General features: G+C 41.7%; 1 long non-coding RNA gene and 1 other non-coding gene across 2 annotated transcripts; both read right to left on the minus strand.

The window, feature by feature from the left end:
• Nucleotides 1–14451: 14451 nt before the first annotated feature.
• Nucleotides 14452–39512, minus strand: LOC137654349 (uncharacterized). The gene is made up of 2 exons (XR_011046601.1): nt 39432–39512; nt 14452–15466 (listed from the first exon to the last, which is right to left on the minus strand). It is a non-coding gene; the product is annotated as an uncharacterized lncRNA (long non-coding RNA).
• LOC137654845 (U6 spliceosomal RNA) lies at nt 18122–18228 on the minus strand. The gene has a single exon (XR_011046724.1). It is a non-coding gene; the product is annotated as a U6 spliceosomal RNA (small nuclear RNA).
• Nucleotides 39513–55000: the final 15488 nt, after the last annotated feature.

Genomic DNA, 55000 nt, shown 5'->3' on the forward strand with positions numbered 1-55000 from the left:
AGCAACTGTCTTTGTGGGGGTAAAACCAACTTTATTTACTTTTAGCAGCTTGCAATTCTCTTTCTTTACTGTAGGTAACATTGTTTTAATAAAAGGTTGTAGAGCCGTAGTCTGTAGCTAAATTATATGCTATGAAACTCAGGAAACACTTTCCGTTTCGATTTTTTTTTTCCAATGGAAAATTAATATAAGAAAAAAGGGTAATCTGCGGTAATTTCCTTACATAGGGAAAACGGTCAGTTCATAAAATTTTTGCCCTATCTAAACTAGATTGTATGATGTGCTTTAGGAAGAAAATTAACGCTTAAAACAGTCCTGCAAGGGAGCTTAGGTAGCTATACTACTTGTTGAGAAGCCATCACAAGACCTAAAATAAACTTATCTAGAATCCTGTGGGTTGAAAGAGGTGGAGGTGGGTTTGCTTTTCCGCACTCTTAATTGGAGCACCTGCACATCAGAGATATTTCTTTTCAACACAAGTGACGAACCTATGTCCCTGACTTCTGCCCTTCTTGGCAGGAGGAGGATTGAGTGCATGATCGATGACCTGCCTAATCCAAGAAGAGACGGCATTTTTCATAACTCTCCAAACCCTGTCTGTATGGATAAGTAGATGCTTAATGTGAGGGGAAGTTCCTCTCGTGCACTTGAGATATTGCCTCAAAGCTATCACAGGACTAGTAACAACTGATCAGGGTCACCAGTTACTTCCCAAAGACTCAAATCTGGAAGGGCCTGAACCTAAGGTCTTCTACAGCTGGATTCTGAGTCTTAGTAATAAAATTCAGGGATGAAGCTGAGTGTAACCAGTCCCCATTCCCTTGAATGGGCAATGTCATAAAGGCCATAAAACTCACTGACCATCTTTGCAGAAGCCAGGGTGAGATGGAAAACTATTTTAGGAGTTAAGTCCTTAATGGCTTGTAGGGGGTGGTCTCACTTCTGACTGAGGGAAAGTTAGCTCAAATCTCCTTATGAGCATGGACAAATCCATTGATGAGGAAATATATACCCCTTTCAGTCTAAAGATTTGGCTTAAAGCTGAGAAATAGCCTTTCACTGCCGACAGAGCAGAGTTCTTCCTCCCTAAAGGTATAACAAAAGATCGGCAATCAGGAGTACAGTAGCTCTGAATGGAGAGAGACCCGTTCTACAAAACCAACCACAAAGGATTTCCCACTTAATCTGATAGATGGAGATGGAAGACTACCTGAAGTATATGTTTCGCCACTGGATGTGTAAATCCTCTCAGAGAGGAGATGCTGGATAACCTCCAGGAGTAAAGTCATAGGGTTGCAACTATCTTGTGGAATATCTTTGCATGTGGTCGACGAAGAAAGTCATATAACGGAGGAAGCACCATCAGAACCTCTGTTAGCAGAAGTATTAGATCTGGGTACCATTTTGCTTGAGCCACAGTGGAGCTACAGTCATAGAAACAATCTAACTTTGTTGAGGAGTATCCTCAGCAGGCGGAACTGGGGAACGCATACAAACCTAGACTGTTACTTGGCTGTTGAAAGGCATCTTAGATAGCTGTCTGTGTCTTCTACTTGATAGTAGTACCCTGGAAGCTTCTGGTTGCGAGACATCGTTAACAGGTCTATTAGCGCGAACACCACAAAGTCAGGATTTTATTGGCTATCCGGGAATGTTAAGACCATCTGGAATCAACTTTCCGAGTCTTCCTGCTCAGATTGTCTGCCAGAATATTCTTCTTGTCTGGAATGAATCAAGCTGACGGGGAAACCGCATTGTCTTCTTTCCATCGCAGAATCTAGACTGCTAGATGGCATAACTGCAATGAAAATGTACCTCCTATTTTTAAATATGTAACCACTGTCGTGTAATTGCTCATCAACACTACAGAGTGGCCTGTTGGAAGTGATAAAGAACTAGGAAGGCTGTCCTCAATTCCCATAGGTTTATGTGACATTGCCAATCACAATCGGACCATAGCCCCGTGGCCATTCTTTTGATGTATTTGTGAAGAGCAGAAGATTCATAGCTGCCGTGAAAAAGTACCTCCTTGTTTGCTTAGATATGCCACCACTGTTGGGTTGTCACTCACCAACACTACAGAGTGGCCTGAAACCCATTTAAGGGGCTAGGAATTGTGGTATTGCAGACTAGAATCAGATTACAGCCCGGAAGCCTTTCTTTTGATGCATCCATGAATAACATCAAGTCTGGGGAGGAACCGATTGGACTTAGGACTGAGGAATCAACTTTCGACAAAAAGGAAGGATCCTCTTAGTTCCCGTCAATGCATGCGACATTCTTTTAAAAATTAAGGTACTTTTTATGATCAGTATGCTTGACAGGTGCAAGTCAACCCATCCCTTGGAGATTGATTGATTGAAAGTTTTCTGGCATCCTGACACCTAAAGGTCATTGACGTCGATAGCATTTCGTATGAAAAATAAAAGAATTCAATTAAAACCATAAAAGTTAAGAAGTCATTATAATAGTTAAATACTTTTCAGAAGACCTGCTTCTGAAATAAATCTAATAATGCCGCTCGCATAGTAAGACACATCATGTCTAAGAATCTTGGCAAGGATGAACCTGCCATCCTCACCTCGAGCCTCAAACGGATATCTATTTCTTAAGTTATTATAATTAGGGCATTCGGTCAACAAATGCCTTACTGTTAAAGATACTAAACAGTCCTCGCATTACGGTTGGTGTTGGCCCTTCAGCAAAAACTCGTGTGTCAACCGTGTGTGACCAATACAGAGACGACAAAGAGACATCTCCCATTTTCGGGGTATGATGTTATACCTACAAGGTGATATGATATTTGTTACTTCCCTCATTTTATTGCCATCTAGAGACCATCCCAGTGCTGTTGTCATTTACTGTATTACAAACCAATTTCTTGATGTAAGGTAGGAAATCATTACAGGGAATGGGATACCTCCTTGGTAGCAACTCGGATGCCGTATTCTTGGCTAGTAATTCTGCCTTCTCATTCCCACACACACCTACATGTGCTGGAACCCAACAAAATCGAACTGTTATACCTCTCCGTCCAATAATAATAAGCCATTCTAAAATCTTTAAAACTAGAGGGTTACTAGAATTAAAAACTTCTAAAGCTTGAAGAACACTCATTGCATAACTAAAAATTGTAAAATTACCCTCCTTTTATAAAGCTATTTCCTCAATCGTGGTTATTATGCCATACAGTTCGGCTGTAAATATGGAAGCTGTTAGAGGAAGTGCACCTCTACAATTAAAATCATTACTATGTACTCCAAATCTAACACCAGCATCAGATTTGGAGCCATCAGTATATATAAAAGTCGATCCCCTATGTTCTGCAACATGTTCCATAAAAAGAGACCTGGATTCTAAGTCAGACATATTCTTCTTAACTCCAATAAAGTATTCACAAAAAGATACGTCAGGTAATTTCCATGGAGGCGTTGATGATACCTTGAATGGAAGCACCTTAATTCTAATTATATCCAGATTGTTTAATAATTGTTTCACCCGAAACCCAAAAGATTGAGGAGATTTTGGGTGCAACTCAAAGTATGTTGAGTGCCTTACAAGGCTTGCAGTCTGAAAGGCTGAAGAATTGTTGAGTCTTTGCAATCTAAACCAATACCGAATAATAGAGGACATTCGGTAAAGGTCTAGAGGCAACTCCCCAGCATCAACAAGGAGACTTGTGATAGGTGATGTTCTAAACACTCCTGTGGACAATCTAATACCAGCATGATGTATAGAATCTAATATTTTTAACCGGCTTGTGGTGGCTGAGGAGTAAATTTTGCATCCATAACTAATTTTGGAAAAAAATCAAGGCCTTGTATAATTTTAAAATAGTATTGCAGTCTGCCCCCATGATGTATGGGACAATACTTTTAAAAGATTCAGAGCCTCAAGACATTTAGCTTTTTATGCTTTCAAGTGAGAAACCCATGTAAGCCTACAATCAAATATCAACCCTAAAAATTTAGCTTCACTTGCACAAGGGATCCGTTGACCTTTGATGTATATATCCGGGTTTGGATGTACTCCCTGGATATGACAGAAATGGACAAATGTAGTTTTACTTGTCAAGAACTTAAATCCATTCATATTGGCCCACTGGATAATTTTATCAATAGAGTTGTAATTTTCTCTCAACCATTACCATTCTAGCTCCAGCAAATGATATGGCGAGATCATCCACAAATAATGTTGCGAGAACATCCCGGGAATGACTGAGGATACCCCATTAATTACTAGTGCAAAAAGGGTTACACTCAGCACACTCCCCAGAGGAACTCCTCCTTCCTGGCATTTACTCTCTGATAAAGCTTCCCCACCTCTCACTGGGAAAACTCAATGTGAAAGAAATGACTGAATAAATAGTGGTAGCTTTCCTCTTAATCCAAACTCATGGATTCTTTTAAGTATACCGTATCTCCATGTGGTATCATATGCCTTTTCAAGATAAAAAAAAAAAAAAAAAAAAAAAAAAAAAAAAAAGACTGTCACATGGTGCATTTTGGAAGCAAAGTCTTCACAAATGGAGGACTCAAGTCGTATCTGCACATCAGTCGTTGAGTGCATTTTTCTGAATCCACCTTGAATGGGTGATAAAATACCCTTCTTTTCAAGGTACCACATCAATCTTACATTGACCATCTTCTCCATGATTTTGCACAAACAAGATGTCAATGCAATTGGCCTATAATTTGCTGCTAAAAATGATATTTTCATAATAAAATAAATTTTTGAATATACTTACCCGCTGGTTATATAAAGAGCTGAAGTCTCCTGACGCCTTGGCAGAAATTCAAAAGCTTGCGCTATCGAAGATACGGCAGGTGTATACCCGCACCCTAGCGGTAGTTCAGGTGGAATAACAACACACCTTCAGTTCTTCCATGCCTCATAGCAATACCACAGGTAGTCTCTAGAGGGGAGGAGGGTGGGTGTTAAATTTATATAACCAGCGGGTAAGTATATTCAAAAATTTATTTTATTATGAAAATATCATTTTTAAATATAAAACTTACCCGCTGGTTATATAAAGAGCTGATTGACACCCATTGGTGGCGGGTCAGAGACAGCAACATATTGAAAAATTCACTTAAGGGTTACATACAACAAACTTAAGCGGTTCTCACCTGATAAGGAAGCTGACAGCAATGATACTCTGCCTCATTTCGTCCGCTATCCTTAAGAGATCCAGTGACCCACTCGGGCTGAAAATCTCTAGGAGATGTCAAACGGTACAATCACCTATAACATGACAGGACCTCAACTAATACCCTTGTTCCGGGTGCACTGTAGGAACAAATAGACCACCTAACCAAATCAAAGATTGCGGAAGACTGACGACCAATCTCCACAAACAAACATAACAAACGAGTTCCAAGAGATAGAAAAGGGGTATTAGGAAAAAGGGAATGTAGTGGTAGATCATTCACCTACTATCGCATTCGCCGCTACAAAAGGACCCAACGTAAAACAGTCCTCATAGCGAGTCTGAACATCTCTCAAATAATGGGATGCAAAAACAGACTTACTTCTCCAAAAGGTCGTATCCATCAGACTTTGCAGAGAACGGTTCTGTTTAAAGGCCACTGAAGTCGCTACCGCTCTGATTTCATGTGTCTTTACTTTGAGAAGCCTGTGATCCGTCTCATCACATTGAGCATGAGCTTCTCGAATTAACAATCTAACGAAAAAAGACAAGGCATTCTTTGACATGGACATCAAGGGTTTCCGAACTGCACACCACAGAGCGTCTGAGTTACCCCTCAGATTCTTAGTCCTGTCCACATAAAGTCGTAACGCTCTAACTGGACAGAGTACCCTTTCTAATTCATCTCCCGCCAAATCAGAAAGGTTAGAAATCTCGAAGGATTTGGGCCATGGCCAAGAAGGTTTTTCATTCTTGGCCAGAAACCCCAGTTGCAAAGAACAAATGGCTTTTCCATTCCGAAAACCAATGTTCCTGCTTAAAGCATGTACAGTACCTCACTAACTCTTTTAGCAGTGGCAAGGCTAACCAGAAAGAGTTTTCAAGGTTAAATCCTTAAATGAAGCAGAGTGTAAAGGCTCAAATCTGTCACTCATGAGAAATTTAAGGACAACATCCAAATTCCAGGCAAGGGGAGCTGTTTGAATCTTCTTGGTTGTATCAAAAGACCTAAGCAAATCTTGTAGATCCTTATTATTAGAAAGGTCTAAGTTCCTGTGTCTAAAAACCGTTGCCAACATACTCCTGTAACCTTTAATAGTAGATGACGAGAAGTTATGTTTAAATTTAAGGTCTATGAAAAAATCCGCTATCTGGGATAGAGAGGTACTGGAAGAGGAAATCGCGTTAGTCCTACACCACTCTCTGAATAACTCCCACTTGGACTGATACACCTTGATGGTTGAAGATCTCCTTGCCCTCGCAATTGCCTTGGCAGCCTTCTTCGAAAATCCTCTAGCTCTAGCGAGTTTTTCGATAGTCTAAGGGCAGTCAGACGTAGAGCTCGGAGGTTTTGATGATTTTGGGCCAAGTGAGGTTGTCTGAGAAGATCAGGTCTTATGGGAAGGCTTCTCGGGAAATCTACCATCCATTCCAGTACCTCTGGAAACCAGCTCCTTGACGGCCAGAACGGAGCTATCAGTGTCATTCTGGTCTCTTCGTGGGATATGAACTTCTGAATCACTTTGTATAGAATCTTGAATGGAGGGAAATTATAAACCTCCATATGTGACCAGCTCATTAGAAAGGCGTCTATATGCAAGGCTTCGGGATCCGGAACCGGAGAGCAGTAACACTCCAGCCTTTTCGTCTTTGCGGTGGCAAAGAGATCCACGAGAGGACGACCCCATAACCGCCACAGACTCTTGCAGACGTCCTGGTGTAAAATCCATTCTGTGGAGAGAACCTGACCTTCCCTGCTGAGTCTGTCTGCGCTCACATTGTTGACCCCCTGGATGAATCGAGTCAAAAGAGTCACCTCTGCTCATATGAGAAGAAGTCTTGCAATCTCGTACAGAGACCAAGAGTGGGTCCCGCCTTGTTTCACAATATAGGCCAGAGCTGTCGTGCTGTCTGCATTGATTTGGACTACTTTGCCCCTGATCTGCTTCTCGAAGCCTATGAGAGCCAGATGAATAGCCAAAAGCTCCTTTTGGTTGATGTGGAGAGATGTTTGCTCCACAGTCCAAGTCCCCGAAAGCTCCTTCTTCTCTAGAGTGGCTCCCCACCCCGAGTTTGAGGCGTCGGAACACAACACGAGGTCTGGGCTCTTTTGAGGTAAAGATAAGCCTTCTTTCAGTCTGGGTTCGATGTACCACCATTGAAGATGAGACTTGATGGAAATCGAGATGGGAACGCAATCCCTGTCGAGGTTGTCCCCTTTCTTCCAATGGCGATTGAGATGAAACTGAAGAGGACGCAAGTGCAACCTCCCCAGGGTTACGAACTTCTCTAATGATGAGAGTGTCCCCAGAAGGCTCATCCAATCTCTTAAGGAGTAAAGTTCCCTCTTCAGGAAAGTTTGGACTTTTAGGAGGGCTGCCTGAATTCTCACCGACGACGGAAAAGCCCGAAAACTCAGACTGTGAATCTCCATCCCCAAATAAAGAATCTCCTGGGATGGAGTCAGTTGCGATTTTTTCGAGCTCACCAGGAGGCCCAGTTCTCTGGTTAGATCCAAAGTCATTTTTAGGTCCTTCAAACAACAATCAGCTGAGGAGGCTCTTATCAGCCAATCGTCCAGATACAGAGGCTCTGATTCCCCTCGAATGCAGCATGCTTGCTACATTCAGCATGATCTTGGTAAACAACAGAGGAGCCGTGCAGAGTCCGAAACAAAGAGCCCTGAATTGGAAGACCTTGTTTCCGTCCATGAACCTCAGATAACGTCTGCAGCTGGGATGAATCGGAAGGTGGAAATAGGCGTCCTGAAGATCTATAGAGACCATCCAATCGTCTTTCCTCACAGCCGCCAGAACTGTCTTCTGAGTTTCCATAGTGAACGTCGAATTTTGGACGTAACCATTTAGAACAATTACGTCCAGAACCGGTCTCCACTCCCCCGAACTCTTGGGTACTAGGAAAAGGTGGTTGTAAAACCCCGGAGAAGTTACATCCTGCACTTCCTCTATTGCTTGCTTCTCTAATAAAAGAGACATCTGAAGATGCATGGCTTGCTTCTACGGTCCCTCTCTGTATTTGGGCGAAAGATCCACCGGATCTGTGACTAAAGGAGGATTTGCCAGGAAGGGGATCTTGTAACCCTCCTTTAACACTTGGAAGGACCAGGGGTCCGCTCCATTCCTCTCCCAAGCCTCCCAGAAGTGAATCAACCTGGCACCCACTGCTGTCTGAAGGAAAGGGCAGTCAGACTTTACCTCGGCCAGACTTGCCTCCTCTGCCTCTAGGTTTCCTTCCTAGCTTGAAAGAGCCCCTTCCAGAGGATTTCCCACGAAACGACTGAGAAGGTCGAAAACCAGAAGAGGATTCCTTAGGCTTACGAGAGGAAAATGTCGAAGGCAAAACTTTTCTTGTCGTATTGGTTACTAAGTCATGCGTGGCCTTCTGTGTGAGAGCAGTGGCAACTTCGCCTACCAACTCTTGCGGAAATAAGGTATTAGCCAAAGGAGCGAAAAGAAGGGCCGTTTTCTGGTAGGGAGACACTCCTGCAGAGAGAAAAGAGCACATCGTGGCCCTTTTCTTAAGGATTCCAGCCGTGAACAAGGCAGCTAACTCATTGGAGCCATCCCTCACACCTTTGTCCAAGCAGGACATCAAATGAACCAGTCCACTAGTGTCCGTGTCCTTCATATCTGAGACCCTCTTACTCAAAGCTCCCAGAGCCCAGTCTAAGAAATTAAACACCTCGAAGGCCCTGAAAAGACCTTTAAGCAAATGATCGAACTCTGGAATAGACCACCAAAGGCAAAGGCCGTTTTGCCAAAAGATTTCTTAAGAGTCCAACCAGGAACCCATTAATTTCAAGGCCCGTTTAGAGGACCGAAAAAGAACCATCTTGGTATAAACTGGAATTTTGGTTGCTTTACCTAAGATGAACTCACAAGGCGGAGAACGAGGGGCCACAGGAGTAAACTGATCCGGAAAAATTCCAGTAAGAATCAACATAAACTTACGAAGATCAACAGCATGTTGATAATGCTTCTCTTCCTCATTCTCAGAAACTTCCTCTATAGGCTTGTCCACATCCGACTTTTCCTCAAGTTCGTCTTCTGGCAGTGCAGCAACTGCTGCAGCCTGAACTGAAGGAACAAAGTCTGGATGGGATTGCCTGTCAAAGCCAATATCTGCATCCAACTGACGGGGAGAGGTCGATGTAGATTGACGAGAAACATGGACGGGTAGACGATCTTCGTCAACTAACAACTGCCTAGACCGCTTAGGATCCGACTGCTGTTGACCAGATTGACGCTTGGACTCAGAAGGCAACTGCCGAAGATTGCTGAGTGGACGCGTAGAGTCCGAAAACTGTTGACGCGAACGAACAAAGCTGTCAAGATGTCGACGCTGAGAATCGATGTTTTGACGCGACGCGTCCACTAGTTGTTGACGCGGGCGATCCACTACTTCAAAACATTGACGCGTCTCGTCCACTTGTCGACGCCGATGTTCTTCCACACGACCAGAAGGCGAAAACTGGTCAACCAAACCTCTCTGACGTGACTCATCAAAATTAACCTGGCGTTGAACACTATGAATGGAAGACCGCCTAAGCGATAACTCGTCAGCACCAGGGACCATCGAACGCCTGTGTAATAACTGGTCTGACGCCTGACGCCCAGACATACTGCCAACACCTGGTTGAAAAGAATCCATAAATGACGAGAGTTGTTCTTTCATAGTCACAAGCATAGACCATTTAGGATCTTCAGAATTCCTTAAAGGAATATTCGGTCCATCGTCACCACGTATTTCGGGAGAAGAAAGCCAATCCGAAGGAAGAGGAGGAGCATGAATCGTAACAAGGTCTGAATCGGGAGGAATCTTATCAACACGAATACGGTGATCTGGACGCTTAGCCGGAGTGCAAGCGATGGGAGAATGGAAACGTTCCGGTGAGTCCCACGAACTTCATCCTGGACGCACAGGCGATTCCTGACGCAGAGTAACTTCATGCGTCATCTTAAGCGGTCTTGACGTGCGACGCCAGATCTCCCTACCCGACCCTTCATCGGAAGACGGGGAGAACGCATGAACCTCATCTTTCCTACGATGAGGGTGAACGGCCTGAGTTACGGCAACAGGAACGTTCGAGGGGACGTCTGCATGATTGATAACGCATCTCGTTCCCTTACGCCGTTCGACATTAGTTCTCCCATGGGTTCGAGAGCTCGAAAGAGGTCTTAGGCTAGGTGAACGACAAGATCGTGCAGACGCACCCTCCACAACACTAAACACATTAGAAACACTTTTCACATTACCGAGAGATTCACAACTTTTCGGTACACTAAATTCAGACACCGAAACACTTTCCACAGTTCCGACAGAATCACGGTTTTTCAGTACCGTTAACTCAGAAAAAATCGTATTTCTATCTGCCGCTAAGGACTCAACTTTCTCACCAAGAGTCAAAATAGCGGTAAACATGTCTCTCATAGTAGGTTCCTGATCTACCACCACGGGGGAAGGAATAGGATTAGGAACATTAACATTAGGTAAGGCTCTATCCACAGATTGTGAAGAACTACGCTAACTCTATCCCTCTCCAGTCTCCTAACATAACATTTGTATTCTCCAGTCTCCTAACATAACATTTGTATGTTACAAAATCATCATCCGTTAAAGAAAGACACTCATTACATCTATCATCAAATGAACAAAATTTACCACTACATTTCACACAAATATTATGAGGATCAATAGATCCTTTAGGAAGTCGAGTACGACACCCTTCACTAACACACCTACGTATAGCCATTTTGAATGCTTACGTGAAAGACCGACAAGCAAAAAATAAGGGAAATATTAAAAAAGATAACCTCAAACAAAAAGATTTCAAGATTAGAATAAAGAGAAAACAATTAACGATAGCTTAAACTCCGAAAAGAACGTTGTACATCACCAAACGACTTCCCAAAAGAGTAAAACCATGAGAGTGAACTTCAATATGACAGCCAGCTAGACGGGCAGAAGAAGAACTGAAAGTGTGTTGTTGTTCCACCTGAACTACCGCTAGGGTGCAGGTATACACCTGCCGTATCTTCGATAGCGCGAGATTTTGAATTTCTGCCAGGGCGTCAGGAGACTTCAGCTCTTTATATAACCAGCAGGTAAGTTTTGTATTTAAAGATTTGTCCTTACTGGGTTTTAAAAAGGCTAAAATAATGGCTAGTTCCCAAACACTTGGATAACTATGATCATGCCATATTCTATTAGAAATGCTTAAAATAAATAACTTTGAATTAAAAGGTACGTGTTTAATCATTGCATATGGAATTCCATAGGGTCCAGGGGCTGTATCGTTACACATAGCAAGACCAGAATCAAATTCTCTTTCAGTAAAAGGAGAATTGTATGACTCTTGCTTTCTTGTTGCGAAGCTTAAAACTTTCTTTTCTTCAATGCTCCTATACTGGTGACCAGGAGCTGCTTCACACTTGCACGATACATTTGAAAAATGGTCAGCCAAGGCATTGCTAACTTCGGTTGCTCCAGTCATATACTCGCCATTTACCTTTAACACTGGTGGTGGGTTTGGGTGAATTTGCCTGCTATCTTTTTGACTTTCCTCCACACAGATGATGTTGGTGTTCTACTGTTAATGGAGGAAACAAATGACATCCAAGACTGGGGCCTAGCTTCTTTCATGGCACGACGGAACTGTGCTCTACATTTCTTGTATATGATTAAATTCTCCACAGTGCAGCGCATGCGCAATCGAGTTAAAAACTTTCTTGTGACTCTGTGCAGGGCAGTTAGTTCTGATGACCATCGGGGGACTGGTCATCGTCTGAATATTCCTGTTGTTTTGGGAATGGAATCGACTCCCGCTGTGTGAAGAGTTCCATTAAGTAAGTCTATGGCATCATCAACACTTTCAAACTGTTCTGCATTTCCTTCAATTTCACTTAACTCCCGAAATCTAACCCAGTCCGCCTTATCAAGATTCCATCGAGGTGATCTCTGTAAAGGTGGACCATTGAAGAACATCATGCTGACCGTGCATGAGGTGCTGTAGTGGAACATGGCAAAGGAGGAATAAACTGAGTACACACACGAGCAAAAACGTTTGAAAACGTATCGTGCAATATAGGGCCACGACCTCAAACTGCATGTGTGGGGTAACCATGTGAGACTGAGCTTCATGCACTGGCACATCAACACTCGCACAAGCTCTCTCTGAGGGTTTTCCAACAGCCTGTACCTCGTGCTTGTCCAAGGGAGAACAAACTCACTCGGATGATGGTGAGCGAGGCAAGGGCAGTTTGGCAGAAAATGCTTGCACGTGTTGCAATGCGTCTCCTAACCAAACAGGTGGAAAACCTAAAAGAGAAATTGCCTGAGGCATAAGCACAGAGAGCAGCACGTGCGTAAGAATAGCAGAGACTTGTGATGCCTGGGGGTATGGTAGAAGAGACCTTTGGCTCAAGGGAGACATCGAACACAATTATCAGAAGGCTCTGAAGAGCCTAGCTACAGAAAGCTGGTGCATGGGGGTGACAAGTAATGCACACGCTTACGAGCAGCTTGAGTGGTAGATCACTTGAGTGAGGATGACCTCGCGCAACAGCAAAAGCATCCGCCATAGGGCCCTGGAGGGACATGAAGCTCGTAAGGAACCTGTGGCTGAGCGGACTCAACCTGCCGAGCGGACTCCAGACTCCGCCGGCTGAGCGGACTTAGTGTGCTAGGTCACCCAACTTGTGAATCCCGAGGGGGTGGTGGAAGGCTCATTTCACTCCATGGAGCCATCAGACAATTACCAAAAAGGCTCTGAAAAGCCTGGAGCACGGCGGGACGAGTGACGTGCACTCTTACGAGTAGCTTGAGGGGTAGACAAATTGAGTAAGGGTGACCTCTTGTGGCAGACAAAGGGTCCACCATAAGGCCTCAGGGGGAGGGGAAGCTCGTAAGGGTGAGCATTCGCAAGGAGCCATGCTCATCCCCCCACTAAAACTTGGGAGAGAACTAGTGTGCAGAAGCTCAATAGGAAGAGGAATTTTGGAGGAAGTTCCGGTTAAAGGCACGAGACCAGTTAGAAGGCACTCCCCTCTTAACAGCTTGGGATGAAGAAGGGCCAAGGCCAGCCCCTGCAGATGTAGATGTGCACTCCCGCTGTCCCCTTAATGTCAAGACCTCCAGAAGCTTTTCCTTAATGAGGGAACCTGAAAGCCCTAAGAAAGGCCACATCCAATGCAAGGCATCAAAAGTGGTTTTCGACTCCCTTTGAGGGGAAGCCACTGCTGCTTCGCTACAGGGTCTTCCTGATCAGAGGGTTGTCAGGGGTTAAAAAGCCATCGATCTTGTCCAATTGACCTCTAAAGGAAGCTGAAAGGGGAGAGGCAAGTGGTTGAGTACTAGCCCCAGGAGAAAGATGTCAGGATTTCTTTGACTTCAAGGAAGAATACCTTTTAGACTACTACTTCCTGCATCCATTGCACCAGTACCGCTGGGAGGATGGCCCCTGCCGACAGAGCAAGGAGAAGCCTCCATGCAGGAGTGCCGTCTGCATGAAGGGCAAAATTGGAGAGGATTCATCTCCTAGTGACATAAAAGGTGCTGCAAGAGCAGCCTGTTATGCCAAAACAAACCAGCATGATTGCAGTCCTCAAACTATAAGCACACCTGTAAAGAAAAAGATAAGTTAATACACCCACTTCATAGATAAATAAACCGGGAGAGAGAGAGACATGAATGTCTACACTCAACCGCAGCAAAATCACTCAGAAACTGGGCAAGCGTGTGAGCAGGAGAGTTGGTCTAACCTCGGCTAACTAGCGGAGGGTCATTGACACCTTGCGTTAAAGTTTTTATGGCTAAATCAGCTTGTGCTGAATCACCTCTCCTACATAAAGAACGAAGGTTTGTATTTAAATATGCAGGAAGAAATTACGGTTATTTAGAAACATACAAGTCAAAATCATCAATTAATATTTTTTACGTCTAGTATATTTATGTTAACAGCACTTGTACATGTGTCAATTGCTAGAATATGATAAGGTAAAAATTCAATGATAGTTGCAACTAATTACATGACAGTGTTGAAAGAGATAAAATGGTGTACATAGAGAAAAAATGAAATAATATTCATTGTTAAAGTAATTAGTTGTAGGTTATTTTCACATGCAATTTATGTACTATAATATACAGATTGTAGTGTGAATTAGAACCTATTGCTAAAAGAAAGTAATTACAATAATATGTTTCTCTTTAGCCACACATTTAGATAACTTTACACAATTCTCCAAATGATATAATCTAGAAATATGTTAAGAGGTTCAGAGGAAATGGACATTTGATTTAACAGATAGTTAATGAAAATTAAAAACATGAGCAGCAACTTCTAGGGAAAAGGTCTTTCCTTATTCAAATTTTTTTGTTCTTAATTGCTTTTTAATGTTCAGCGTCCTCATTTTTTCAAAAAGAAATTACAATAGCCTACAATTAAAATCAATCCATTTAACATTACCTATAATTCTGGCTAATTATTTCAAGAATGTAATAGGAATCCATTATCATTAGGTATATTTGTATTTGCCAACTGAACGTATGATTGTGCTTGCTGAACATCAGATAACTAAGAAATTGCAATCTAAATTTTGATAAATTAAAAAGCTCATTACTGTTGATCTGGACCAATTTACAAGTTAAATTTGGTGCTTAGAAATTACTAGAAAAATTCAGTGTCACATTGATGCATAGAATTGAAAGCTGAAATAAATTTACTTTACATGAACTAACTTTGTTGTGATTAAGAATGAATAAAATACTTTCTACTAGATTGAATAAAAGTTAATAGCTTTTACAATTAAGTTCAAGGCTTTCAGAAATAAACACACTTTGATAAACAAATTTCTGGTAATATCATTGTTGTAAAAATCTATATTACCTACTTACTGTCACTTCACTCTATTGAACCTAACATGGAGATTAACATAACCCCTAAATTCTCAATAACTAGTCAACTGAGCATTTCAAGATACTGGATCTGTAATAACGTAATTATGTTTCCCGTAAGAGTATCATGATGCTCTAGAAAAGATGGAGGATAGATTGCCTGCTTCAATTGAGACAATTTACTGGTGCTCCTTTAGGAATCAAAACTTAATCGAATCGATTATTTTTCTTCTCCAGCATCACTTTGGATTGTTTTTTTTTTTTTTTTTTTTTTTTTCTGCGGCAAATCCCTGATTATTTACTGCTGCTCATCTTGATGAATAAGATTATTTGCAGTTTAATATCCTGTTCTCGGCAGGAAGGTGTACATGTAGATACCTTTTTCTTCTGTTTAATGATTCTAATCTGAAAAGTAAATCAAGTTGTTAATTGTAAATATATATCAGTCCTATTCAAATATTTTACTGTGCACTTCAATATCAAGATCATAGTTTTAGTAAAACTGTCTGCATGATAAACTATAGATATAAAATATTTTAGTGTATTAAACACAAAACTTTAGTTAATGCCCAACTAGACATATCCATAATATTTATAACATGGAAAAGTATTAGCCCCTAAACTCTAACAAGGAATTACATTACTACAATAGACGGATGACCGGTCTCTGGTAATCCACAGATAAGCTGAATTCCAACATGTTCCTTCAATTTTCTTAGAAATACGCAATAAATTATAATCCTCTGAATACAATATTCTACCTTACACCACAGAGGATATCTGGTCAAACACACACACAACACTCATAAAATGTCTATAAAAAATTATGTATAAATTCAGAGCAAAAATAGGATTCACTGACACGGTAAGTTTCAGGTGTAAAATATTACTTGGTATACAAGTGTACAGTGCTTTGAACGTGAATAAAGAGGGGTGCTTTCACACTCCTAAAAAGAGAGAGAGAGAGAGAGAGAGAGAGAGAGAGAGAGAGAGAGAGAGAGAGAGAGAGAGAGACCTGCAACCTCTTGAATTTATCATGCGAATGTATCATTCTCATAATTGAAATGCCATACTAAATTTTCAGCATATATTGCATGGATCCTCCATAAACTAACTACAGCTATCCTAACATATTAATTACTGGTAATTCATCTAAGAGGATTTTCTGGTTTAATTTCAATCAATGAACCAGCTTGTTCTACCCATCTTCACCATTTTACTAATCTTAAACTATAAAATTAACCAATCGCACAAAATGACTCATTAACCGTGTCTCGATTAGTTCATTAAGGAGCTTATTCAACGTTATTGGTTTTGACTTACTGGGTATACTTCACCCATGTACTAACCTAAGCAACGCTATTAAACTGAGTACCTGATCTTACTGGAGTCATGTCTTTAATGTTAATAAACAGAACAACAATGAATGTCTTTTGTCAATGATTAACCAATGTTACCTTAAATCAATGACATATATATCCAACTTTATTTATTAATTACATAATTCTTATTCTGCCTTCGTCCCTTGCCAACCTATTATTGTCTATTCGAAATTACCATTTTTTACATATAACAAATTCATTATTATTTTAACTATCGTGTGTTTACATCACCAAATCTTTGGCAAGAGTCGGCATGACTAACAACTGCAAGCTCCTAGTATTTAGTGCTTTGTATGAATCCAAGTTTCAGGTTATATTCTGTATCTAATATCCCTTACTTAATAAAATAGCTAGTGTATATATATATATATATATATATATATATATATATATATATATATATATATATATATATATATATATATATATATTATATTATATATATATAAATATATATATATATATATATATATATATATATATATATATATATATATATATATATATATATATATATATATTTCTTTCTGGTCACCCCGATGCGGATTGTCAAACTTATAATTATTCGGTCTCTCCCTGTCTTTTGAGTAAGGGGAGAGTTACTAGTCATACCATGATGAGAAGGGGTACCATGAGAGCTAGACTCTGAAACCACAACTGCCATGTTTTAGTTAAGAAAAGTTGAATTTATGTGCGTGCAAATGACACTTATGCATACCTAAATTTTTAGGAGTCATTATGGACGGGTCACTACACTAGTAAAGCAATTGAATAACAAACAATAGCTTAGGTTAAGCCATCTATCCTACAACCAAAAGAATGTTAACTTTACCTCTAAAGAGCAAAGCTCTTCTTAGGATCAATGGAGAAAGCTCATCGCTCAGCCTTAAAGTCAAGTCTTTAAGCTGAAAGTAGATGATATTGCCCCTCCAGAGGAGCTCTCAAAATGTATACAGAGTTTGGAAGACTTTTCCTCAGAGAGGGGAGACCACCCACACGAAATCTTCCCTCTAAGAGGTTCCTTGCTCACTTTAGCCTCCGACATGCGAATTTCATACATTAAAGTAACTCATACAGTATGCTGGAGACAGGTCTCATCCCCCTTCATTTCTGAGCTTCTTGCTAATACCCAGAATCCCCCTCCATTGTTATCTTTCTACTGTGGTTCTGCCACTTACCCACACCACCAAATCACCAGTCAAAAGATGGCAAAAGTGTTGGAGTGAAAAGAGAGCCGCTTGAAGACTCAGTACCTTGAAATAGGATCGAGGTACCTGGTTAGTTCTTTGTAATGACTCTAGGGATTGCAGCAGGTGCGCAGCCGTCTCTTTATGACATCTCCGTGAACCAAGCAAGATTTGGTGCATGTGTTAGCAGGGGGAGTCATTGACAGGGTTCGTCCTGTATGGCATCATTCCAGATCATGACTGGTACCCTCTACTATCAGAACTACTGACAGTGGGATTGCTGTTTTGTGACCAGTGTCTCTACAGTTACTATGGAAGGAACTGAAGGTGGAGACAACAATTTTGAACGAGACATTCCAGGGAGGCTGGATCTTCCAGCCCCTTTTGCTAAAGCTATGCTGGCAGATGGAGCTGTTAAAGGGGAGGTGAGCTGCCTCTCAAGAATACTAGTGTGTCCTGAGGAGTGAAGACTTCCCACAAAGTTACAGTCTATAATTGTGAAACACTTTAGTATTTTACATGCCATCCTTGCTCAGGGGCCATGCTAAGCTTGTCTGTACCATTACAATTTTGTTATAAATACCGTTGAAGCAGGTACCTTGCCCCTCTTTACTGGCCCATGTCAGTTACACCTCTGACCCTGTCTGCTCTTAAATGGTTGTTGTTACCCGATTGTCCTTTGGTTCGGAGTCAACCCCAATAGTTGGACTGTGATGAAGGAGCCCATAATTGCCGTTCGTGCTTGTCTTTACTATCTGTCCCAAGGCTTTTTCGGGTGTAACGTGCAGGGAGCAAAGCCAGGGTTGGGCTTGCAGGTTGACCTTTATGAGGGGGTGCAAGGTGCCAACATCTAGGTGGGGAACAGCTTGTGACAGCTATAATCTTTATGCCTAGGTGCAACCACTAAATCGGCTCTCTGCCTGCAAGGCTCAAAATTACCAGATCGAGCATTCTCACAGAAATCCTTTTTATTCTTCATAACTAAACAAACCTGAGTTCTAGTACCTGATTAGGAGCAATTGTAGGTTATTTTCCTCATCTTCACTATCTAACCCCAGTCCTTCTCTCACATTGTATTTGTAAGGCAAAAAAATGAGAGGGCTAGTCGTGCTACTTCCATGGGAGACCGATCTAGCAGGCAGGTAAGAGGATATGCAATCAATTGCAATCTGGTGAGAGGGTACAAAATGGATCATAAGCAACCACCTGAGCAGTTCGAGTTCCAAATTATTATTATGTACTTGTGTGATGGCACTCTCTCAATAAAGCTCAAACACCTAGTAGTGTATCTAGTATAACTCTAATGGAAGAGCAAACTGGAGATGGAGGTACTGTAAGAGTGAGCAATCGCTAACAGGTTAGTGATGATGAACAAAAACGGGTAACAGTCCAAACAATGCTTACATAGCAAGCATCTGTGGTCACGTTCCAAAAGATGCTGGCATCGTGGTCACTTTACAAAAGATGCCCCATCGCGGTCCCGTTCCAAAAGATGCTCGCATCGTGGTCACATTCTAATAGATACTCGCATTGTGGTCACGTTCCAATAGATGCTCGCATCGTGGTAACGTTCCAAAATATGCTCACATCGTGGTGACAATCCTTAAGATGCTCCCATCGTGGTTACGTTCCAAAAGATGCTTGCAATGTGGTAACGTTCCAAAAGATGCTCGCATTGTGATAATGATCCAAAAGGTGCTCGCATTGTGGTAATGTTCCAAAAGATGCGCGCATTGTGATGTCATTCCACGAAAAGGGTACTCACTATAGTAAGCAAGAGAGGTTTTGTTCCAAAGAGGATCACCGTCATGAGCTACTGAGGAGAAGGCAACACCTAATCTTTAGGAGACAATCTAAAGGTGATTCCCTAGATGATTAATGTTCCAATGATGGTTTGGTTCAGTGTTTTATCGTTGTCCCTACCATAGACAACATACATAAGGGGCAATTTGTAATTTTCAACATAGGAGATTCATCTTGGTAATCTCGATCGCTTATGCATCTGTGGGCGAGAGTCTAATGCCAAAACTTTGTCAATCTCACCGGAGTGCTTTCCTTGCATTAATCAAAAGTCTTGAACAGAGCTGAAGAGGCACAGAATAAAAGTGCTTGCGTGTGTTTGTATTATCTATCCCATGTATACCTGGGATTAAGGGAGGTGAGAGCACATCAACAGTATAAGCTCACATATCAACCGGTGAGTGAGGTTGTTTGCAAATAGATAGGATTGCACCAGCATATGACTGTTCTTAAGTTAGATGAATGATTGCAAACAAATAGGCATAACCAATGCAAATACCAAAAATAAAATGAACACCCCCTGCAGAAGTGCTCTATCCATAGAAGAACATTTTAGACAAGCTTGCGAGTGTGTGCGAATGATTGCAAGCAGGTGAGAGGGTGTGCGAATGACTGCAAGGAGGTGAGAGGGTGTGCAAATGATTGCAACTAAGTGAGAGGATGTGCAATCTATCCCAAGCAGGCGAGAGGGTGTGCAATCTATCCTAAGCAGGTGAGAGGGTGTGCGATCTATCGCAAGCGGGTGAGAGGGTGTGCGATCTATCGCAAGCGGGTGAGAGGGTGTGCGATCTATCGCAAGCGGGTGAGAGGGTGTGCGATCTATCGCAAGCGGGTGAGAGGGTGTGCGATCAATCACAAGCGGGTGAGAGGGTGTGCGATCAATCACAAGCAGGTGAGAGGGTGTGCGATCTATCGCAAGTGGGTGAGAGGGTGTGCGATCAATTACAAGCAGGTGAGAGGGTGTGCGATCAATCGCAAGCAGGTGAGAGGGTGTGCAATCAATTGCAAGCAGGCGAGAGAGTGTGTGATCAATCGTAAAAAGGCAGGAGGGTGCACTATCAATCGCTAGCAGGTGATAGGATGCATGATTGATCGACTAGGGGAAAAAGAAGGGCAGTAGCCATTTTCTTCCACCAGGCAGCGTGTATGAAGTGAACTGACAACATGCCTGCGACAGAGTTAACTTGTGAGGACCAAACAGATGACCCCTATGCAGTAGTAGTAGTTTACCTCTATTCTATAAGTGTCATAATATGGGCTGAATGTGCGTGGAAGTTGCACCCTTACAAGTTTCTTTATCAACTCCCCTCTGTCTGTCAGGCAAGGAGGGTGCTCCAAATGAGTGTGCTTCTGTCATTACTGTATCACTGGTTTTTCAATAATTGAATGCGAGCCTGTAATTGCGATCAATCATTCAGGATATAAAGAATAGATGATAAGTGTGCTAGTGTGAGCGCACTGTTGAGAGTGGGCTATTGTATGCACATATCAGGATCCTGCCGAGTACCTAATGTCTGGCAATGCAAGGTTTTCCAATCTAGTCGGAGAAGGTTGTACACGTGACGCACGCTTGAGACATATTGCTAGAGATTGTGAGCATCGAACATGGGAGGATTACAGTCTGCATTTCATGTAGGAGTACTTGTTTCTATCAATACCATTTTCTTTCCAAACTCATAAGGAGTTGGACAATCAGGGAAGTCTAACTTAGGATGACATATTAGCTGACTACTTGAGTTCAGACCCAAGGACAATGTCATAAGATGCTGAAATTAATTCTCCTTTTAGATCAAGTTGAAAGGCCTAGCAGTGTTGTAAATAGGAATAAGTGTCCCAAACTTGAATAAAATCCTAAAGCTAAGCTTGAAGAAACACTGATAGCACATGTTATTTGGTAGCAAGAATCAAAGTAACAGCAGACTTTTAGCTGTGCTTGAATCAATTCTCACATTAAAGGATGAAAGTTTGCATTCTGGTAGAAACAAGCGTAGTCCACCATGATCGAATGATAGACAAGCATAAATTGCATCAAAACCAGCTAGAAAAATACAAAGCTCAAGCGTGTCATGAGAAACTTGGGCTTTGGGTAGGGAAAACAGTGAAAGACCGAGATGCAATGCCAATACATATAAACCACACCCATAAAAACCAGCGGGAAAAATACATGGCTGAAATGTGTCATGAGAAACCTGGACTTTGGGTGATGAAAACAGTGAAAGACTGGGGTGCAATACATCTAAACCATGCTCACCTAACATAGCCTAAGGTGCCAGGTGGTCATCCTCATAGATTGCAGTCTTCACACTCTGCAACATGACAAATTCGTAGATATGTATTTTTCCTAACTATACAAACCTTAGCTATTTAATAGGGGTATTACTTTTGGCGTAGCTGAAATGACGAGCCATTAAAATTTAACGAGGGTTTACTACCCACACCGCTAGTTAGCGGGGGTGGGGGACAGTAGCTTGCTAACCCCCACCCACCCCCTCACACACACCTGTGCTTGAGCTCACTTTGCTTGGAGGTAGGACTTCAAGGGGGATAGGGCTGGGGGGCAAGTTTGATTAAATAGCTAAGGTTTGTATAGTTAGGAAAAATACAAATTATCTACGAATTTGTCATTTGTTCTGTAACTGAAATACAAACCACGCTATTTAATAGGGGTGACTCACCCATTAGGAAGGGTGGACGTCCCAACCAGTACTGGCTTTTTGGCTTTGCCCGGGGACTCGTTATTTGAATGTGTCAGCACCCCAAAAAAAAAAAGGAGTCCCTGCACCTCGCTAGAACCTTGCTATGCAAGGACTGCGGCCTACGCAAGCTGTGTGTGAAGGTATAACGAAGTGTGACTCGTCCTAGGAAGTTGTTCTGAAGTACTTTAGATGGAAACTTGTAGACTAGGACTTTCCCAATACCACATCGTCAGGGTATGGGGACGTGACAGTATTAACTTAATACTAGGAACACAAAGGACCATTGTTTACCTGCAGTGGTTTGAGGTCAGCTATGCAGAGAACCCAGGATGCTGCTTTCCCCAAGAGAGGGGATGATGAAGAAAAGAATAAGGGCCAGTCAAACCTTTTCATTCATGCAGACTAAAACCGGGTAACAATGCCCTCAACCTTCTGCTACTTGTCCAATAAGGGGCTTGAGGTTTTAAACCAGCTGTTGTGCAGCCACCACAGGACTGATAAGAGAACGTATCGAGCCTCCTGTGGGTCACATCTTGCAGGTAGTGGGCTGTGAAGGTTGTCTGACGCTTCCACACCCCAGCTTGAAGAATCTGCGTCACTGAAAAATTTCTTTTGAAGGCCAGGGACGTAGCTATGCCCCTGACATCATGTGCTCTAGGGCGACGTGACGGAGGAGGATCTGGATTCAAGGCCAGATGAATTACCCTACGAATCCATGCAGAGATGTTATTCTTGGTGACCCTCCTCTTAGTCCTTCTGTGCTGACGAATAATGCTGGCACATGAGGACGAACTGCAGCTGTTCTTTCAAGGTATAGCCTCAAACTCCTTACAGGGCATAGTAAGTGACGGTCTGGGTCATCTGTTACAGAACGGAGACTAGAAATCCGGAAGGAGTCGAACCGAGGACCCGCTACTCCAGGATTCTGAGTCTTAGCAATACACTCAGGGACGAAGCTAAACGTTACCTCCCCGCATCCCCTTGAATGGGCGATGTCATACGAGAGACAATGAAGTTCGCTAACACGCTTGCCCGAAGCCAAAGCTAGCAGGAACACCGTGTTCCAGGTTAGGTGGCGATCTGATGCCTGGCGTAATGGTTCATAGGGAGGTCTCTTAAGAGACCTGAGAACTCGAACCACGTTCCATGGAGGAGGTCTCACTTCCGACTGAGGGCAGGTAAGTTCATAACTACGTATGAGTAGAGAAAGTTCTAGCGATGAAGAAATGTCCATTCCTTTCAGCCTGAAAGCTAGACTTAAGGCTGAGCAATAGCCTTTCACTGCTGAGACTGAAAGGCGCATTTTTTCCCGCAAATACACGAGGAACTCCACTATTGTTAGAATGGTGGCATCGAGTGGAAAGATACCCCTTCCACGACACCAACCACAGAAGACTTTCCACTTTGCCTGGTAGACTGCTGCGGATGACTTTCTCAGATGTCCAGACATCCTGACAGCAACTTGCTGCAAAAATCCTCTCTCAGCGAGGAGATGCTGGATAGTCTTCAGGCGTGAAGTCATAGCGAAGCTACGGCTTTGTGGAAGATGTTGGCATGTGGTTGTCTGAGCAGATTGTGCCGTGGAGGGAGTTCTCTCGGTAGCTCCGTTAGGAGTTGCAGAAGCTCCGGAAGACCATTCCGCGTGATGCCATAGCGGAGCTATGAGGGTCATTGAGAGATTGACCGATGTTCTACCCTTGTTGAGCACCCTCCTCATCAGAGAGAACGGGGGAAACGCGTAAATGTCGATGTTGTCCCACCGTTGTTGGAAAGCATCTTGCCAGAGAGCCTTGGGGTCTGGGACTGGGGAGCAGTACAGCGGAAGCTTGAATTTCAGGGCTGTTGCGAATAGATCCACAGTCGGAGAACCCCACAAAGTCGGGACTTTGTTGGCTACTAGATGATCCAAAGACCACTCGGTACTCACTATCTGAGACGCTCTGTTCAGATTGTCGGCGAGCACATTCCTCTTGCCTGGAATGAAGCGTGCCGCTAGTGGGATCGAGTAGATTTCGGCCCATCTCAGTATCTCTACTGCTAGATGGGTTAGCTGCTGCGAAAAGGTACCTCCTTGTTTGTTGATGTAAGCCACTACTGTGGTATTGTCGCTCATCACCGCCACAGAGTGACCAGCCAGGTATTGTTGTAACCGCTGAAGGGCCAGGAAGACGGCCTTCATCTCTAGGAGATTTATATGGAGGTACTTTTCTGATTCTGACCACAGGCCTGAGGTCGTGTGGTGCAGTACGTGGGCCCCCCCACCCTTTCTTTGAAGCGTCCGAAAACAGCATCAAATCCGGGGGGAGGACGAGAAGATCCACTCCTCTTCGTAGGTTCTCGTCTGTCACCCACCACTGGAGGTCCGTCCGTTCCGCAGGTCCCATAGGGATCAGGATGTCCAGGGAATCGTAACCTTGATTCCACCGGGACTTGAGTCACCACTGGAGGGATCTCATCCTGAGGTGACCATTGGGAACTAGACGAGCCAATGATAAAAGGTGACCGAGGAGACGTAACCACGATTGGGCTGGAAGTTCTTCTCGTCTGAGAAAAGGGCTTGCGACCTTCCTCAGCCTTGCTATCCTGTCGTCTGATGGGAAGGTTTGGAGATTGGTGTCTATAACCATGCCCAGATATACCAGTCTTTCAGTGGGGAGCAGAGAGGACTTCGAGATTTACCATGATCCCCAGATCCTGGCAAAGTCTCAGAAGTTTGTCCCGGTGTTGAAGAAGGGATGACAACGAGTCTGCTAGAATCAAGCAGTCATCCAAATAACGGAAGAGACGGATGCCGATCCTGTGTGTCCACGAAGATATTAGGGTGAACACTGGTGAAAACCTGTGGTGCTGTGGAGAGACCGAAACACAGCACCTTGAACTGGTACTCTTTGTTGTCTAGGCTGAATTTTAAGTACTTCCTTGAAGACTGATGGACTGGGATCTGGAAGTACGCGTCCTTTAGATTCAGTGTACACATGAAGTCATGCGGTCTCACTGCTAGTCTGACCGTGTCTGCAGTCTCCATGCTGAACAGAGTTTGTTTGACAAACTTGTTCAGGGCTGAGAGGTCGATGACTGGTCTCCAGCCTCCAGACGCCTTCTTTACAAGAAAGAGTCGACTGAAGAAGCCTGGGGACCCGTCGAGGACCTCTTGGAGAGCGCCCTTCTTCAACAGGGTCTGGACTTCTGCCCGAAGGGCTTGCCCCCTTGCTGATCCCATGGCAAGGGAGCTCAATGACACTGGCTTCGTCGTCAGGAGATGTAGAGATGTTGTGAACGGGACGCGATATCCCTGACTGATTACAGAAATCGTCCAGGAATCGGCCCCAAGTTACTGCCACCTGTCTTCGCAACTTCTTAGGCATCCCCCCCATTGGTGGACATACAGGGGGACTGTCAATCCTAGCGTTTGCGGCCTCGGCTGCTCCCTCTAGGATTCTTACCTCCTCTGGAGGACTTTTTGCCTTTCCTATCCTTGACAGGAAAGGGCTTAGACACCACTGTCTTCGCTGCTGCCGTTGGTTTTGTGGTCTTGGTCGGACGGGCCTGCTGGGGTGCTGGAGGCTTATAGGGCTTAGATGTCAAAGCCCTATGAAGGAGGGAGTCTTGGTGAGACTTCCTCCACCTCTCAGCGGCCTGTTCCACATCCTTAGGCTCAAACAGGTTCGTTCCTTCTAAGGAAGAATTCCTGAGCCTATTGATCTCGGTGCTAGGGACCTTCTGATGGAACCTCTCTGCCACCGCATCCCGACGTTTCAGGATGGTGTTTGCCCACAAGTTTAAGACTTGGTGGGCCAGAAACTCGATCGTGCGAGTGCCTGAGAGGAGGAACGTCTCCATAGCTTTCCTGGTACGTTCTTTGGAGAAATCCTCTGAGGCGGCCGTGAGCGCCCTTGCGCTAACTTGGGAGCCTCCTGGGCGACGCGCTGAGATGAAGCAATGCGAGGGTGCGTTGGTGAGCGCGTGGGCACTGGAGCTGGAACCGCGCGTGGGCGCGTCGCACGTCTCCCCAGATGGGCGCGCCGAGTCCATAGGAACATGTGGGCGCCTGTGCGCCAGCTTAGATGCCTCCTGGACTGAGCGCGACGAAGCAGAAACTGGAGGGCGCTGAGGCGCTGGAGGGCGCGTGAGCGCAGGGGGCCGCTGGGGCACCGGTGGACGCGTATGCGCAGGTGAGCGCAGGAGCGCCGTGTCAGGAACTGGGCGCATATGGGCAGGTGAGCTATCTCAGGAACTGCTGATGGGCGTGATGGCGCAGGTGTCCTCTGAGGCACCGGTGGGCGCGTATGTGCAGGTAAGCGCTGGAGCGCCGTATCAGGAACTGGGCGCGTATGCACAGGTGAGCACTGACGCGCTACCTCAGGAACTGCTGGAGGGCGCCGAAGGGCGTGGGCGCGCAGGGGGACCCTGGCACGTAACAGGAACGGAGGCGCGAACGCCTGAGGGTGAGAGCCGAGGCGCTGAGTCAGGAACAGCAGCAACATCGGCAGGCGAGCGCTCAGGCGGTGCCTAGCGCTTGAGGGCAAGAGGCGCAGTTTTGCGCTCAAGCCCCTTCAGCCCCAAAGGGCTAGGAGACTGCGCAGTGGCAGTATCAGGTGGCGCGTCACACGCATCAGGAACTCTGGAAGTGGATGGTCTGGGCGACAGGTCACAATGTCCCGAAGGACGACCATCCTCCGAAGGGGATCGCGAACGATCCCTGGAGAGGTCTAGGTTAGTAGCTGGCCGGACAGGAGAATAGCGAGTCGTCTCCTCCGCAGAGGACTGCGACGACGAGCCGAAGAGGCGCTTCTTAACCCCTTTGAAAGGGGAAGGAAGGCCTCTACGGCGAAGGGGAGGACAAGCCTTCCACCTTATACGCCCACAAGGGGCCGTGGAATCAGCAAGCTGACCATCGATGGGCCTCCGAAGAGGAGTCTCTGTTAGTGAACTCCCCCGAGAGGGAGAAACACCGGCAGAAGAGACCGTGGGACTTAGCTCCTCACTCGTAGGATGTTCGGAGGGGGAGTCTATGCCTTCAGCTACCTCAGCCACAGGAATGGGCGTTTGGCTAGACCCACGAGATGTTTCCGTCACCACAACGTTAACCACAGACAGAGGATCTATCTCCGCTGAAGTTGGCGATTGTTTGACGGCCGCACCCAGTTTGATCATGTCAAACAGAGCTTCCTTGGAGGGCGAACCCTGTAGCCCCAAGGAAGCCCAAAGCTGCAAAGATCATTATTAGACACAAATTCCTCCTCCGGGGGAGGAAGGGCAGCTGCCTCGCTATGGTAGGCAACTACCTCTCCCTCACCCCGGGATCGGTTAACAGCACTGCGGTTTACGCTACCACTCGCCGGCCTCTCGGGAGAGGCCGCTCGAGGAGGAAAGGGCGACGGAAGAAGAGGTCTTGGGATTTTCTCTTCCGATAAACCTCCGAAGGACAAAGATCCATTTTAGCCTTCTTCTTGCGTCGCCGGGCAAACCTCTCCCACTGGGAGGTAGACCACTCCCTACACTCAATACAAACGTTAGACCTATCACACCGTTGGCCCGTACACTGAGGGCATAAGGAGTGAGAATCCGTGTCCAAGGCCAACATAAAGGTACCACAAGGGCGGCCAGAAAATCCTGGGCACGTACGCATGATGAGAAATAGAGGCCAACTTCACACACACTGAAAAGAGAAAGCAAACAAAATTATGGCAGTCAAAAACGAGGAGAGCGCAGACACGTCTGACGTCTCTCTGAACCAAAAGTAAAGTGAGCCTTTCACCAGTGTGTGTGAGGGGGTGGGGGGGGGGGATTAGCTAGCTACCCCTCCCTACCCCCCGCTAACTAGCGGCGGGGTAGGAAACCCTCGTTAAAACTTTAATGGCTCGTCATTCAGCTACGCCGAAATAATTATCCCATGTAAATAGCGTGGTTTGTATTTCAGTTACGGAACAAAAATGCTTTAATTTTTCGTGTATTTATTATGTGTCACAGAGAATGAAGTATAAAGAAAAGGTTAGTTTTACCAACCTTTATCAATTCCCCAGTATATTTTTCCAGCCTAAAACCCACGGTTCACAATGGGTAGTCCTCCTTTGCTATACCTTCATTAATTTGCGACAGTTTAACCCTTTTACCCCCAAAGGACGTACTGGTACGTTTCACAAAACTCATCCCTTTACCCCCATGGACGTACCGGTACGTTCTTGCAAAAAATGACAAATTCATAGATTTGTATTTTTCTTAACCATACAAACCTTAGCTATTTACATTGGGTTTACCTTTTAGCGCAGCTGAAATGATGAGCCAATAGTTTTAACGAGGGATAATTACCCGCGCGCTAGTTAGCGGGTGGTAGGGGAAGGGTAGCTTGCTACCCCTCCCCCCCCCACACACTGGTGACTTGCTTCACTTCACTTAGAGGTAAGACTTGACTTGGGGGTCAGGGATGGCGGGCACATATGTGTAAATAGCTAAGGTTTGTATGGTTAGGAAAAATACAAATTATCTTCGAATTTGTCATTTGTTCCGTAACCGAAATACAAACCACGCTATTTACATTGGGTGACTTACCCCTCAGGAAGGGTGGAAAGTCCCCAGCCTTACTGACTTCGGCTTGCCCGGGGGCTCGATCCCTCAGTGAGCAGCACTAGAGAGAGGGAGCCCCTGTACCTCACAAGTTCCTAGCATCGCTAGGAACGAGTGGCCTACATAAGCAGTGTGTGGAGGAGTGTGTGACTCGTCCTATGAAGTTGACCTTGAGACCTTCAGATAGGAATTCTAGGATAGGAGGTTCCCAATACCACCTCGTCAGGGTATGGGAGACGCAACAGTATTAAGCTTAATACTAGGAGCACAAAGAAGCATGGGTTACCTGCAGAGGTTGAGGTCAGCTATGCGAGGACCAGGATGCTGCTTCCCCAAGAGAGGGGAGAATGAAGAAAGAAGTAAGGGTCAGACATACTCTTTCATTCACGCAGACTAGGACCGGGTAACAACACCCTCAACCTACTGCTACTTGTCCAAAAAGGAGCCTGAGGTTAGACCAGCTGTTGTGCAGCCACCACAGGGCCAATAGAAAACGTATCGAGGCTCCTGTGGGTCACGTCTTGCAGGGAGTGGGCTGTGAAGGTCGTTTGACGCTTCCAAACCCCAGCTTGAAGTACCTGCGTCACAGAGAAGTTTCTCTTGAAGGCCAGGGATGTAGCAATACCCGACATCGTGGGCCCGAGGGCGACGTGACGGAGGAGGGTCAGGATTCAGGGCATGGTGGATAACCCTTCGAATCCAAGCTGAGATGGTGTTCCTGGTGACCCTCCTCCTAGTCCTGCCTGTGCTCACAAACAAAGCTCGCACTTGAGGACGGACTGCAGCCGTTCTCTTCAAGTAGTGCCTCAGACACCTCACTGGACACAGTAGCAGCTGGTCTGGGTCGCTTGTTACAGAACGGAGACTCGCGATCCTGAAAGAGTTGAACCGAGGATCCGGCACTCCAGGATTCTGAGTCTTGGCAACAAACTCGGGGACGAACCTGAACGTTACCTCCCCCCATCCCCTTGAATGGGCGATGTCGTACGAGACCATGAAGTTCACTAACCCGCTTGGCCGAAGCCAAAGCGAGTAGGAAAGCCGTCTTCCAAGACAGGTGGCGATCGGAGGCCGGGTGTAATGGCTCGAAGGGAGGTCTCTTAAAGAGACCTGAGGACTCGAACCACGTTCCAAGGAGGAGGTCTCACTTCCGACTAGGGGCAGGTAAGCTCATAGCTACGTATGAGTAAAGAGAGTTCTAGCGATGAAGAAATATCCACGCCCTTCAGTCTGAAGGCCAAGCTTGAGGCTGAGCGATAGCCTTTCACTGCCGAGACAGAAAGGCGCATTTCTTCCCGCAGATAAACGAGGAAGTCCGCTATTGCTGGAATAGTGGCATCGAGTGGAGAGATACCCCTTCCACAACACCAACCACAAAAGACTCTCTACTTTGCTTGGTAGACTCCCTCAGAGGACCTTCGCAGGTGCCGAGACATTCTCTCCGCAACCTGTTGCGAAAAGCCTCTCTCCGCGAGGAGACACTGGATTGTCTCCAGGCGTGAAGCCGAAGCGAGGCTACGGCCCTGTGAGGGACGCCGGAGTGGGGTTGTCTGAGAAGCTCGTGTCGTGGAGGAAGCTCCCTCGGGAGCTCCGTCAGGAGCTGCAGAAGGTCCGGAAACCATTCCGCGTGATGCCATAGCGGAGCTACCAGAGTCATCGAACAGTTGACCGATAGTCTGGTCCTGTTGAGCACCCTTCTCATCAGACAGAACGGTGGGAAGGCGTACACGTCGATGTTGTCCCACCGTTGCTGGAAAGCATCTTGCCAGAGTGCCTTGGGGTCCGGGACTGGGGTGCAGTACAGGGGCAGCTTAAGTTCAAAGCTGTCGCGAACAAGTCCACAGTCAGGGAACCCCACAAAGTCAGGACTTTGCTGGCTATCTAAGGATCCAAAGACCACTCGGTACTCACTATTTGCGAGGCCCTGCTCAGACTGTCGGCGAGCACATTAATCTTGCCAGGAATTAAGCGAGCTGATAGTGTTATTGAGTGGGTTTCGGTCCACCTCAGAGTCTCTACTGCAGGATGGGATAGCTGCTGCGAAAAAGTGCCTCCCTGCTTGTTGATATAAGCCACTACCGTGGTGTTGTCGCTCATCACCACCACGGAGTGACCCGCCAGGGACCGCTGGAACTGCTGAAGAGCCAGAAAGATGGCCTTCAATTCTAGCAGGTTGATGTGTAGGCACTTTTCTGATTCTGACCAAAGGACTGAGCCCCTCTGGTTCAGAACGTGCGTCGCCCACCCTTCTTTTGACGCGTCCAAAAACAGAGTCAATTCCGGGGGGAGGACGAGAAGACTCACTCCCTTCCGCAGGTTCTCGTCGACCAGCCACTACCGCAAGTCCGTCTGTTCCAGAGACCCCATTGGGATCAGAATGTCCGGGGAATCGGATCCTTGATTCCACCAGGACTTGAGCCGCCATTGAAGGGATCTCATCCTGAGGCGGCTGTTTGGAACCAGACGAGCCAGGGAGGATAGGTGACCTAAGAGACGCAACCACAATTGGGCGGGGAGTTCTTCTCGCCTGAGGAAGGGTTCCGCCACCCTCCTCAGCCTTGCTATCCGGTCGTCTGATGGAAAGGCTTTGTGGAGATTGGTGTCTATTAGCATGCCTAGATAAACCAGTCGTTGGGACGGCTGCAGAGAGGACTTCTCAAGGTTTACCACGATCCCCAGATCCTGGCAAAGATCCAGAAGCCTGTCTCGGTGCCGAAGAAGGGTCGACTCCGAGTCTGCTAGGATCAGCCAATCGTCCAGATAACGAAGGAGACGAATGCCGTTCCTGTGCGTCCAAGATGAAATCAGGGTGAACACTCTGGTGAACACCTGAGGAGCTGTGGAGAGACCGAAACACAGCACCTTGAACTGGTAGATCTTGTCGTCTAGGCAAAATCTCAGGTACTGTACTTCCTGGAAGACGGATGGATTGGGATCTGGAAGTACGCGTCCTTTAGATCCAGTGTGCACATGAAGTCTTGTGGTCTCACCGCAAGTCTGACCGTGTCTGCTGTCTCCATGCTGAACCGGGTTTGCTTGACAAACCCGTTCAGAGCTGAGAGGTCGATGACGGGTCTCCAGCCTCCAGAAGCCTTCTTTACAAGAAAGAGTCAACTGAAGAAGCCTGGGGAGCCGTCAACGACCTCCTGGAGAGTCAACTGAAGAAGCCAGGGGAGCCGTCAACGACCTCCTGGAGAGCACCCTTCTCGAGCATGGTCTCGACTTCGGCCTGAAGGGCCAGCCCCTTTGCCGATCCCGTGGCATAGGAGCTCAACGACACTGGATTCGCTGTCAGGGGAGGTCGAGATGTTGGGAACGAGATGAGATAGCCTTGGCCGATCACTGAGACCGTCCAAGCATCGGCCCCGTGTTGCTGCCACCTGCGGACGCAACGCTGAAGGCATCCCCCCACAGGTGGACACGCAGGGGGACTGCCACCCCTAGGGCTTGCGGCCGCCACCCCTAGGAGTCTTGCCTCCCCTGGAGGACTTACTGCCCCTCTTGACCTTGGCTGGAAAGGGCTGGGGCTTAGACACCACCTTCTTAACTGCCGGTGCCTGCTTTGGAGCCTTACGAGGCTGTTGCTGCTGTTGTGGCGGGGCTGGAGGCTTATAGGGCCGAGTTGTAAGGGCCCTATGGAGGAGGGAGTCCGTGCTGGATTTCCTCCACCTCTCAGCCGTTCGCTCCATGTCTTGAGGCTCAAACAGGTTCTCCCCCAGAAGGGAAGCATGTCGGAGCCTACACACATCCACGGCGGGGACCTTCGGATGGAATCTCTCGGACACAGCATCGCGGCGCTTCAACACCGAGTTGGCCCACAGGGTGGTAACCTGGTGCGCCAAAAACTCGATGGAGCGGGTGCCGGAGAGCAAGAAGGTCTCCAGGGCCTTCCTATTGGTCTCCTTGGACAAGTCCTCCGATCGCAATAGGATGCCCAGAGATCCTAGCCAAAAGTCCAGCCACGAAGTGGCCTGCATGGCACACTTAGCGACCTTCTCGTGGCTAAGGATCTCTGCCGCCGAGAACGACACCTGCCGGGCAGAGAGTTTCTCAAGGGTAACTCCCTTCGCCAGCTCCTCCACAGAGTGATGGAGAGGAAGAGCGAGGTTAGGCTCACCCAGAATCTCGAAATACCTCCTCTGCTGAAGACGAGGAGGAGGGATGAGCTTGTTCCCGGCAGTGGAACGACTGGAGGAGGCAAGAAGCGCGAGCTGAGCGTTGGCCCTAGCTCTGGCACTCTTCAGACCCTGAGACCAGGGCAGAGCCGCACTGGACTTCGGGGCCTTCCGAACGTCAAACACTTCATCCAAGATCATGTCTTTGCCTTTACGGGGGGCGATGACTGGATCCATAAGCCCGTTAAGTTGCCTTATCAGGCTTAGGACCTGCCAGAAGGCATGTTTGGATTCCTGCTGTTCTCCTCCCTGCAGGCTGGCAGCTAAGTCTCCTGCCCCAGGGATCTCTTCCTGGGGTGAAACGTGGACATTCCCCCGGGTAGTCGTGGGTTCCGACCTCTTGGGAACCAACTTCGCCCTGGGGGAAGTCACCACGAAGTCCACTCCTCTCTTTCTCTTCAGCGTAGGAGAGACAGCCGTTGGTTTGTTACCCTGGTCGGCGAGTGCTGGTTTCATAACCCTCACTAACGCCCGCGCCAGAGGAGCAAACCAAGTCTGTTGCTCCAAGGACACAGAGTCCGAAATCCTCACTAAAGGGAAAGGGATCGGGCGATCCTTTGGAGTGGACACCACAGTACCTGCCTGAAAAGAAGGTGGGGAAGAATGATGTACTAACCTCTCCTCAGTAGTATCCTTGTCCTGCACTACCAACCTGTGTTTGGGTGGAGGCGATCCCGAGCATTGTCTAGGAACACGTGTTCCTGCTGCTACCACCGGCTGTGGAATTCTCCACGAACGATGGTCGCGCAGGCGAGTGGGCGCGGGGGTGGCCAGGCGAATGAGCGCGTGTCCGAGGCGGCGAACGCAAGCGTTGGCGCGATGGCGAGGAAACGCGCTGCCGCGTGGGTGAGGAAGACCGCTGGCGATGTGGATCAACAGGCGATCGGTGATGAGCTGGTGAGCACTGACGCGCAGGTAGGCGATGGCGCATTGGCGAGTGATAGCGAGCAGCATGCGCCGGTGAGCGATAGCGACCAGCATGCGCCGGTGAGCGATAGCGACCAGCATGCGCCGGTGAGCGATAGCGACCAGCATGCGCCGGTGAGCGATAGCGACCAGCATGCGCCGGTGAGCGATAGCGACCAGCATGCGCCGGTGAGCGATAGCGACCAGCATGCGCCGGTGAGCGATAGCAAGCTAGTAGCTGGCGCTATGGCGAGCTAGTAGCTGGCGCTATGGTGAACCATGTCCCTTCAGAACCTCCGGCTGACGAAACGGAGAACGTTGGCGCGCATAATGTAACACACGCGGGCGGTCCGGAGATCGCCGAGAAACAGGTGATCGCTGACGCGTAGAACGCTAGTGAATAGGTGATACCAAAATCGCCTGTGCGTGCTGACGAGCAGGTGAACGCTGGCGCGTAGGCGATCGTTGACGCGTGGGAGAACGCTGGCGAATAGGCAATACTAAAATCGCCTGTGCGCGCTGGCGAGCAGGTGAACGCTGGCGAGCAGGTGATTGCTGGCGCGTAGGTGATCGCTGGCGAGCAGGAGGTCGACGCGTGAGATCCTGTGAAAGGACAGGTGGCGCGGCGCGTTCACGAGCAGGAACAGGAAGATCGCTGGCGCGTTGGCGAACATGTGCTTTTGACACACGCTGAACGATGTTGCGTAGCCACAGGATCAGAAGACTGATGGAGAGCAGGGAGCTCAGCAGGAACTGTAGGATGGTCAGAGACCACTTGGCGATGATCCTCAAATGAGAGTTGACGCTCAGAAGAGAGCTGACGAGGAGGAGAGCGCTGGCGAGGAGGGAGAACATCAGGAGAGCGCCGACGAGCAGGAGAGCGCTGACGATCAGGAAAGCGCTGACGAGCAGGAGAGCGCCTGTGCGCTAGCACTGCTCGTGGAAGGGAAGAATCCCTTTGCCCCGAAGGGACCGTTGCCCGTCGGGTGACGAGTTCTCCAGAAGGTGAAGATCTGGCAGGAGTTGGTGAACGGTCTGCAGAGAGGTCCAAGGGAGACGGAACTGTAGGTTGAGGCTGACGAGGAGAGTCCCCTTCGGAGGAAGAAGATCCAAAAAGGCGCCTCTTAACCCCCTTGTAAGGGGAAGGGAGGCCCTTGCGACGTAGGGGACGGTGAGCCTTACAGCGGAGGCGGCCCCTGGGAAGATCGTCGGGACCATCGGTCCTCCGAAGGGAGTCTCAGTCAAAGCACTTCCCTTAGAAGGAAGCTGAGCAGCAGCAGAGACCGAAGGACTCACTTCCCCCTTCGAAGGATGTACGGAAGGGGGAGGAGAGCCCTCAGCACCATCATCCTCAACAGCACCTGCGGAGGATTGTCCAGCCACGTCGGAGGCCTCTGCCACCACGACGTCGACGATACACAGAGGGTCTACCTCTGCTACCGCCGGCGACTGCTTAACAGCGGCCCCCAACGAGACAAGGTCAATAAAGGCTACCCTGGGGGGCAAGCCCTTAAGCCCCAGGGACGACCAAATCTGCAAAAGATCATCATTAGTTAAAGCATTATCAATAACCTCCCCGGAGGAGGAGGGGGAACCGCCTCGCTATGGGAGGCGACGCCCTCTCCCCCCACCCAAGGTCGGGAAACAGAACTAGGGCCTGCGCTACCACTCGGCCGACTCTCCTTAGGAGCCGGACGAGGGGGAGCTTCGGAGGAGGTTTGGGCGGCGGAAGAAGAATCCCGAGAACCTTCCTCCTTCAAGGCAAACCCCGAAGGAGAACGGTCTCTCCTGGACTTCTTCATACGCCGGCGGCCAAACCTCTCCCACTGGGAGGCAGACCACTCCCCGCACTCACGGCACATGTTCTCCTGGTCACACCGTCAGCCCCGACATTGAGGGCAAAGGGTGTGAGAGTCCGTAGCTACGTCCGACATAAAGGTCCCACATGGACGACCGGCAACACCAGGGCATGTACGCATTGTAAAATAATAATAATGAAGGTCAACTCCCAACCAACACACACGCTGTAGAAAGAAAAAGCAGAAAAATTAAAGGCTGTAACGAGGACGATAAACAGACACGTCTGATCACCGCCGAGCCAAAAGTGAAGTGAAACAAGTCACCGGTGTGTGGGGGGGAGGGGTAGCAAGCTACCCTTCCCCTACCCCCGCTAACTAGCGCAGGGGTAATTAACCCTCGTTAAAACAATTGGCTCGTCATTTCAGCTGCGCTAAAAGGTAAACCCAATGTAAATAGCGTGGTTTGTATTTCGGTTACGGAACAAACTGCTATTTATATATATATATATTTTTTTTTTTTGCATATTTTTGATATTTTTTTCAGAAACTTCAGGCATTTTTCAAGAGAATGAGACTAACCTGACCTCTCTATGACAAAAATTAAGGCTGTTAGAGCAATTTAAATAAATTATATTGCAAAACGTGCTTGAAAAAATAATAACCCCTGGGAGTAAAGGGTTGGAAAGTTCCAAATAGCCTGGGGGTAAAAGGGTTAAAAGGTCATTTCCGAAAAAAAAGAGGATTTTTATATAAATCCCCATTTCTTTACTAGTAAAGCCTTTCCTGTGTTGTTTTAAAATAATATCTTCAGTTTTAGTTGCTTAACTGTCATTTACTCCCTAACACTGGTAAGAATGGTTTGATGTTTCAGCAATATCATCAATGTCATTTATAGAGAAGTAAAATAGTGTATCATCTGCAAATAGTTTAAACTTCACTTCATGCATCTGTAACACTTTTGATACATCTATAGTATTCAGTAGATACATAAGATTGGACCTATAACACCTGGGAAATTAAGAGAAAACACAGGGCAACATTTGTAAGAGACAAAAAAAATGAACTACATTAAATGATTTGGTTTTAATGAATTTGACCATTTCCACAGCAAACAGGCTCCTCTACCATTAAGGACCCGTCTCCCCCTTCCCTAAGGACACAGATGGGAACCTGGGATTTTGGGTGTGCAAAAACAGGACAAAACGTGATTATTCAACACTTTTGAGATTTTTAAAAGGGTACAGAACATAACAAACCCAGCTAACCTAACAGTACCCAGGTCACAACCCATACCCAGTGGAGGGCAAGGCCACGGAGCCGCCATCACAGGTCACAAAACGTGATCATCTAACACTCTTGAGGTTTGTAAAAGGGTACAGAACCTAACAAACCTAACCTAGTAGTTCCCAGGTTACAACCCCTAGCCGGGGGTAAAGAACCCGGAGCCACTTCCCAGGTCCCAAACCTGGTTATTTAACGCTAGTGAGATTAGTACAGGGCACAGAACCTAACAAACCAACCTATCCTAACCTAGTAGTTCCAAGGTTACAAAACCTAGCCGGGGAGGAAGCCCTGGGAGCACCCTTCCCAGGTCACAAAATGTATCATGATTATTTAACACTAGATATTTGTAAAAGGGTACAGAACCTAACAAACCGACCTAACCAAGTAGTTAACGGGTCACAAGCCCTAGCGGACACACCTTCCCAGATCACAAACTTAAGGTAAATCACAAATAAATCCTCACATTATGATAAATTAATCACAAATAATTCCTTACCTTATGATTGACACCTACATCTCTTTTCTTTGTCTTGGCAATCTTTACTGAAGTATTGCATTAGTAAAGTTTGTCCCGTGTATTTCTATAATAACAAGTTTCGAAAGAGATTGTACTTTCCTCATGTCTTTTCGTCACTAAGGCATTCCTGTTGTAGTTGATCTTACAAATAGCTTCACGGCACTCGCAACACTTTTCCTTAAGAATTAAATTATGCCTTTGAGCATATTCAACCACTAGTTCAATACCACCACTAGAAAAATAATTATAAAATTCTTCATAACCAACATTGCACTACACTCTCCCCGTAGGAGTTGGGATTTTGTCAAAATTAACGCCAGCAGGGCCAGCCACTGCCTTTGCCATAGCTACCATAAATAAGGATACTAGTGGACATTAAGGTAACTTTATTACACCACAGAAATGCTAGTAAAACATGGTTTTCGACTAAAGTCGTTCATAATTGGTTATAAAACCATCAAGTAATTATAATGTCAAAGCTCTCACCCAATAAACTGCAATTGGAACTGCTTGTTTGCGTAAAAAAGTGAGATAAAGGGATCATTAAAAGTAAACATCGTCGTGGAGGAATATTCTCTCCCGACTTAGGAAAAAAAATCAAGGTAAAATCATATCAACCTCATTTAATTTCACCTCGTTCAATCTCATAAAAACTATAGTTTTCCTATAGCTTAACACATGTTCTTTCAATATACAGTAGGTGATTATATTTCTTTATATCAAGTTTGATATGCTTCGGAAGCTTGACGGAGAATCCCCATATTTTGTGCAATTTTTCGTGAATTTAGTGTGCATCTCAAGGATATTGTAAACAGAAGAAAAAGTGAGTTTTATCATTATTCATAGATACATCAGTAAATTTTCCCCACACGAAACCCGTGGTTCCCACTGGGGGTCCCACATTCACGTAGTATATATAGTGTATATCTCGACTATTTATTTGCGATGGGAATTAAGGTCAATTTCGAAAAAAACGTAAGTCTTTCTGTATTAACCCCAATTTTTTTAACAGTAAAGTTGGTCCCGTGTTTTATAATAATACAGGACTCCCCGGGGATAGGCCCTACTCATCTGTTTAATGGCTCATATAATGAATTAATTTTCAATCAGTACACAATAGTTTCTGTCAACCAATTAGTCTTTTAGATACTTAATCATTTGATCTTCAATACCAATGGGCTGTAAATCATTTAGAATCAGTTCATGCACAACTGTATCAATACCAGGTGCAGCACCAAGATCAAGTAATATCAAGAAAACACATTTGTTGTAATAAATATTTCCAACATGTCATTCACAATAAAACAAAGCTGTCTACGTAAATATGATTTTCTGAATGCTGACTGTTTGGATTTTTTAAAGTGACCATTTAGTTGTTCAAGAATTCCATTTTCTAGGGATTTGAAATAAAGGATAGATTCGAAATAAGTCTGTAATGATTAAAATCCTGATAATCTAAAGCACCTTTCAGAAAATAGACAATGGGAGCCTTTGTATATCAGAAGCCAGTTACTCCGGCGTGTATTAAAAATGGACATCAACTAACTTAACCTTTCCCCCTAAACTAACCTACAACCCATGTCATTACCTACCAGGGGGTGGGGGGTGCCTAACAGCCCCCTCCGATCCCCTTACACTGCTGTATTCTAACCCAGCCATAATAATACATACATGTGGCCGCTATCATACATACAACCCTATTTCAGTATCCTACCCGTCATACTTTAATTTTATAATTCGAAATAAAAAATATGTATTCCCAGATTAGTTACAACTGAAAAACAATTATTGGAGCATCCTCTGAACCACTGTCCTCTAAATTGTTTATCGGCTCTATACCCAATTAAAATGGCATTTGGACATACAAAGTTATGTTGTTGCTAAAATGTCTTGGCCTATGATGACTGCCGGCTGAAAAGGGAGAAGGCCTACCAAAATTACACACTACACATTTTTTCATTTCAAATTTGAAAAGTAACTCTAATGACACCTTATTATACCTGACCTGATACCCAAATCAACAGTACCAGCTTTTGTGAAATTGTATAACGTTTAATTACCTAAACTGTCGTAAAAAACAGATGATATGTTTTCTTCGTCCTCCTCCTCCATCAACAGTCGACAGCGTTACCGTAGTGTTGACGAACCAAAGTGCGGAACAATACATTTAGAAAAAAATACTGGAACGTGAAATCTTTATTTAAATCATTATTTAATCGTATCTTTCTTTTGAATACCATGACATAAAGATAGATCAAAATTCACATTAAATTCATGCATAATTAAGCAGCTGGTTTCACAATAAGACGGAAGAAATAACATGAACTACTTTTCTGACTTTTTCCAGACTTTTTTTTTCCCTTTTTTTTTCAAGCAAAATAATTCATGGACACTCCCACAGACAATGCACACATGCATATGCCCTTATAAACACGCAGAATACACAAATATACACACATACAGTATATATATATATATATATATATATATATATATATATATATATATATATGCTATATATATACATATACATATATATACATATACATATATATAAATATATATATATATATATATATATATATATATATATATATATATATATATATATATTTTACCTGGTCCTTTGAAGGTAAAAATGCTGCAAATAACGAACGATATTCGTTAAACGTTAGCAATATTTTTTTTCCAGAAAAAAATGTATCTCTCTCTCTCTCTCTCTCTCTCTCTCTCTCTCTCTCTCTCTCTCTCTCTCTCTCTCTCTCTCTGAGTGTATATATATATATATATATATATATATATATATATATATATATATATATATATATATATATATATATATATATATATATATATACCTTTCTGTGTGGGGATACCTTAACATGGTGAAAGTGTTTTTGTATCAATATGTATACACAAAACAAATACACACACACTCATATATATGTATGTGTATATATATATATATATATATATATATATATATATATATATATATATATATATATATATATATGTGTGTGTGTGTGTGTGTATATATATATACATATATATGTGTATATATATATATATATATATATATATATATATATATATATATATATATATATATATATATATATATATATATAAATATATATATGTAATTATATATACATATATATATATATATATATATATATATATATATATATATATGTAATTATATATACATACATATATATATATATATATATATATATATATATATATATATATATATATATATATATATATACTGTATATATGGTTAAACTCTGTTATGTATAAAGTGTGAATATTTTTTCACCAAAGCATACTTGCAAAATGAGTATACATATATACATATATATATATATATATATATATATATATATATATATATATATATATATATATATATAAATATATATATATATATATATATATATATATATATATATATATATATATATATATATATATATACACAGTATATATATATGTATATATATATATATAGATATATATATATATATATATATGTGTGTGTGTGTGTGTGTGTGTGTGTGTGTGTGTGTGTGTACAAGTGACCGTGGGTATAGCAGATGGAGTTGTGGAGTCCTTTGACTGGCCAGACAATACTGCATCGCACCCTTCTCTCCGGTTACGGTTCATTTTTCTTTTGCCTACACATACACCGAATAGTCTAGCCTATTCTTTACCAATTCTCCTCTGTTCTGATACACCTGACAACACTGAGATTATCAAACAATTCGTCTTCACCCAAGATGTTAACTACTGCAGTGTAATTGTTCAGTAGCTACTTTCCTCTTGGTAAGGGTAGAAGAGACTCTTTACCTATGGTAAGCAGCTCTTCTAGGAGAAGGACACTCCAAAATCAAACCATTGTTCTCTAGTCTTGGGTAGTGCCATAGCCTCTATACCATGGCCTTCCACTGTCTTGGGTTAGAGTTCTCTTGCTTGATGGTACACTCGGGCATACTATTCTATTTAATTTTTCTTCTTTTTGTTTTGTTAAAGTTTTTATAGTTTATATGGGATATATTTATTTTGATGTTGCTACTGTTCTTGAAATATTTTCTTTTTTCTTTTTTCCTTTCCTTACTGGGCTATTTTCCCAGTTGGAGCAAATAATAATAATAATAATAATAATAATAATAATAATAATAATATGATCAGAGCCGATGCCCCTCTCCACCCAAGCTATGTCCCGGGAGGGCCAGGCAATGGTTGCTGATGGCTCAGCAGGTAAACCTACAGCTCCCTCAAACACCCCGCTCATTTGTCGGTCGCCCGTCCTTAGCTTACAAGGATCACGAGGTTGTAGAACCTACAAGAAACTATCGAGTTTGAGCAGGACTCGATCTCCCGTTCAGCAGAACGCCAGACAGGGACGTTTCCAATAGGCCACTGGTTGATCCTTACGTTTGTGATTTAAACTACACTTGACGGGATTGAGACTGTAGCGTCGGTCTTGTCTACCTTATTTTATGAAGAAACTTTTAAAAGGATTCTATAATCATTCATCTAAAGCCGTTATTTGGTATAAATCTCTGTTGAAACTTTCAACATGCCGAGTTTGAATGTGATATAAGCACAAAGGTTCATACCATAGCCCGAAGATCATAATTGATAAAGATTGAAATTTTTGAAGGGATCAATTGATCCTAAATAATACTGCATTTGTGTCCATGATTATAAAATATAAACGTTTTTGTGTATTTCTTTCTAAGTTTTTATCTCAGAAATCATATAACCAATTTTTGGTATCCGCAGAAGAAAACTCTTGACCTTTTTTAACGAAAGGAGAAATTCACAAAACTTCCAACGTACATTTTGTGCCACAGTTGACAGTCCCAATTAATCTAAGAGACGCAAAAACTGACACCGAAATAAAATTCCAAGTCACGACCCTGGAGAGACATCCTCTGGTATACTATAAATTCCAGTGGATTTTCTTTCTTTCTTCCTAGTTTTACGTGATCTAGACATCTAATTTTTTTTTCTGAGGCCTTTCGTTGATACAGACATTCCTAAATCATAAATCGGATGACCACCAAGGAAATATACATCCAAAGGAGAAAAAGTGAGGTGGCATCCTCACTCAATGAATAATTGTTGTAGACCGGAGGGATGATGCCCCTTATTTTTCAGAATATATACATATATGCAACACACACATATACCTGTATATATATATATATATATATATATATATATATATATATATATATATATATATATATATATATATATATATATATATATATAATATACACACATATATATATATATATATATATATATATATATATATATACATATATATATATATATATATATATATATATATATATATATATACATATATATATATATATATATATATATATATATATATATATATATATATATATATATATATATATATATATATGTGTGTGGATAAATATCAACACAACATCGTGTTCAAATAGAAATAAATTTCTACCTCGTAATTGGGATCGAACGCTAGCCCCTTCTAATGAAAGGCCAGGTCGAAACCAACCATGCCACGAGAGGCCATTAAAGATATCGGAACCTGACGCTACCCAGCTGTCCGAGGATTTACCTGGTGAGACATCAGTCTCTTACCAGCGAGTTTTACCCGATATCCCGGCCCACCACGTGACACAATTGGTAGTAATTCATTCAAATTACCCCTAATGAGCCAATATGGATAAATATCAACACAACATCGTGTTCAAATAAAAATAAATTTCTACCTCATACTTGGGATCGAACGCTAGCCCCTTCTAATTATATTATATTATATTATATATATATATATATATATATATATATATATATATATATATATATATATATATATATATACAGTATATGTATATAAATAATATATACACATATATATATATGTATATATATTTATATATATATATATATATATATACATATAAATACTGTATATATATATATATATATATATATATATATATATATATATATATATATATATATATATATATATATATATATATATATGTGTGTGTGTGTGTGTGTGTGTGTGTGTGTGTGTGTGTGTATGTAGCCTAAATATATATCACTTTATGAATGGGGATACCTTAACGTGGTGAAAGGGTGTAAGTATGGCCATATCATCAAAGTTGTACTTGTTTGGGACACCCATACCGAGTTGGTTTGCCTGTTAACGATCAGACGAAAATCTCCCACCATCACCAATCCGCACTGATCATCGAGGTGGTGAAAACTGGCGAAACCCTGGACATGAACTGGTATGTGTGAGGTTGCATTTGTCGTTTTAATTGTATTTACATTATATATATTTAGGCAGTATTTTTTCTGCATGCTTTATGATATAACCTTTCTGGGCGGAAACATCTAATCTTGATGTGTTATGGTTTACACTTTACACGCTGGGAATGGAAGAAATCATTAGTATAATTTTTTCCTATGTTATTTTTTTACAAATCTATAAAATTTTTTGAAAACAATTCCATACCAAGAATATGAATTTAAAACAACAGAGGAGCAATTTATGACAAAATTTAATTCCTATATAATCAGAGGTTTCAGAAATTAATCATGTATGCGATTGGTTCCCTGATATACTTTTTTCTTAATTGTTTTAAATTAATTATGATAAAACTACTTAATAATGATAAATCTTACTTATTCACATTTTATATTTATAATTTATAAAGTCTAAATTAATTTTGTTTACTTTTTTAAATGACTATGCATCTCAGTACTAAAACAAAAGGCATCTACATACAAGGAAGACATGTGAGCAAAAAGCAACACACTTATAATGGTGCTACTACAGCGTGAGGTCTACCACACCAAGGTCTATATCTATAGACCTTGTACCACACCGGCGTCAATGACCTTAGATGTCAGGATGCCTGAAAACTTTAAATCATTCATTCATTCATTGTACCACACTATAGCGTGAGATCTACTTCCCGTTAGCACTATAGCGTGAGGTCTACTGCTGAAGTATTCGTCCCTCATAAATAAAACACATTTCATACATTTGTTTAAGCAATAAACACTTAATTTAAACATATCTTAGAAATGACTTAAATAGATAATTAGATTTCTAATTACATTAAAAAAAGGAATAAAGGTAAAAATAAACATCATATATTTCCATACATTTATTCTAGCGATACAGTTAGTTACAGTATTGACAGATTTTCCTGTCAGAGTCGTTACTGTGGACATTGGTATATCCAATACAAAGAGAAATATTAATTCTAATATTTCACACAGGCTTAGGTTGCAGTGCAATTTGTTGTTCATGTCCGTATAATGGAAAAATTAATTTCCTGTACGAACAGACCGTGTAGTTTGACAACCCTTTCGAGGGCAACGTAACACAGGCTTGAATTCTCCTCCTCTGTTACGCTTTCTTTTTTCCTACATAACAGAACCACATTTATGGCATGGATCTGCTTCTTGAACTGTATCCAAGAGATTGCGCTCTCTTAAAAAGGCGAGTGCTGCTTCTTCTGTCAGAATGACTCTTCTATAAAACTCCTTCAGCAACATTTTTAGTATCCTAAATCGATGATATCTTTTAGGCCGAGGGAAAAACTGATTTAGGAGCTGTAGATTATAGCCAACAGTTCTCGTTGGCAAGGGCCATTCCCTTGGTCGGCCCGTAGGATTTAGGAGCTCCATTTGCTACCTTTTATATGGGCAGGTCACGTTTTTGATGAATTTGGGCAGTTCACATGGTCGATGGTTATGTTCGGGGCTCTGGGACGCTGGTCACGCGGTAGACCTCACCCTCCACCTGGGTAGGCGACATATGGCGGTAGACCTCACACTATAGTAGCACCCTTATAATTTGCATTCATATTTACATTGATGTCCTACAAAGGCATAACATATGCAGGATTTATTATTAGTACGAGAGTTACTTTCAAACTATAAGTCCCAACACAATATCTGTTTCTCTTGCTGTGATGAATATCAATGAAATACAACCTCTGAATGTTAAATTCAGTTATGTTTTGTGCTATATTAAGCCCCATATATGTCGGGAAAAAAATATGTTTTTGCTTTTGATATTATTATATTTATAGTATTTTTGTTTTGAAAATACTTTAAAAACATTTTAAAATCAATAACAGTTTAATTTCATACACATTAAAACCATATATATGTCGGGAAAAATTATGGTTTTCCTTTTTATATCACTATGCTTTTAGTATTCTCCTTTTGAAAATACTTTCAAAAGACTTAAAATCAATATCAATTTCGTCATTTTATATACATTAATAAAATGCAATATAATTCAGGAAATAAAAAAATGGCATCGAAAAAATAGGATAACTATTTTTCCTTTTTCTTTTAAAACAGGACTAGACCACTGGACAGCTCTATTTTCATTAACACTGATAACAAATGTTAAGTCTATCCTCGAATGCTTAAGAAAATAATCGGTAATAAACTGATATTCAATTATTTTCATTTACAACTATATATTCAAAATATACTAGGAAATACTGAAAACTATCCCACCCATTGTTAAAGCTTCGAAATCGACATTTAAGGTATCTCCACACACAAAAGGTGTGTATATACATACATACATACATACATACATATATATATATATATATATATATATATATATATATATATATATATATATATATATATATATATATATATATATATGTGTGTGTGTGTGTGTGTGTGTGTATGTGTGCGCGGGCGTGTGTATGCATGTATGTATGTATGTGTGTATTTAGTATGTACTGTATATGGTACAGTAGTGTCTTTCTATAATATGATTGTGTGCAATAAAATCATTAACATCTATGGCATAATTTTTACGTATCATAGCACTAATTCATCTTTTAATTTTCATTAAATGATAACAATTTTATCATACAAGTTTTCTAACCTCAATGTAAATGACACAATCATTACCTCCGCCAGTGAAGTTGGAAGGAAGTTATGTTTTACTCCCTATTTGTGTTTGTTTGTGCACAGCTTTCTGGCCACAATTTTAGTCATAGAGTAATAGAACTTGCAGGTATTAACTTTTATGTAACAAACTGGAAATTATTAAATTTTGGATGGTCAAGGTCACGGTCAAGCAAAATGTCCAATTCATGTAATAATCCATAAATTTGGACATCGCTGTCACAGACTTCAAACTTGGTTCATATTTGAGTGTATGAAAATCCACACCAATTAATACATTTTAAGGTGCAAGGTCAAGGTTGGCCTAAATTCAAGATCAGACAATTCCGGTCAACACCCATACGGCCACAATTTTATTCGCAAAGTAATGAAACTTGTAGGGATTTTAAACTCTATGTACAGAGCTGGATATGGTTGATTGATTCTGGGAAAGGCCCGCTGATTTGAAAAATAAGCTGCAGTGGCGAAGCCTAAATGCATCTTCCCGATAATGTAAACGAAAACCATACCCAATTTACGAAGGTTAATGAGAGAGAGAGAGAGAGAGAGAGAGAGAGAGAGAGAGAGAGAGAGAGAGAGAGAGAGAGAGAGAGAGAGAGAGAGAGAGAGAGAGAAATTTTATCCTGTCGCTAAAATTTTGATCTGATTGAAAGAAGACAATTTTATCTACTCAAAGTAGATAAAGAAAATAAGAGATTTCTAAGAATTATTTATCAACGTTTTATCATTTAGATTTTTATCAAATAATTTTAGAGATCTCACCAGTTATCATCTTTCAATCATTTGGATTTTTATCAAATCCTTTTAGAGATCTTACTTTTTAGCAGCATGACTCACGACCTCTGGCTTAGAAGCTTTGAAATTCAGATTATTTTTGGCTGGGAAAATGTCTGTATTTCATGTTTCAATTAGATTTTTTATGATAACAATTAGTTTTATTGCTAAAACGTCCTTTTTTATATTTGCAAAAGCTGATCCAGTTTCGTAGCCAACCATTCCCTGTCCTATTTACTTGTTCTTCGAAAATTCTAATATGCGATATGATAATCGCAAATAACCGTTCGTTGCACTCATGTTCTTGTTTATTTATTTATCTTATTTGAATGTTATGGTTATAATGTAAGATGAATAAAGTGTCAGAGACGATAACTAAATATGCCGGAAGCTTAAAATTTGCAAAGAAAACTACGGAGACAAGAACATCCCTTTAGTTCGTCCTATTTATGTGTAGCATTTGGTACATATAGCTTATCTTACGTGTGCTTAGCGATACTTTTGGATTTGAATGAAAAGTCACCACTGGTTAGTAAGTAACCTTTAAAGAATGATGATGTGTCCTTATGATCTCCAGTGATGATGAGAATTAAAGCTAAATGCCCATACTCATACATACTAAAGTCTATTCAATCAATCTCCCCCAGAAATACTTTGAAGTCCGTTTTTTCAAAACTTGAAATTTACGGAAAAAAAATTGCCATTGCTTTTTTAGTTTTATCTTTAACTAATTTTTGTTATTCAAACATGAAAAGATATGGAATTTTACAGCCTACAATAAGGAAGATCACTTTTCGAAAATAACCGGAAAGATTTTAACATGAAAAATATTCACATCTAAGGTGACTTCTGTACATAATAGATAATGCATATAGAAAATATATGAAACATTTCTCTTTTTAAATATTTATTTATAAATTTATCTTTCAAATGTTTCTTAAATGTCAGAAATCAGTCTTGTAACTAAAAAATTATATATAATTTAAAGTAATCCCAAAATACCATTGTTTTGGCGGAGCCGATTCTCTCTCTCGGAAATTACACAAATGAATCATTTACTGATAACTCTTAAGTTAATACGCATATTACTTTCCAATTATAGCAAAAAGTCACTAAAAATTGAAATTTTATAACTAAGCTCAATATTCTATGAAATACTTTATATTATTTTCTGAAGGTAATTCTATCAAAATAATCAGTTAATGATAATTCTCTAAAGTCACTGAAAAGGAATATCTTGCGTAAAATATCAACTAAAATCTTTTAATAATTCATAAAGCATAGAAATGCAGATAATTATAGAATTGAAATGGGAGCCAAATACCATTACAATTTCTCAAAAATGATCAAACCATAAGTATGCTTGTAAAAACAATGACTCTTTTAAAGCCATAACAATTGAGATAAAGCACCAATCTCCCCTGTATGGATAAAGGCATAAACCCCTATTGTGTTCTCTCCTCATTATGTATTTTCTGCAGATGGCTGACTTGTCCATTATAGAATAGAGCTCCTATGTTCCATAATTCCCTATTATTATTCTTATTATTATTACTATCTAAGCTATATCCCCAGTTGGAAAAGCAAGATGCTATAAGCCCAAGGGCTCCAACAGGGAGAGGTAGCCCAGTGAGGAAAGGAAACAAGGAAAAATAAAATATTTCAAGAACAGCAACACCACCAAAATAAATATTTTTTATATAAACTATAAAAACTTTAACAAAACAAGAGGAAGAGAAATAAGACAGAAGAGTGTGCCCGATTGTACCCTCAAGCAAGAGAACTCTAACCCAAGACAGTGGAATTCCATGGTACAGAGGCTATGGCACTACCCAAGACTAGAGAACAATGGTTTGATTTTGGAATGTCCTTCTCCTAGAAGAGCTGCTTACCATAGCTAAAGAGTTTCTTCTACCCTTACCAAGAGGAAGTAGCCACTGCACAATTACAGTGCAGTAGTTAACTCCTTGGGTGAAGAAGAATTGTTTGGTAATCTCAGTGTTGTCAGGTGTATGAGGACAGAGGAGAATCTGTAAAGAATAGGCCAGACTATTCGGTGTATATGTAGGCAAAGGGAAAGTAAACCGTAACAAGAGAGGAGGATCCAATGAAGTACTGTCTGGCCAGTCAAAGGACTCCATAACTCTCTAGGGCATTGTCCTGCTAGTGTAGTGTCACTGTCCTATGCTTCTGACATTCGTGAGCGACCTTTAAACATTTAAGCCTAGAAAATTGGCCATCTAATAAGCATGCCAATTTTTACTAGGTGCTTTAAATATTACTTAGGGGGAAAGTATTTTAGCTGAGTTTTGGTCTCCTGTCTGCATCGTTGCTATGATTATGCTTGTTGGTGTTAGAGCACATGTAACTATCAATAACATCTCCAGAAAAGAAACCACTGGGGAGAGAGAGAGAGAGAGAGAGAGAGAGAGAGAGAGAGAGAGAGAGAGAGAGAGAGAGAGAGAGAGAGAGAGAGTTCTCATTATAATAGTTACAACATGAATAATGTTCATGTCTATTTCATGCTAATCTATCTGCTATAAGATTATTAATGAAATATTCATATCGCTTTGATATATGATCCACAGAAATCCAATAATACCAGATAGAGATTTGGTATAATGTTTCTGTGAAAAGGCAATATGATGATTGACCCTAGTAATCACACATGTTTACTATTCGAAAAGTTGTAAGTTAATATCAACAGCATCAATATCAATAACCAGGTAACGTTTATTCAATACTGAATACAAATTACTAGTTGTATGAGAAATTTCGTAGCAGAATATTGATAAAATAAATCCTAAATCATAACATATCGTCGTCACAGTTTTCTTTCTGTTAAAATGAAATAAACTTGATGTTCGAGGAAACAGTATTTTCTGCTTAAATGTCAATTCGAAATAATACGTCTATAATAAGATAAGTATCTTATTTTTAATTCGAAGCCATATACAATTCTTTGAACTTTTCGTTCCGGTCTTTAGGAGTCTTTGCTCATAAATTTTCCGGGAGGTTTTCCTAAATTAGAAAATGTCACACAAGATCAAAGTCAATTGAAAAATGAGAGTAATGAGTTAACAAAAGTTGTCCAAACATTGAAATATCTTTTTTTTTTATGGACTTGTGGAGAGCTTTCATAGCTCCTCGGTAAATTCTTGTATCATTAAGTGAGCCTTTCCAGTTTTACGTAGAAACCAGCATCCTGGTCATCTTGAAGGATGTCGTGAGGAATTATTCCCAGCGGTGCAATACATTCTGCGAAGTAGAACTGGTTCACACCTTGCTGAAAGTAAAGTTAATGCTGCAAGCTCAAAAAGAAAATCTTTGTGTGTGCAGCCTTCATAGCGTTAAATTTGTCATAAAATAGTCAAGCGATTAAGGGTCGGGGCTATATATATATATATATATATATATATATATATATATATATATATATATATATATATATATATATATATATATATATATATATATATATATATATATATATATATACACACAACCATTCTGACCATGTTTTTACATTTTATCCTGCTACTAGCTCGATGAAAATAACTTGCAAGATCCAATCTTTTACTTTGAACTATCTATCTTATTCGCTACATAAAAAGAAATTACACAATGGAGAATATTTTTATGTATAATTATGGGAACAATGTTACAGTAAGAATATTTTTCTAAACAAATGATTGTATGGGATTGTAATTCCGCGAAAGTTTATATTTATTCACAGGAAACCCTTCTCTTTAGAAATCCACGTGGCTGAGTGTGTGATTAACAACTTCAATGAATAGAAAACTAGAATCAGCTAATAACCAGGTACCTAATATCCTTTGGTATCAGCCCCTTTCATTTAAAATAGGAATATATTTAAAAAAAACTATATATGCAATAATGTATGTATGTATTTACGTAGAGATATAATGTTTATAGAGTTGTTAGTTTTTAGATCTTTATTCATTACATACTTTATGATTAATAGCAATATTTTATGAAAAATACCTCGCTCTTTGAATAAAAAAGTTAATTGTTTCAAATGTATTTTTAAGCACAAATGATATATACTTCAATTAAATTACTTTTAAATTACTATAAACACAGCCGTATGTCCTTCAAAAGAAGGCAACCGTGTTACCCCATAAGAATGGGAAAAAGGCATGCTAATAGATGATGACAGCCGTATATTTTAAATTGCAATATATCAACATCTTTAAGATAAATATCAAAACATTACATGTATCCTATAAAAAATCTAATCTTCTGAATTCTAGTTACTCTTTGTCTCGAGAGGCCTACAGTAGGTGGTCCTGATAAAATTTTCTTTTGTGCCTCTAAGGACAAGAGGACTTTATGAAGATGATGGCTGGTTGACAAAAATAAAAAGCGACGGGAAGAAGATGGAAATAGTAGAAATAGATCATCCTTGATGGACTAAATAGGGGTTATTAATTTTTTATTAAGAAGCTTCCTCAGGAATATAAAATGAGGTATTAGTCCATAGGTCCTGGGTCTTATATCATCTCACATCGATGGATGTGACAGGTTTATTTGCTTGTTTTTAATAAGACTTCCTTACTCAATGGTGGAATTTATTTGATTTATTTAGTTTTATATCATATATGGATCCATATGAAACCAGAAAAAAATCTATGTTTTATTGGCACTGTTTAGGTAGCAGAGCGCATGATGGAAAAAGTTCCGTTTAACCTAAAATCGACAATATTTTCATTTAAATTTAAGTTGATATTTTACATAGTTTTTCTATTTGTTTCCGTCCGATATATTAGACTCTTTCTGAGTGGGCATACTTTCTCGTGGTAGAAGGGTTCGAACATCACCATGACCAACAAAGCTATTCTAGTCAGGGCCACTATACGAGGTTGTTGTGCTGGGAGCGATCAGACAAAAATCTCCCACCATCACCAAAAAGCGGGGCTTTTACCCCCACCCATAACCTTTGGGGGTCGTCATGCCCCACCCAAAGAATAAATAAAAAGTGCTCCCTCGAAGAGGTAGTCATTGGGATAGATCCCCGCCACGTGGGTCGTCGGACGAGAACGATATCCGAGAATCGAACAATAACTGTGTTCAAAAGTGGTTTCGTTGTAAACCTTGAGACATGGAAAAACAGTATCATAAAGTTAGTTTAAAGCTGTGTTCCGCCCTTTGTTATAGATCTGGGGTAAAGTTTCGTATACCCAGGAGTTCAAAGTTAAGTAATATTGAATTGTTAGATAAACACCTATCAAGAAACAACCAATGCTTCCATTCTCATGTTTTCTGAAGTATATTACACTATGTTAAATGTCAAATATGCCAGAACTATTACATAACCTGTTCATGTGTGTGGGATTGCATATCTATATAAATAATTAGCCATCTTTTTTGATGGGTCACATACACTAGTATATATATATATATATATATATATATATATATATATATATATATATATATATATATATGTGTGTGTGTATATACATATATATGTATATATAAGTATATATAAATACATAGATATATAAATATATATATATATATATATATATATATATATATATAAATATATATATATATATATATATATATATATATATATATATATATATATATATATATATATATATATATATATATATATATGTATATATACTGTACATATATGCAATACATCATAGCAAAAAAAGGAAATTATTGGGAAAAATTTTGACTAGTTTCCTCTGACATTATGAATATACATGGTACAGGGAAAATATGAATTCACATACAAACATTTGAAGGACAAAACAATAGAAAAGTCGGCCACATGGATTTGAGAAAAGGCGTTAGCGCCTTCGTGGGTGGAGTTAGTAGACAGGAGGGATTGGTTAAGGAGAGCTTAAGCAAACCCATCGTATTAGTATATACTCCTTATGTTTATCATTTACAGATTACCTTTAGAAATTTAGGAAAACTTCTGTTTAAGCATACAGTTATAGGACCGGATTAATCATAATGATGTGAATCAACATTGATTTATGGAGCAAATATCAAATTGGATATTTAAGCTAATTGTCAATTGAAAACCATAAGTCATTTTAATGTGTTTGCTATTGACAGCATGCTTCAATATTATGTGATGGAGGATATTTTTATGATCATGATATATGTGACTGTCAAAAATGCATAAATAGTTATGATGATATAAACTTATCATACATATGCTATACACACACGCACTCACACACACACACACCTCTCTCTCTCTCTCTCTCTCTCTCTCTCTCTCTCTCTCTCTCTCTCTCTCTCTCTCTCTCTCTCTCTCTCTCTCTCTCTCTCTCTCTATATATATATATATATATATATACATATATATATACATATATGTATGTGTGTATGTATGTATGTATATACATAGAGGGTGTCCATATAATCTAAAAGATGAGATAACTTAATCAGATTTGTTTTACATACTAAGCAGTTATCGAAGTTCTTAATCATATTGCATTTGCGTATTTCAGGCACCTGTTGATGAAAGAAGTAGCCTCAAAGGAACCCCTAAAAGTGTGTCTCGTGCTTATTGAAACAATTGGATATCCAGATTCAGTGAAGCTACAGAACAGAGTATGGAAGAGATCCAACGTCAACTGCGTCATATCGTGAAAGGCACAAGAGATTTTAGTAAAGCAGGATAGCTTCGGATATAGGGAGAAGTGGACGACCAAGAACTTCTAAGAAAAACATCGGTCTTACAATTCAAGGCTTTACTCGTTCTCCCACAAAGTTCATCAGTACTGCAGTCAGATGCTTACAGCTAAAACGTTCAACTGTGCACAAATCCCTACACAAAAACATACTATTGTAGGCTTACGTGCATTTTGTAATTTCATATTACATACGTCTTACATGATCATGTAAGTAGGGCAACCTTACACATGTTTACATATTTTCATCACAAAAAGGCAAAGGAAATGCTTTATTCTCTTGTCAAAGGATATATTTGAATAATTTGGTTTCTTTGTCATAAACAGTCTGTTCCTGGAACCTACCACAGCCTTCTCGATTTGATTTTCAAAGTTACATATGTAAGATTCGCGGATCCTTTCTGGCTTATCCAAGCTTCTGTTGTAGTCAAGTGACGTCATGTAATCTAATTCAAGACTCGGATCGTCTTATTCATATTTTTTTATATTTCTCTTTTTAATGCCAAAGTAAGTGGATCTTATGAATTTGTAATAATACTAGTATTTCTATATCTTTTCTTGTAAGATGCCGTGTTTTCCAAGTCCAATTTTCTATGATGTAGATCAAACACAAATTATACTCAATACATAAATTCATCGTTAAGTGTTATAATTTTCAGAAAATGGTATTTTTTTTGCTTCAAATAAGAATAATTCAGTTAACAAAAATATAACTATAGTCAATGAAATGTTAAGGCATAGTACACACAAATAAAAATCATTAGTATTTATAATTTTTCTATGTTTCATATAATTGATAAAGTTTGAGCCTAATGGTGTTGCCCTGATGTTGCATTTTGTCTTTCTGCATTCCAAAACTTCTTTGATATTTCTTGATGAATAATTGGTGAATGACACCTTTGCGTTGCCATTTGATTACAATCACTAAAGTTAAAAACTTATTCTAAATCATTATTATAATAAAGACAAAATAATGTGTCTAATAGCATTCATTCTGTTCATAATTCTTAGGTCACTGACTCTTGCTTTTAAGAAAAAATATTTGATAATTTTTAAAGACTGTATAAATTCCATCTGGGGAAGGACATTTATTTCACGATGGTTTTTAGCGTTAACAACAATATCACCATTGGAGATAAATAAAGCTAATTTAAATACAAAATCAATAGTATCGGGAAGTCATT

Source organism: Palaemon carinicauda, chromosome 15 (assembly GCF_036898095.1).
Source record: "Palaemon carinicauda isolate YSFRI2023 chromosome 15, ASM3689809v2, whole genome shotgun sequence".
In the NCBI taxonomy this organism is placed as follows: Eukaryota; Metazoa; Arthropoda; class Malacostraca; order Decapoda; family Palaemonidae; genus Palaemon; species Palaemon carinicauda.